At 39.9% G+C, this 67,402-nt stretch overlaps 2 protein-coding genes, 1 long non-coding RNA gene and 3 pseudogenes across 4 annotated transcripts; 1 reads left to right on the forward strand and 5 right to left on the reverse strand.

Annotated features, from left to right (window-relative positions):
- Window positions 1-5,337: 5,337 nt before the first annotated feature.
- Window positions 5,338-13,364, reverse strand: LOC146558285 (multifunctional protein CAD-like; annotated as a pseudogene).
- Window positions 13,365-23,763: 10,399 nt separating this feature from the next.
- Window positions 23,764-25,831, reverse strand: LOC146558286 (uncharacterized). Its single transcript, XM_085247680.1, has 2 exons — window positions 25,471-25,831; window positions 23,764-24,581 (listed from the first exon to the last, which is right to left on the reverse strand). The coding sequence occupies exons 1-2, from the start codon at window positions 25,728-25,730 to the stop codon at window positions 24,311-24,313; spliced, it is 531 nt and encodes a 176-aa protein (XP_085103806.1). The 5' UTR covers window positions 25,731-25,831; the 3' UTR covers window positions 23,764-24,310.
- A 2,376-nt stretch (window positions 25,832-28,207) lies between these two features.
- Window positions 28,208-29,231, reverse strand: LOC146558287 (calcineurin B homologous protein 1 pseudogene; annotated as a pseudogene).
- LOC146558288 (uncharacterized) lies at window positions 28,608-45,621 on the forward strand. The gene is made up of 8 exons (XM_085246549.1): window positions 28,608-28,741; window positions 41,403-41,741; window positions 41,863-42,150; window positions 42,295-42,381; window positions 42,725-42,820; window positions 42,899-42,927; window positions 43,149-43,205; window positions 44,324-45,621. The coding sequence occupies exons 2-8, from the start codon at window positions 41,429-41,431 to the stop codon at window positions 44,444-44,446; spliced, it is 993 nt and encodes a 330-aa protein (XP_085102675.1). The 5' UTR covers window positions 28,608-28,741; window positions 41,403-41,428; the 3' UTR covers window positions 44,447-45,621.
- An 8,304-nt stretch (window positions 45,622-53,925) lies between these two features.
- LOC146558289 (uncharacterized) lies at window positions 53,926-60,567 on the reverse strand (annotated as a pseudogene). Its single transcript, XR_014888515.1, has 9 exons — window positions 60,289-60,567; window positions 58,164-58,376; window positions 57,675-58,021; window positions 57,296-57,565; window positions 57,080-57,148; window positions 56,148-56,234; window positions 56,045-56,073; window positions 54,638-54,700; window positions 53,926-54,461 (listed from the first exon to the last, which is right to left on the reverse strand). The product of XR_014888515.1 is annotated as an uncharacterized LOC146558289 (transcript).
- A 194-nt stretch (window positions 60,568-60,761) lies between these two features.
- On the reverse strand, window positions 60,762-66,087 carry LOC146558290 (uncharacterized). The gene is made up of 3 exons (XR_014888522.1): window positions 65,995-66,087; window positions 65,645-65,803; window positions 60,762-61,107 (listed from the first exon to the last, which is right to left on the reverse strand). It is a non-coding gene; the product is annotated as an uncharacterized LOC146558290 (long non-coding RNA).
- Window positions 66,088-67,402: the final 1,315 nt, after the last annotated feature.

Consider the following 67,402-nt stretch of genomic DNA (forward strand, 5'->3'; position numbering starts at 1 on the left):
CAGAGGACGTAACCTTATTGGGCTACCATCCACGTCCCTGGACAACGTGGGGGGAACATCTCATGTGTGCAGCTATATCTGAAGATGGTGTGGTAGGCTGTAGACCAGTTCTAGGGTCATACAACACTGAACACCTGATTTTTTTTTTTTAAATGAACTGGAGCAGGCCTGTCAGGGAGAAGACATCGTCTATGTTGTTGTGTGGGACAATGTCAGCTTCCACCATGCACAGCTGGTTCAGGAATGGTTTCAAACACACCATATTCCCCTTTCCTCAACCCAATTGAGAAATTCTTCTCTACATGGTGGTGGAAGGTGTATGATCGCCATCCCCATGAGCATTTCTCCCTTCTTCAAGCCATGTGTGGAGCTTGTGGTGATATAACTGCTGAGCAATGTCAAGCCTGGATTCGTCTTGCCAGGAGATTTTTCCCACGGTGCCTGAACAACGAAGACATCCACTGGGATGTTGATGAAAACTTATGGCCCAATGTTAATGACCGGCTTGATTAATTGTATAAAAGTGATAAAAAATAAAATAAAAAATATATTGTGCTTATGTAAATGACTTGTTGTTTTTTCTCCCTTTTTCGTGTGTGTGTGTGTATATGTGTATATATATATATATGAATATATTTTTTATTTTTTTTATTTTTTATTTTTTTGTTATGCCTGAACATAAGTGTAATACTTGCTGTGTAAAGTTTTACAGTTCAGTTACACTCATTCATCACCAAGGACAATTTGAAACGCTTACCTTGTATTATTTGCTCCTGAATGAAATGATTGGTAAAAGTACTACGTTGAAAAAAGATCTTACTGTTTTGTTTGGGTGAGTAAAGCAAATGTTCTCAGTATATATCACAATGATCATATGTTCTGCAACAATGATTAAGTGGAATGAAAATATGTGCAAATACAATGAACTCATGACATCAGATTTGAAAGAATGACTAGTGGTGTTACAAATGTGATCAAATGTGAGTTTTGTACTGAGAGATTTGAAAATGCACACTTTAGTTGTGAAAATAGTACCAAACCAATTAAAAAAAACTGTAAAGTTCAGGTAAGGTTTTGTCTTTGTGTATTATTTATTTATTTACTATATTTATATTTATGTATTTATTTACTCAGTAACATCAGTAACGAGAGCTCACAGAGAGCACAACCCTCTCTGAAGGTCAAGGGCTATACATCAGCTATTACACCATGCAGAGTTTTTATGGATTGTTTATGCTGATGTGAGCATAGTTAACTGAGTCCTCCTGCAGCAATCATGTGAGTAACTACAAAACATTTGATGGGCGACTTGTTAACTGCAAAACAGAACTTCATAGAAGTTGGTGGAGAGGCTGAGCATGGGCAAACAAAGAATATTTGATCCACAATTTCTTTGAAAGTAAAAATAATGTATTGAACACAGAAGCATGTGATCTCTAAGCGCCCTTCCACTACTTCCATCGAACCGCTTATCCACTTCAGGGTCACAGTGTTATGTCACTTTTCCAGGTTCGTGGTGATGATGAAGGTGATGCAGTGACCTACAGCACTGTGAAGGCTCATTCCTCTTCTGCTGCAGCCACTGCTGATCCCAGCAGCCTCTACTCTACTCTCAGTTTCCCAGTCACATAGTTCAAGTTAACAAAAAGGACTCGCATTTAAGTTAAAGACTAATTTTGTGTTTGCATGCAACAGATTGATAGCGACGTGCTAATTATCATAAACTATTAGATAGATACCATTATTATAACAAACATTTGGTTTCAAATCCAGAAGCACGTCTTTATATCCTCCATTAAAACTATATAAATAAATGTAAATAGAAACTTTATTTTCTTTATGAAATCAGACCAGTGTGTTTCCAGAATGTGATCACTGGAGGGCAACTTACATGTGACAAATAAAGTTCTGATTGATTGATTGAAGTGTGAATATCTAAATGTACCCACATAAGCCTGGTATAGATATTAAAGATATAGTTATACATTTATATTTTACAAAAACATTTCCGCTAACATTTGTACATTATTAACATATTTGCAACTTAACAACAAAAAGTTGTTCCTGGTTAGTTCAGCAGAAGACATGTGGAGGTTAAATGTAATTTAAACCCTGCTTACACTTGCTGTTCACTTTAATTTAGCTTCAGTTTTTTATTTCCTGTTTTACTTTGAAGTTTACTTTTCTTTCATGTCTCACATTAGTCCTACTTTTTATTCTGTTATTTCTCAATCTGCCCATATTGTCTTCATCTGTGTTTATCCTAAACCTCAACTAGTCCTCGATGTATATAAAGTCCTGTCCTCCTTTATCTTTCCCTGATCATTTGTTGGATCTTGTGATTCGGGTTTCTTCTTTAAGTTTTGTTTAGTTCCTTCCACATTCAGTTCTCAATTTTGTTTTCGTTACATTTTAATATGAGCAATTTTTAAGTCTGCTGTTTTCCATTTTATTTCTGCACATAAATAAACATTCATATTTGTAAACCATTTCTTTATTAATATTATTTTTTATTACAAAGTTATACTACTAATCTCTTCTCACTATTACAACTAGCATGAAAACCACCTGACGTTCTGTAAGTCTCTGTTATCCCAATAGAAAAGCTCTGATACGTATAAGAATTTTCTCAAAGAACTTCTAAATACCCTCTTGGTTTTACAGCTTGACTTGATGAGCAATAACACTGTGATGGAAAATGTCTTTATTCTATGTATTCATAACATATTTTAACAATAGAAGAATATAAGGGGCACCTTTGGGGGTGGGAGGTATGCCCCCCACACCTCCACCAGTGACGGCCAGAAAGGGCACCTTTTGCACGTACGAGGACGCACACATGCACACTGATGCACGCGCGTTCGCTCATCTGAAAAAGTGGCACTTCCGGGCCACGCGGTCCCCACTGCGCACGCTCTATGGCCTCCATATTAATGATCAATGATAACTGAAGAGGAAGCTTGAACCCTGGCTCTGGACATTTTCATGACAGTGGCAGTGCAGACATCTGCATGTTTTTTTCCATCATAAAGACTGTGATATGAAGCATCATCAAAGTGTCACTTCAGTAATGCTGCTGAGAGAAAGAAGTGTTCACTCGTGTTTTTTAATAGGTGACTTAAAACACCAAACTCTAATTTCAGGGGTTTATTTTAAGTTTAAAGAATATAACAGCTGGTAAGACAGCTGGTTTAGTCACTGTGAATGTTAAAGGAGATTTGTTAAACCATTGCTTAATGGCCCGTTAAGCAATGGTTTAACAAATTTGCAGTGCAAGTCACTCTTTACTAACACATTGTAGATCAGTTTATCTACAATGACACATGATTTTTGAAGTTTTGTGTGTGAGGGTTTAGTCTCTCACACCTTACCCTTTCCTCCCCAGTATCACAACAGTATGACTCCAAAGTACGGTTCAGTAAACAAACAAGGACTCTAATGTCAGAACAGAAAGATGCAGTTGGAAGATAATTGATTGTGTTTTTATGACGTGTAGTAAACTATACCCCTCTTCTTCTTCTATGTTGTTGTTCTTGTGTGTGTGTGTGTGTGTGTATACCTTAGAAGTCAAAGTATACTAATACTTTTGTAAGTATTAGTCATACTTACAAAAACATTAAGCGTCTTCTCCCACCCTCAAAGACAGACAAAAAAAGGTTTTTGCACGTACCACTTTTCCACGACACCACACAGCCAGCCTGAATGCATTTTAGATGCATCCTGAAGCGAAATCAGTTTAGTTGCAAAACTCATTGACAAACCAATGGCCATTTTTTTCAATTTCCATTAGTCTAACTACAATACTGAAGATATAAACCTTTGTGGATCCTTGAGCTGTTAAATGAGCTTTGAAGTATTAAAATAATTTACATAGTGAGAAACTTGTTCTTAATCAAGTGGCCAATTTAGACATGACCTTTGCCAGTACTGAGTCAGGATGAGCTCACAACCAATCATCCGTAACTACAACGACAAGATCCAAACAAGACATTAAATTATGTTACTAAAAATTCTGAAATAATTTGTGGGTATTACAGTTTTTTCTGAATGCTTAAACCCTAACTGTGATTCTTATAGCACAATTTCTAAAACTATTGATACTTATAGCAAAACCACTCACTGAGTTTGCAAAACTAAGAGCACAAACACTGCTTTGCACTCAGTTTGCAATTTTGTAACACACACTTTGCAAACCTGTAGCTACAATTCACTGCACAACACTCAATTACCAAATGATCAATGCACTCCTAGCAAAGTATACACATGTATGGCTATCATTAACACTATTTTGCCAACTGTCTGGCACACTTTCACATGTCAAAACTTTTTTAGATAATTAGTTCACTTTGCAATCAGCCTAAGCACTATAATACAGGTAAGCTGTGTGTGCGGAGTACAATGGAGGGAGCAGAAAGAGTGAGAAGTAGAGGAGGCCGAGGAAGAAGACGTGGAGGTGAAGAAGTAGGATGAAGAGGACGACAAGGACAAGGAGGACCAAGACGAAGACGAGGAGGAGGGAGAGGAGGATGAGGAGGGGGGATAGGAAGGGTAAGAAGAGTAAGAAATAGAATTGCTGATTACATCAGAGCTACAATAGTGGACCATGTAATCAACCGTGGAATGACCCTGAGGGAAGCTGGCCAACGGGTCCAGCCTAACTCGAGCCGCTACACTGTAGCAAGTACCATAAGGACATCTTGAAATGAGAATCGGTTAGTACAGTCACTTCGCACAAAGATTTGTAGCACTGCCATATGCCAATGAGAAACACACCAATACCATTGATGTAAAAATACTGAAATTGTTACTTTAGAGAATTGCTAGATGACCAGATGCTGGGGGCAGAGGAAGCATGTTCACTGCAGACCAAGTAACCCATATAGTCATTATGGTGATTGCAAATAATCCTATACTTGGAAATGAACACTTGTGTTTGTTTTGATGTGTTTGAATAAACACCAGTACTTGAAGTTTGGATCCCTCTATGCTTATGGATCTATGACAGAAGTATGAGCTCAAACTGACATAGCCTACCTTGTGCACAGAGGAAGCAAAAGCCAGATGTGTTTTGTATTCATACCATCAGTGTGCAGTTGGCGCATTGTGTGCTTAGTAGATGATGGCTTGTGTGTACTGTTTGATACGGAAACACCATTTTTACGAAGGTGTGAAGAGTTAATCTGGCTGTGTTTGCTTTTGCAAGAGAACTACAATGTTTTGATTATTAGGTGACAGGTTTTCTTATTTGTGAGTTTTGCAAAGTTAGCCAATAGTTACAATAAATGTGCTTAAGCAATCAGAAAAAACTGTAAATGAAATCAACCACAAAGAGAAACATCCTTTTTCATTATTTATTTCTCCACATGACACAGAAGTCGTTTGACACTTTACAAACATCCGTTTGGATTTTGATTTTAAAAAAAGTTTATGTCAACAGTGTAAGAAATTACTGATAGTTACAGAGATTACCCCAAAACCATCAAAGACTGTGCTCTGAGGATATTTGTGCGTTTCCACTTGCAGTTAATGCAACACATTTGAAGAAAGGGAAACAACCATTTCATACAACCAAGGATGTCACGACTCTGAAACAGACTGAAATCATGTGACAAACATGTGCAGTAAGTCGTATCGTACCATTATACTCATGTAGAGCTGGAATGATGAAGGTTTTCCGGTAACCTAGAAATATATTAGAGACACTTAGTTTTGCTTTTGCTCATTTTAAAACAAAATATCAATCGGATTGTTTGGTGTAGTAAAAATATTTTTTTCTCTGTATTTTGTTAGAAATTTTCTTTTGAAAAACCTCGAGGCGTAAACCACCATTGCTGGTTTTCAGAGGACTGTGCCAACCCAAACAAACATCTGATGAAGCTGGTCCAGTAAATTGGTCTAAACGTAAAAATGCATTCAGGATTTATCTTCTTTGACATCCTCATTGGTCCCTTTAAACATCATTAATCAGATGCAGCAGCTGCAAATTATATATATATGTAAAAGAGACATCGATAGCAGCACCCACTTCCTATTTCTTCCCTTTGCTCCTCGATTTGGCTCATCGATGCACAAACACTGATCATCTCTTAACCATTTCAAACAAGACAGATTCTGGTTCTATATGTTAATTATGTTAATGGTTTTAAGACATGTAAAAATAAAGGAATCTTGAAATACAGCAGGAAAGAAAACAAGTAAACATTTGTGTGACTGGAGAAAAAAAAAGTTCTGTGTTACAGCAGCATGTTATAAACTTTAACTCAGTATTAAATCTAGTATTTAAACCTACTTGCACCCCTCGGGGGCAGGAAATGAGAAATGTATAGATTTCAGAAAAGATACATTTTTGTTTCTCTGACAGTTTGTAGGACAAAGAAGCAGCACACTGTCACAATCAGCAGGGCTGATTGTGTGTAGAGTGAAGGGTGGACCCAAATGCAGACGGAAACAAAAGGCAAAATGCAAGGCTAACAATAAACTAAACTGGGTGAGCTAAATTAACTTAAAAACCTACAACAGGAACATGGACTTGACGCGAGGAGACTTGACGCAACTTCTTGGCTTGCAAACAAAGCAGACGATCTGACAATGACACACTGAAAACACAGGACTTAAATACACAGGAGGTGATTAGGGGAAGTGGGAACACATGGAGGAACAGCTGACTGACATGAACCTAATGACAGGACGGGGGAAGTGAAACTAAATACAATGAACAAAGAACACACGACTCCTTCAAAATAAAACAGGAAACACTGAAACTAGACATGACAACACAAGCTTAACAGACCTAACACGTGATGAACGATACAAGAACTCAAACATAGAAACCAAGGAAACAATAATTAATAACTGCCTTTCCTTAACTAAAGCTAAATAGGAATGACACAAACTAATCACATATCTAAAATGAGACAAATACAAAATGAACTCAGAGCGCTGGGTCAGAGACCCAGCCTGTGACACACACTGAGTTATCGGCCCAGTACGGTGGCCAGCAGGGCCATTCGGATGTACATGCCATTCTCCGCCTGACGGAAATATGCCGCCCTCGGGTCTGTGTCCACCTCCACACTGAGAGAGAAATAACAAAGAGAAACAGATCATTAGTCCACTTAATCAACACAATAGCAAATAATGTAAGGTGGGTTAAAATAAAATTCAGTTCAAATTTAAGTTAGTTAAAAGAAATCGTACTGAAATTAGACATTGTACACAAAATGTTACATTTTTGCAGCCCATTTAAGGGCTCAAGCAACATTTAAACAACACAGCTGGAACTGATATTGTTGTCAGACATTTGACTGAGCGCGTCTCACCTGATTTCATTGACTCTGGGCAGCGGGTGCATCACCACCATCTTCTGTTTGGCTCCAGTCATGATGTGAGGAGTGAGGACAAACTGACCAAAACACTGAGAGAAACAACAGAGTCACAGTTAAAGATCAAAAATACTCCGGGATCATCCAGTCACATGAGACCTGAGCTGATTGGTTCTGTCTGCACCTATGAATGCTTAGCTAAAGGGTTCCACTTCCATATTTCCCCACACGCTTACATCTGTAGAGGGGTGAGGGAACGCCTTCTTTCTCGCATATCTTCTTGTTTTCTTAAGACAATTCTATTTAATAGTTTTGCCTCTAGAAATATTTCATTTGGAAAGAACTTTGTGACGAATAACTGAACAAATCAGCTGCTTTCCACTAAAGATGAACTCCAAATGCAGACAAACCCCAGCTTCACCAGATGGAGTCAGTGGAGTTTGCAGTGCAGAATAGTGGATTAGGGAAAATGTCACCATGAGACCAACTGAACGATATCAAAAACGATTACCGGGCCAGCATGAGGCAGGAAGCACCAGGCCTAACTACAGATGCGCTGTGAGTATATGCAAGTATCTGTGTCACAAAATAAAACCAGTCGGTGAAATGAAACTTACGGCTTTGTACTCCTCCTCAGATGCAAACCTCTCCTTCTGGATCCTCGTCATGTAGAGGACGTCGGTGTCAGGCAGAGCCTCCTCGATGCTGTCAAACTCCTCCTGCAAACAAACATGTTTTTTTAAATTAGCAGTTTTTAGTACATATTTGTGAAAACTCCTCTTTGCTGTGTAACCATGTTTAGTCCTCACCTGTTTGATGCCCTTTGAGGCCACGTAGCTGACGATCTCTGCTGGCATGTGGAGGTTTTTGGGAGCCACGTAACGCAGAGTGATGCGGTACTGGGTCAGCAGTTTGGCGAGGGAATGAACCGTTCGGCCATGTTTCAGATGTCCAACCATCGTTATCTGACAGACGCCACAGTTTTAACATGTTTTCATGTAAAGTTTTATTCTGGCTGAAGATTAAATTAAAAAGGAATCATGTCGCTCACCGTCATGCCGTTGACCGTTCCCAGCTCCTCTCTGATGGTGAAGACGTCCAACAGGGCCTGAGTGGGATGCTCCCCGACACCGTCGCCAGCATTGATCAGCGGCTTACGGCACTGACGGGACGCGCTCTGAGAATTGATTTGATTTTGATTTTATTGATTAGCATTCAAATTCAAATCTCAGTGAAAACAGTGAAAAAAAAACAAAAACAAAAAAACAGTGAAAACAGAACAAAAATCTACCATAAAGAAAGAAAGCATGAGACAAGGCTAATCAAAAGGTATTGGCTGAAGCATTTGCTTATTACGCCAACCCTTTTCACAAAATATCTTTTTGTATGCAGCTCCTGTACACAGGGCTTGAAGAAAATAATAAAACAAAGCAAAAACCAAACAAACAAAAAAAAAAAACCAAAGAAAAAAAAACTTTCCACCTTAGATAAGTAACTACATCAAAGCAAAAGAATCAAGAGGTTGTTTTTTTTTCTCCTTTTTGCTCTTTTCATTCTTGATTTATATATTTTTCTATTACTCTATTTTTAAACATGTTTTTAAACAAGGAAAATGAACTACACCTTTTTAAATCACTGTCATAACTATTCCACAGGTTAACTCCTCTAACAGAAACACATCTCTGCTTTATATTTGTCCTTATCTTGTTTTTTTTAAAGAAATCTGTTCCCCTTAAGTCATATTGACTCTCTCTGACTTTGAACAGCTTCTGAGTACTGGGGCAAAGCAAGTTATTTTGTGCTTTATACATTATCTGTGCCATTTTATATTCAACTAAATCATAAAATTTCAGGGTATTCAGATTAATAAACAAAATGTTAGTTGGTTCTATATAGTTTGATTGGTTTATAATTCTTATAGCTTTTTTTTGTAACTTGAAAATATGAAGAGTGTTCGTTTTATATGCATTACCCCATATCTCCAGACAGTAAGTCATATATGGAAGCAACAGAGTACAATAAAGTGTGTATAATGATTTTTTGTTCAGGACATGCTTTGTTTTATAGAGAATAGCAATGGTTTTTGACATTTTTGTTTTCACGTGGTTTATATGAGACTTCCAACTCAGCTTATCATCAATTATCACTCCAAGAAATTTATTTTCGTACACTCTTTCAATTTCAATTCCATTAACCCTTATTTTAGATACATTTTTCATTTGTCTAGTGCCAAAAATAATCAATTTTGTTTTCTTTATATTTAATGATAACTTATTTACATCAAACCAGTTTTTTAATATATTTAACTCCTTTTCCGCTGTAGTCAGAAGCTGTTCTAAGTTTTTAGCTGAGCAGTACAGAGTGGTATCATCAGCAAACAATACGAAGGAGGAGTCACGTGCGTAAGATATTAAAAACTCATCTTCAAACTAAACAAGCATCAAAAAACACACAACAGGGTGCTGCTGCAGTTACTTTTATGACCAATTAGTGTTTATTTTCTTTTACGTAAAGAAAACTTTTAATAAAAAAAAGTATCCATCTAAAATCCACCTCTACAGCTCCAGGTGTTGGGTGACGCAGCACGAGGACGTCAGCGTAGCCACTCATGATCTGGACAGAGTCCGCCAGCGATTCTCCCTTCAGCGAGGAGGAAGTGGCCTCGCTGGAATGGACGACGGAGCCGCCCAAACGCTGCATGGCCGCTGCGAAGGAACTGCTGGTGCGAGTGCTGACCTCATAGAATATGGAGGCCATTACTTTACCCTGAACAGGAAGGCATGAGGAATGAGGGATTACTTTAAGGTACCTCATCATTCTATAACTTTGGTCATGTTTGATACGAACATCCACCATTGTAACAGCACATAACTGAAATTAGTGAATAGTGCAGTAACATGAGGCACGTTTAGGAGATACCTTGAGTATTTCCAGGCTTCGTTCCTTCTGAACCATCAAACGTAAAGTGTGAGCAACATTGGGAGAAACCCTCGAGGTAAAACAAAAAACTGCTGTTCCAAAGCATTCTGGGAGCTGTAATACCAGGTGGCAGGCCGGGATCAGAGGCACGGTGGATGCGGGACGGCAGCAGGTAGTGGCTTTCTCCACCAATGCGTCGTGGGCTCGCAGCTCGAGTCCGCACTCCATCCCGGGGTGGAGTTGGACGCTGACGCTCAGGAGTCTGATGGAGCAGAATTAATGTAAACAAAACACATGAAGTAATCCCCACATAGAGGAGTTCAAGAAACACTCAAAACAGTTCTAAGTACAGGCTTTAAATGTTTTTGTTTGTAATTAAACTCTGTTAGCTGTACGTTCAAATTCTGTGAACTTTTTAGATGTCATCTACGCTCATAAGAAAGAAGACCGGGGATATAAGCACCGGAAAAGAGCTTCCTCCAAACGGTGGTGTCTAAGACCTCTTTCTTAGAAATAAAGTGAGGAGCTGCTATTCCTCCACATTTCAAAAGGAACAAGTTGATACCTGCTGTTTGCCTCCTACCAGACATTTCAGGCATGGAAGAAACACCAACTTTAATCACTGATCTGAACCTCTCGATTTTGCTTGCTGTGTCTTTTACAGCATTTTAAACTAATTACATCTAAGAAGTTCTTTTATTCAATTTGTTGAATGAAATTCTAGTGTTTTCTTTCAGTTACGTTTACTTAGCATCAACTAGCCGATATCTGCTGCTGTGTGCACGTTCTTCATGGCTATGGCTGCTAAAGAAGTGTGTTAGTGTTGGCAGATAACTTCACTCTCTTCTTAAATCTGGTCAATTTTGGCTCCAAAAATAATCATGGTGGTGGCCAAAACACCAATGTGATGTAATATTATTGTAGAGTCTTTATCTTACAACAGAAAGCATGGAAGGCAGCTGCATTATTACCGCATTCACTTTTATTACCATTGGAGTTTCTTTGACAGGTTCTGGAGGATGGGTGGAAGAAGTGGGCCAAGTCTTCACATCCTCACCGTAACCTGGAGGCACGAGCACCTGAAGGAGACAGGACACGTACTTTATTAGATCAACTACATTTATTCTCTTTGTTTTCTTGTTCAAAAGCAAAATGCACGAATGCTGACCTGGCCGTCGATGTAGGCCACCTCTCCTCGCAGGACCACGCGGCGGACTTTACCTTTCACCTTCATACCTTCGAAAGGAGTCCACTTAGACTTAGTGAACTGCATGGCCTGAGGAATAACCCACTCCTGCTCGAGGTCCACCTGAAAGACACGTAATTGATAAATAATTAGGAACATATTTCATCAGAGTACAGATAGGCTGCTAATTACTGCATCAAAATAATGTCTCCTTAAAATGAATTCCCTTTAATTGTGTTTGTCTGTTTACCTCCACGTAGGTGTTTTCCTGAACGGGCAGGTTGAAGATCCTGCGTGGATTGTCATAAAGACGTCTGGTAATATCATCCAGAGTCAGACGTCCATCACTGACGGCGGTGAGCAGCAGAGGCAGCATTGTTTCCAGACCGGGGTAACCAGGAGGAGGACGCTCACTGTTCTTCTCGTCTACAGAGTGAGGAGCTAGCAAAACAAAACAAAAACCGTACAGTTCAGGAAGGTCGAAGACAAGTCTGTCTGCATGATCGTGACAGAAAATGAATGCTCTCTGACCGTGGTCTGTAGCAAAGCAGTCGATAATGTCCAGATTTTCCCAGAGTGTCTCCATGTCCTCGCGTGTTCCCAGCATGGGTCGAACCTGCGCTCGACCGTCGCCGATCTGCGCCACATTGTCCTCACATAGGAAGAGGTGGTGAGGGGCGACCTCGCATGTGACCTGGATGCCCTTCTGCTTTGCAGCTCGGATTATCAGGATCTGAAAACCATTAAGAAGTATTAAAACTGTAGGAAAGAATCCAAAAAATTAAGATAAGATGCACTTTAACAGCCGAAGCACCAAACACCAAATAGCACCGAGGCTCCAACTGCTCAACCAGGTTCAAAGGTTCAGCAGCAACCAAGATGGCGGCGCGCAGACGCAGCGGCCCGGAGCTCCTACACTTTTGCACTTTTGGTGGTACTGTGTATTATTTCACACAGTCTGGGGTTACTTCAATACAACAGAGATGATCTACTACAACTAAGCCGTGGAGATCTTCAACTAACATCCGAGTATCTCATCCCCCCGGAGATCGTTAAGCAACCCCCGGGGCTACCCGCAACAGCAAGCCGCAGGAGGAGACGTTGCGAGCGGAGGCAGAAGAGAGGCAAGCGGGGAGGCCTGTGGGCACGGCTAAAGACTAGTCCGTTTAAACCACCACTCCCGATCATATTCCTCTCCAACGCCCGTTCAATCCGTTACAAACTGGATGAAATACGACTGCAGATCGCCACTCGACGGACTTTTAATAACTGTTCGTGCATGATTTTCACTGAAACCTGGCTGGACAGCGCCATTCCCGATGCGGCTATCAATCTAGCAGGCCGCACCGCCTATCGAGCCGACAGGTCTGCGGACTCGGGTAAGAAGACTGGCGGGGGGCTGTGCATCTATATTAACAACCTTTGGTGCACGAACGTCACGGTAACGGAAAAACTGTGCAGTACGGAGGTAGAACTGTTGGTGTTAAAGTGCCGTCCATTCTATCTCCCTCGGGAATTTTCTGCCGTTTACATCTGCGCTGTTTACATTCCACCAGATGCTAATGCTAAGCTAGCGTTAGCACAATTGAGCAGCAGCATCAATAACAGCCTGGTAGCACACCCGGACAGTGTCTTTATTGCGGCTGGGGATTTTAACCACGCGGACCTGAAATCTGTACTTCACAATTTCCACCGTAATGTGAAGTGTGCTACCAGAGGAGATAGAACGTTGGACCAGGTGTACACCAACATGGCGAATGCGTACAGAGCCCAGGCTTATCCCCACCTGGGTCAGACCATCTCTCCCTTCTGCTACACCCAATATACACACAAAAGATCAAGAGCACTGGGATTACAACCAAAACCGTGAGAACATGGCCGCAGGATGCTATTCCGATGCTTCAGGACTGTTTCCACTGCACAGACTGGGATGTATTCAAGGTGCAGGACACTGACAATCGTGTCGCATTGGACAGTTACACCTCCACTGTCTTGGACTACATCTGTTTCTGTGTGGACAATGTAACAACTTGGAAACGATTCCGTGTGTTCCCTAATAATCCACCCTGGATGACACACGGAGTTCAACAACTTATTCGAACAAGGAACAACGCTTTCAAATCCGGGGACCAGGAGGCATACAGTGCTGCCAGGGCCAACCTGAGAAGAGGCATCAAGACTGCCAAGCAGCAGCACAGGAGGCGTATCGAGGCCAGGTTTGAGAACAACACAAACCCAAGGCAGGTCTGGGAGGGCATCAGGGCTATCACGGACTACAAAAGAAGAACACCATCACCCTCAGCCGACAGTTCTACTCTGGCTGAGGATCTAAATCTCTTTTATGCCCGTTTTGACAGGGAGAACACCGACCCTGTCCTGTCCCCTCTCCCCTCAACCGACCCTGCTCCGGTCCTGAGCACTCATGAGCTGAGGCGTGTGTTCCGGAGCATTAACACCAGGAAGGCGGCCGGGCCGGATGGAGTGCTGGGCCGGGTGCTAAAAGACCTGGCGGACGTCTTCACCTCTATATATAACACCTCGTTGTCCTGTTCACTGGTACCATCCTGTTTCAAAGCAGCAACCATCGTTCCCATCCCAAAACAGTCAAATGTCACATGTCTGAACGATTTCAGACCTGTGGCACTCACCCCCATTCCCGCCAAATGCCTGGAGAGACTGGTCATTAAACACATCAGAGCTGCTTTTCCACCATCCCTGGACTCGCACCAGTTTGCATACAGGGAGAACCGGTCAACCGAGGATGCGATCGCCACAGTGCTGCACACATTACTGAAGCACTTGGAACACAGGAATACCTATGCACAGCTCCTCTTTGTAGACTACAGCTCGGCTTTTAATACCATCCGGCCATACAAACTACGTCCCAAACTCCACCAACTGGGACTTAACTCCTCTCTGTGCAACTGGATTGTGGACTTCCTCACTAACCGTAGACAGAGTGTCAGAGTGGGTAAGAACACCTCTTCCACCCTTGTGGTCAACACCGGTGCCCCTCAGGGGTGTGTTCTGAGCCCTCTGCTATACACTCTCTTCACCCATGACTGTATTTCCTCCTGCGCGTCCAATCTCATTGTTAAGTTTGCAGATGACACTACAGTGCTCGGACTTATATCCAACAATGATGAGACAAACTATAGGACAGAGGTGCAACAACTAGAGTCATGGTGCCACGACAATAACTTGGTCTTAAACACCAAAAAGACCAAGGAGATCATTGTAGATTTCCGGAAGAGGGGTCATAACAACCATCTGCCTCTCTTCATTGGCAGTGAGGCGGTGGAGAGGGTGAGCAGTTTTAAATTCTTGGGGGTAACTGTGACCGAGGACCTGTCCTGGGGCAACCATATCACCTCAGTTGTACGGAAGGCCCAACAGCGCCTCTACTACCTGAGGAGACTGCGGAGCGCACACGTTCCCAGATCTCTGATGTTGAACTTCTACAACTGTGCCATCAGCAGCGTTCTGACGTATGGATTTCTAGTGTGGTTCCCCAGCTGCACCAAGACCGATCAGCAAGCACTCCAGCGGGTGGTGAAGGAAGCTGGCAGAATTATTGGAACAAGTCTGCCAGAGATCAGTAATATCTTCCCCACTCGCTGTCTGAGGAGGGTGCACAGTATCCTGCGGGACCAACATCACCCTGCGCGCCACCTTTTCCATCTGCTGCCCTCAGGGAGAAGGTACAGGTCTATACAGGCCAGAACATCCAGACTGGCCAACAGCCTGTATCCACAGGCTGTGAGGCTCCTGAACTCTCTGCCCCCCTCTCACGGACAATAACCATATCCAACTTCTTAATAGCAATGAACTGGTCTGCATTGGTGCATCATATCTTTATTCTCTTCCCCCTCCTGCCCCCCCCTCTTTCTTAAATAGATAACTATCATATCTGATATCATATCTCACAGTACAATAATATTGAATGGGTTGCATTGTTGTATTTTGTCATGTTTCTCAGGTCTTTGTCTGAATTTCTATGAACATTATTGCTAAGGATTGTCTTATTGCATTGGAGTCACACTGGGTTAAATATGTACACTTGGGTTTTAAGGGGTATTTATTATTTTCTTCTTTTTTTTGGGTTGTATGGAAGCCCCAAACGCAATTTCATTGTTCTTGACAATGACAATAAATAAATAAATACTAAATACTCAACCAGACCACCGACAGGTCTCGCACGCCACAGCCGCTCTATCACATGACGCATGCTGCTCCGACGTGCTAAGGTTATGAGCTGAGTTACGCCATGTCGCAAGTTTTGTTAAATGATTTTGTGATATTTAATGGATCTGATTACATTTTTTATTTCTCTTCGATATCCGATCCAGTAATTTAGGTCAGTGTCGGACCGATGCGTAATATCGGATCGGTCCATCTCTAATTCGTGGTAATCAGTGAAATTCGTATTGCAGACAACTTGGTGTGGTCCACCAAACTCCAGTAACTGGAGCAATCTGCTAGCAACCAAAGCGAGCACAAGAAGGTTTTCGGTGCAGTGCTATGTTTGTGACCAGTTTCACCTAGCAACATCCAAGTGGTTAAGGAACCCACATTTGTCACTAACAACTGGAGGTTGCCAGGGGATCACCAACCGGTCTCTAGTGTGATTGCGGTGTCAGTGATTAAACATCGGCAACAAAAAGTGAAATAACATCCCACAGACAGCCTGTCAAGTGCTGACTTCCCTGTGCCAAATATTTTGTTGTTTTAATTTATTTATCACAATTATTATTTATTTGTTAGTGATATTAAAGTGATTTATGTCTATATACTCCCGAAGGAAAAACAAATCACTATAAAGATATAAATGTAAAAAACAATATACATGTATATTTGTATATGTATATACCAAGATACCAAGTTATATACCAAACATTTTTGCTACTCCAAACAAAGTACATTTGACCAAAAAGTCCTAATTAAATAGAAGTAATTAGAAACCTGAGATAAAGTTTAAAGTATAGATTTGACTTTAGGTCAGTATAAGTTTAAGTGGGGCGTGTAGGAGTGAAAGTTCTCCATGTACTGTATGTGTAAATCTATAAGGCCGATAGGTGATGTAACAGCCCAGCTAGCATTTCTCCAGCAGCTACACTCATCCACTTACCCGCTCATTTCACACAGCAGCGTCCTCCCCCTCCTCACCCTTCCCTCGGTCACCACGCCTGTGTTTTCTGGCTGGCCAATGCACTGACCTACTTTTGCTGTTGTCGTTTCACATACGCACGGTCACATATACGCTCTTCTTGCTGCCACATACCTTGCTGTTTCTCGTCCGTTAGAAATGAAATCACTGGAACTCAAGAATAAATTTAAACACCAGGCTGCGCAAAAGGTTAAAAGAGAAGAATCTTAATTTATTTATTTTCTTTTGATTTTTGTCCAATTTCAATATTATAGAAAAATGCCACAGGTGGATAAAAAGCCAATGCAGGAAAAAAGAGGATCATGAATTTACTTTCACAGTTTAATCTATAACCATTTACTTAAATTTAACTGGCTGTTGTTTTGTTTTTTTTGTTTTGTTTTTAAAAAAAAACAATCTTTTTTTTTTATAAATAAGCAGTGTTAAAAAGTATAAATAAATCAATTTGATTGCAAAAAAGCAACACCATGGTAAAATGCATTACAAATATATTAACACTGAAACCAAAGGTCAGAGCTGAAAGCATGATTCAGATTCGATTTAAGCTAATTTTATTTTAATCTGCATTAATTGAAAATTACAAAAATGTCAAATGTCGTATTTACTTTTTTTTTTTTTATATTCTTTATTTCTACAATATTACCTCACAAAGATGATTACAGGCATTAATTAACACAGTTTACAAGAGAAAAACGAAACAAAACGAGAAGGAAGAAAGACAGTGAGAAAGAAAGAGAAAAAAAAAAGGAAAAAAATTATATATACGGTATATAAAATAAAAGGAGAAAGCTCTGTCGGGAGTAAGCAAATTAACTAAATTGGTGGTTTCAAGCTTTAAAGAGAAAATTCGGTTTATAGGTATTAACGTATTGGACCCACTTATCCCAACACAGATGGAACCAGGCCATCCTGTCATTAACATGAGCTGTTACTTCCTCCATCCTATATATCTCTAACGTAATTTCCCACCATAATGACAAAGTCGGTATGTCTTGCGAGGACCATTTCTTTGTTATACATTTCTTACTTGCAACCAATAAAGCTCTTAACAGACATATGTCATTTTTGGACCAGTTCTGCGGTATACAGCCAAAAAAAATTGTCTTCATATCCTGAGGGAATGTACAGTTAAAAATGCCTTGTAATATACCATGAATGTCTTTCCAGTAAGTCCGTAGCACAGGACAGTCCCACATAATATGGGTGTGATGGGCTCCTTGGTATCCACAGTTTCTCCAGCACACGGGAGGATTCCCATCATAGTGAGCCTTTTGACATGGAGTGATAAAGAACCTTATCAGAGTTTTCCATCCGAACTCCCTCCAGCTTTTGGAGGAAGTACTCCTCCATTGCCATTCCCACATCTGAGTCCATTCTTCCCTAGAAATACACATCCCTCCCTCCTTTTCCCATAACATCTTCACATAACTGTCATCGAAGACCCCTCCACAAATGTCGTATTTACAAGGGCTTAAATAGCAACAGCATTTTTTTTAACTGAGGGAGGAAAAACATTAAAAATATAATAATCACAAGGTCTAAAATCACCTTAAAAGTTGTAAATGCCAGCATTGAATGTAGATGTATGTATTGATGTATGTTTCTTTGGCATCAACAGCAATAAAGCAGAGGTACGAGATGCTTTACAAAACGTACAAAATAGTTTAAATAGCAACATTCAAATAACTTGTTTAACACTTTCTATCCTAACTCTTTCATACAACTTTATCACAAATAAAAAATAAACAAAACTTAGTCTACTTTATTTATTCAATAATGCTGCTATCAATAAAATGTGATTTGTGCTTTAAATATATCACCAGCCTTCCAACAGTCTAATTTGTGCTCCGTTAAAGATCATGTGTTTCTCCTTCATTGCAATCTACGTTACTCTGCTGGATCTCCTGTGTAATGTGTCTGAGCACATTGTGTTGGGTCCAACCAGCTTTCTGTTTGTTTCTTTGTCTCTATTGCTGTCAGTCACAACCAACGGTTCGAGTCACTCATTATTGTGTAATAACTGCATATTTAGCCTACAGGGACAATTATAGTTTTCTCTTCTGCTTCTGGAGGGGTGCTGATAATTGCTTGTACATCATGGGTGATTTTGTTTAAAGAATGTCTGTGTTCTAGGTGTGAGAGATACACATATTGACGGGGCCGGGTTATGTTAAAAAGTATAAATTGTTATACTTTGTTCATTGGTTCAAAGGTACCCCACACTTCTTTTTTGTTTGCTTGTTTGTTCTGGTGTATTTTTCATTTGAACTGTTATTCTGCCAGAGTACTCATATTTACAAGATGGCATTGAACGCCCCATTGGTGTGTCAGGAAAACTCTTTTGTACGTATGTTCCCTGAAGGGGATTGGAGTCGTTCTTTTTCCACCGCAGCAAAGGGCTAGGAGTTGGAGAGGAGCTGCTGTATGTTTTTGTTATGATCTGATTGTGAAATAAAGCATATGCAGTGAGAAAGCAACTCCAGGAGTCATCCCTGCCTTAAAGCTGCAACATAGGGCTGCCACAAACGATTATTTTGATAGTCGACTAGTCACCGATTATTTTTGCGATTAGTCGACTAATCAAATCCATTGGACATAAAAGTACAGCTTATTGCACCAGCAGCATCTGCTCTTATATAACTATCATTAGCTTACAGCTTTAAGTGTTTAAGGTGCTAACTAAAAAGACAAGATGACAGTTTATTAAATTTTAATGAAATCTGCAGATTGTTTCGGTGAAGTTTAATAAACTCCTTGCCATCTAAAATATAACAGGACACCGGAGTAAATTCTCGAGCATCTCACACTTCTGATAATCAGCTGTCTGCTTGACGTTTATTCAGCTGTGTAAAAACTATAACTTTAATCTCAGCCAAACCGATTTACTCAGGAACAAATAAAATACTAAAAAAAAAGCCAAACAATAACATTTTTCAGTTATCTAAGTGACTCATATATCATGTTTAACCTGAGTAGCGAAAGACGGCAGTGGGTTTGTAAACGATTTGCCGGGAGTCCGCTGTTCTCACGGCTCTAGTGACCTTGCCCCCGGCTAGCTATCGAGCTAGTGGGTAACAGATGTCTCCGAAAACGTTGGCGCGCTTTTGAAAATATGTGGTGTCTTGATAAACTGAGCACATATTTGAGGCTTACACAGCTACATTCTCGCCTGAAAATATGTTAAACATTTATTTTGTGACCCAGAAAGAATAATAAGAGTAATATTAAAACTAACTAGCTGCCGCCATTGTTGGAAACTGAGCAGGGCTGCGCTATGAATTCTGGGACACAGCTTCTTCTTCTTCGGGGTTTAAGGGCAGCTGGCATCCTTGTACATGCAGTGCTGCCATCTTCTGTTTCAGTCCGTTATTACACTCTTAAATCCTACTACTCATTCCTGCGTCTTTTGGGATCTTACAAAGCTTCAAACGACGGGTCGACTATTAAATTAGTCGTCGACGATTTTAATAGTCGACGTAATCGTGACTAGTCGACTAATCGTGGCAGCCCTAGTGTGTTCTCATATGTATCTGTCCGTGGTTAACTTTATTTATTAACAAGACATTATTCAGGTGAAATAATGACACTCAGACAAGTTCTGTTAAAATAGCAACGTGCACGGGTGAGCGGCTCTCAGGAGACACTCACACCGAGTGCAGGCGATAGCTCTTTATTTATAAGACACATCGCGTATGCAAATACCTTCATATTCCTTTAATACATGTTCTTGCGAATAACTTCCTGTGACTGAGTGTGTGCACGTGTGTGTGTGGGGTCATATGAGTGTAGTCTAATTTCGGGAACTGCTGTTAGAGATTTAATCTCTTGTGGTTAGGTCGCTGTCTCTGGCCTTCATCAACATACAGAGTTAAAATGTCAGTGTGCACAAAAGTGAAAAAGCACAGCATATTTGTGAAATATATGAACACATCAATATGAGCTTATAGTAAACAGTAGTAAATAAACTTATATATGTTAAAAATCTCATGACAGTATCCATTAATCCATCAGTAATTGATTTTTTTTCTTCTCTTGTCATAATCTTTAAAAAAAAAATGCCAATACTTTTTGCTGCCATGTACACATTTAAAAAAAGTCTGCATTTTAAAAAGAGATGATAATGATAATAATAATAATAATAATAATAATAATAATAACAACAACAATAATAATCACATCTTCTTAAAGTTTTTTAAAGCTCTTCATGACATCTTTAAACTTTTATATTCACAACGAGGTAAATGTTGACCACTGACATCAACAGAAAGTTAGGCTAGTAATACTATGGCTGACACAAAGTTCATCCTTATTGATTACATTACTAAACATGGTGATATAGTAATGCCTTATTACTAAAGTGTTCTAAAGTTTTCCTTATATACTTGGCCATATTGATTAGTTTAGGACAATGTACTTCAAGTACAGTGTAATTTAAATGTAACTTTTGCCAAGCAGAAACAGTGAATTGATTAATTTTTAACATGTCAGGTTGTCAATGGAAAATTGTATTTAGTAGTCAGTATAATCTTTTAGTGATATAAGTTTGCATATGGTAGAATACTGCATGTAGTTATTTGTATTAGGAAATATTCAACCATGTATACTTAGAGGCATATAATCAATTGTGTGTGATCTCTAGCAGGCTGCAGGCTTGGCGTGCACCCCAGGAATGCACCCCCACATCCTGGGAGCATGGGAGAGGTCGTACCTTGTTTTATTGTTTTATGGCAGGATTAACGTAGCTATGTCTGTTTTAGTTTAAGTGCTTCTTTACATATAGATGAACTGCTGGACTTCCTCACCATGTTATTTAGGGTGAGGGGGAGACTACCCTTTCCTGACCAAGGATGTACCTTTTGTGCTTTTATGACCCTTTGATCAGCAGGACACACGCACGCACGCACGCACACACACACACACACACACACACTGAAGTATAAATAAAGACCGGGGCAGTTTCTTAGTGCGAGTCTCTCAGTAGGGAGCTGCCCTTGCTAGCAAGAACTCTGTGTGTTTCTCTTCTCTGAGTCTTTACTGAAGAAGTGTTTTAGAACATTTTCCCTAACACAGGTTTTGCTGCTTTTCTTTCTCACTTTAAAGTAAATGTCACGGCTTTCATGGTTAAAAATGTCAAAATCAAAACAAATATAGTTTCATTAGTGCTAGAGAATCAGTTTTCTGATGTTTTTAAAATCAGATAAGTACTGAAAAATCACCCAGAAAAGTAGTACTGATTTAAAAACAGCTGTTTTAATGTGAACTTCGCTTTGAGTCTTTGTCGGGTCTGTTTCTGCAGTGCGGAGAAGCGGAGACGGGAGCTGGAGTGCTGCTACATCGAGGAGCTGGCGGAGCTGTTGTCATCCAACATGGGCGACATTGCCAGTCTCAGCGTTAAGCCCGAAAAGTGCCACATCCTCAAGAGCACTGTGGACCAAATCCAGCAGATCAAACGGCGTGAGCAGGGTGAGGAAACACGTTTTCTGTACGGTGTCTCCACAATTTCTGTCAAATATTATGCTCTTTAATTTTCTTTATAATTTTCTGCGTAACTATAATGTAAACCAAAAAAATCATAAAACATTTTATGTAAATGTTTAAACAAGGTTTGCAGGAGTAAACCAGGGTATGCAAAAAATAAACCTCCACATCTGTAAGATTTGTCACCTCAAGTTTTCAGTTAAAGCATACATTCTTATCCTATCTCGACAGATGTGGGGAGGAAAGCCTTGGCTGTCTTTGTGAGGCCACTCATTGACATCGGTGCATTCCTAACGGTGTGTTCACACCGAACGCGATGGACGCGAATAGAGCGTCAGGTTTACATGTAAAGTCAATGGAAAGGCGCGATGACGCGCGATTGCGGGTCCCGCGAAAATTCGGAAGCAGATTTGCGTCGCGAAAACGCGAAAACGCGTGAAACGCGCGTCAGTGTAGCGCGTCTGGCACGTTTGACTCGCGAATAAAACCACGCGCGTGAGTTTTTGTGTTGCATTTTGTGCATACGCGCGTTTCGCGTCTACCGCTCGAGTTGGAAAAATCTGAACTCCAGCGTCAAATCGCGCCGCGACAACCAATCAGGAGCCTGGTGACGTGGCTGTTACCTAGGTCAAAGGGGCAGATCCAGCCAAAGCCTTTCATACTTCAATGGAGGGGAAGGCTAATCAATGCGGTAGCAAACAACTCGGAGCTGTACAACACCAGCTGCTTTCAGTACCGAGACAGGAATAAAAAGGACCGAGCTTGGAGGAAGATATGTGAAGAGATCGGGCAACCTGGTAAGTTCATTCATTTCTCTTTTGAAAGTTTTCACTGACCCGGGGAAGCCGCACAAAAGCTAGCAAGCCACCGCTATTTTCCCACTGACGTACAAATACCGTTCTGCTTTTATGCATGTTGTCATTTAGGAATATATTTTATTGTTTATTAATAAACAGCACACAGTGGTCCCGCTGTTCATCCATCACTGCTTTGCTTTTTCACTGATTTTTTATTGCAGAGTACAGCATTGCATTCTGCAGCCTGATTGACAAATCTCCTGCGCTTGCCAAATTTATCACGTTTGGTTTTGATAACCATCGCGTCCAATAGAAAAAACAGCACAAAAACACCCATAACTATGAGCCTCATTCGGAAATAGACACCTGCACCGTGAGGGAAAAAGGCGCACGAAAGTGGCGGGCAGATGAAGACAAACCGCGGCATAATAATACTTTTACGTTTTGCAATCTACAAAGGTTTGCACTTTGAGAATCAATTGTGAGAACTGTGACCAGGGGCTAGTTATTCTGAGAACCCCTGCAATAAATGAGGGACCACTGTCTACTCTACGATTATTATATCCAACCTGTTAACATTTAATACTGTATTGATAGAACCAACTGATTCTGCAGCAGAGCATCCCCAGTCCCTGAGCTCCTGCTGCTGCACCCACAGATATGTACAGCAAGCACTGATACCTTTTTAGTTGGTGGGATTCCCTTTTACTAAATATCTACAACCAATCTGATTATATCCTGTTATTGTTTTTTTTTTTTTTCAATGTTGAAATTAAAATCTAGTAGCAGCCTTCTCATTTCTTTGTGTTTTGTGCTGTTTTACAGGCCCACAGAGGAGGACGGCTCCGAGGCAGATGAGGGACGGGTCCCAGGACGGGTCCCAGGACGGTCCATCGGCGGTGGAGCTGGCCATCCTGGAGTCCCTGAAGAGGCCACACCAGTCTCCAATGGAGTATTTCCTCCTCAGCCTTGTTCCTGCTCTGGAGAGCAGCTGGTCCTTTTTATTCCTGTCTCTCTGTAAATTCTTATATTTTATATATTTATGTTTAATGTTTTTCTGTTTGAGACTTTTAATATTATTTCAAATAAATGTTTATAATGACTAATGTCTCAGTTCTACTACACAGCAAATGTTGGCACACAACTTGACACATGTAGAATTTATTTCATATTATACTAATGACAAAATATACTGATACAGTGGGATGCAGAAGTTTGGGCAACCTTGTTAATAGACATTATTTTCCTGTATAAATCGTTGGTTGTTACAATAAAAAATGTCAGTTAAATATCATACAGGAGACACACACAGTGATATTTGAGAAGTGAAAAGAAGTTTACTGGATTTACAGAAAGTGTGCAATAATTGTTTAAACAAAATCAAGCAGGTGCATCAATTTGGGCACCACAAAAAAGAAATGAAATGAATATTTAGTGTATATCAATGTGTGTGTCTCCTATATGATATATGGGGCGCCTTTGTCTGGATGTGCTTCCCATCCAGAGCTGCACAGCACAGAGGAAAGTTCCAGCGCTCCTGGAATCCCTCTGTGATGGACCGCCAGTCTCCAGGTGAAGGCACAGCCATGAAGTCGTCCACTAGACAGTCCCAGATGGACGTCGCTGCCTGGGGGGTGATCTGGCTCACCGTGGACACACCGACTCTGAAACTGAACGCGATGGTCCTGAAGGAGTCCCCGGTGACAAGGAACCTGGACAAAATTGTTCAAAATCAGTATTATGTGTACTGCAGTTACAAAATACATTATTCAAATTCCAAAATACTTTTGTGATGTCAGATATAAATCACAAAACTTAAATCTTACATAAAACATTTTGTAATTATAAGGATAATTACAAAATGTATATTAGATAATATCTAAAACAGTTGTGTTTTGTTTTAACTTTAACATATCATAATTTGATTGGTAGCAACTTTCACAACTACAGTGAGCCAATCACTCACAATTCCTAAACATGTCAATCAGGTAGGAATGAAGTAAGACATTAATAGAAATAAAGAGTTGTGTGTTGACATGTAGCCCTTTCCTTGCTTAAATCATTAATATTTTTGAAAAATTAATCTGTGATAAGACAGCTTATCAAGATAGAACCATGTAACTAGAGATGAACCAAACTGTTCACAGTTTTATCTAACTCTGTTTTAATAAAGGCTGGTGACCCCTGCTATAGAGTCTGACAGCTGCAGGGATTATATACAAACATTCAACTATCCCAGAATTAAACCAGGTCTAAATAAAAAGGAGTGAGTATCACTACAAAGGTTAACTCAGTGGTCCTAATGCTACAGTTTGATATCAGCAAACACCAAGCGCATACATTGATGTGACACCACAGCCATGCTATCATTCAAACACTGATAACAGCATAAATCGAATTAAATCGGGACTTGATGAGACCTTCTGAGTATCACTAGAAATATTATAAAGAGTCGTCTCTGTACCACAGTTTGCTTTCAGTAAACACCGACAGCATTCACTGTTAGCATAGCACATCCATGTTAGCAGTGTATAACTGGATGGATTAGCATATTAGCACAGATATCAATAAAGGACTACCGTATTAAATAGTTTTACTAACCTCAGGCAGACGGACAGGCGCTCTGCAGGTGGGATTGAGCGTCTGTAGTTGGTGTCTAGGCGGGCGATGCTGGGACCGACGAGGGAAAGCAGGTCCTCAAACTGGCCGACGGTGATAGCGCTGGAATCGGCCGTCATCCAGGCGCAGCTCCTGGAGCAAGTGGTGAAACTCACCAAACTGCTCATGCCTCTGGAGGACCTGATGGACCCAGGTACGGCGAGGACGTCTTTTACGCTGCTGCTCTGCTCTCCACAGTACATAGAGAAGGGAGACTCTCTCTTCAAGCGCTAGCTCGATAGCTGCCATCTTGCAAAGATACCGGTCTGGCACAACTCCCTCCCACATTCCTCCCACATTTCCGGTTCACTGGATTTTTCTTGGACACGCGTTGAGACGCGAATGTACACGCGTCAAATTAGGGGCGTTTGGGGCGTTTTATTCGCGTCCATCGCGTTCGGTGTGAACACACCGTAAGACTTAAGTTTAACCATCACAAAATATCTGATAAACTTTCACCTTCTCCCTGACCTGAACCGGTTTTGTAACCTTAACTGTAAAACCAAGCTTTTACCCTCAAACAGGGATTTGAAAGCTTGTCAAAGGAGTTTAGAAAATGTAACCACTCTGGTGGTCTAAAGCTGAACTTTTTTTTTTTTTTTAACGTTTCCCTTTGTTTACAGAGCAGTGCAAAGGCCGAAACTCAAGATTTAGTATGGTATCCACTAGGGGTGGGGGAAAAAATCGATACTGTGTAGTATCGTGATATTTTGTTTGCTAATAATGTATCGATACAGGGACAGCAGAAATCGATATTTTGTTACAAAAAAAGTTTTGTGGACTGGAACTCTGACTTCAGAGCATGTTGATCCTTTTTCTGAGCAAGAATCCTGACACTGTCCAAATGTGTTTAACTTGTTTTTTGGCAGCAATAAACATGACAGTTTACTTATTTTAATTTAAGACATGTTTTATTTTAATTAAGTTTAAAACTTTTTTATTTAATGTAAAATTATATTTTGTTTTAATTTACTTTCAAATTCTTCAGTTGCTGAAGGGGCTGCATAGTTTTCATATTGCATAGTTCAGAATAGCTATAATTGTACCAGATGGTTGCATTCAGTTAAGTTGGACTAGACTGTAATACAAACCGTTCAGTATGTCAACAATAAAACTGAAATGAGAGAAAGACTGAGTGTGAGACTTTGATATTAGATAAAATGAATATTGATAACGTTTACCTTCATGTACAGAATCTGAATATCGCAAAATATTTTTAAATTTTGCAATAATATCGTATCGTGCGTTAAGTATCGTGATAATATCGTATCGTGGGATATATGGTGATTCCCACCTCTAGTATCCACCCAATGCTTGGCCTGAAGGACTGAACCCATAGTGTGGGCCACAGCAGCTCGTTGAGCAGCCGGATGAGATTGTGTCTTGAAATCAACTGACATGTTCAAGCGCTACTCTAAATAGAATTACAAAAAAAAAAAATGATAACAATAATGAAACTTTAGTGCAGGAACCAGATGCTCATCATCTGTTCCACATCCACCTTTTCCTTTTTTTTTCTGCCTGTCCCATTTGGTTCTTTAGCCATCAGAATTGTTGTCTGAAGACCAACAAGGATACCCAATGGATTTACTTTGCCAAATGGATCATCGTGGCATTGCCGTATTGGTCCATTTGGTCGATCTTTGTTTTTATTATTTATTATATTTTATTTTCAGATGTTACAGACGGGACAGACATGAGTGAGGGATAGGAAAGGGAGAAAGAAAGAGGAAGGAAAGGAAAAACAGAAGGGGAGAGGGACAGTGAGAAAGGGGGGGAGAAAAAAAATAAAAATCTCCTGGATCACCTGTTGAGAGAAGAACACGAGGTTGTTTTTGTCTTTATCAAGATTCCCGCTTTTTCCATGTCTGCTATTACTGGACGGATTCCAGCTTTTGCTTCAGCAGACAGTGGGTATTGAGGTTTCATTGGCCTGTGGTTTGAGATGGTTTTAACTTTAATTGCATCAGCATTTTTTATTAGGCCCACGTCGGTCGGGCCTGTTGACCACAAAGTTTTTGGTAGGCTGGATATGTCTGGTCAGGACGTATTTACCATATTTTGTCAGTAACTATCTTCTGTGAGACAGTAGTGTGCTGTAGGCATGTCTAAATGTGTGCTTGGGGTCGTGATGAGGGTCCACCCGAGTGTGTACCTCATACACCCTGTTCTACAGCTTTGGAGCCAACCTTCATGGGTATCTTCAGTTTTCTCTTAATGGTCATTTTGTACCCTGCTGAGAATCGTGCCTAAATCCTTCCACTCGGCGGAAAGGTTTTTTTCTATGAGGGGGAACAGGCCATAAGGGCCAGGTGGGTCTGGAACTCCTCCCATGTCCCTGTTGTAAGGATCTGTCCCTATTTCTTCTTGCTCTTTGTGTGTGGGGACGTCGCGAGACATTTAATTCAATTGGTGTCTGGCTGAGGCGTATGGGCCTTGTGGTGGTAGGAACGGATTCGTTGGGGGTTTTTTTGTGGTTGTGGGTGCCTCTGAGGCTGAGGGTTCTGGCTGATATGGTGGTGGTTGTGAACAGGCCACCTGTGGAACTGGTGGTTTATTACTGGCCTGAGATGTGAGTTGCTGTCTAGACTGTTTCTGCTTTCTATTTTCAGCACGCCTTTGTTCTTCCTGTTTCCATGGCTGAAAAAAGTTCATGTACTCAGTCATGAGTTTTGTTTTTGTCTTGCCTGGCTTATGTTTATCGACCTCTTCCTTTAAACATTTTTCTAAATGTTTTATTGGTTCTGAACTACATTTCCCTTTTCCAAGACCATGATAAACTCATTGAAGGAAATGTAGCCATCTCCGTTTGTGTCAGCCTCCTGGATGGTCCTATCAGCAATGCTGCCGAGTTCTTCATCTGAAACGTTGACTCCAACAATCATCCGCAAGACCTGCAGGAGCTCATCTCGGGAGATCTTGCCATCTCTGTCCAGGTCATATAGACGGAAAGCAAAAAGCAGCTTGTTTGTTCTGCTGTTCAGGGGCTCTGTAGCTGAGGGGTTCTTGTTCTTCTCGTTGTCTTCGATTGGTCTGAAGTGAGCCAGGGTCCGCATGAAGCCCCGGAAATTTACCTGGTCCTCTCAAAGGGAAAGAATGCGTTGATGATTATATCTCCCAGAGGGTTGATGGCCAACTCGGGGATTCTCTGGAAATCTTCTCGACTGAGGGTGCCGTTTTCCCCTTTATCCAGGCTGGTGAAACGTCTGTACAGGTGAGTGATCTTCCTGTGGGAAAAGCCAGTTTCCTTCTTAATTTCTTCAATTTCCTCTTCTCTGAGTAATCTGGACGCTCTGGATCCCATGGTGAGATGTTAACGGAGGTTTAAAATCGAGATGATTCGCTAAGGCGTCTTGCGCAAGCTCTCCAAGAGTCTCTATTAAAACACCTTAACCACACAGTTAGGTTTCAGCCCTCGCTGACTCAGAACAAAGTAAGACAATCAGAGCTCGATTGGTTTTTACTTGTGCAGGGGAAGCCTGGTCGGATTCTCAGAGTTGCAAGCTCTACACCCAAACTCAGACAACTCCAACTCCAGCCTTTTATTGAATGAAAACAGTTACACAACCGCCCATTGTAAACCCCATATGTTGTGTGGTAAAAGCTAAGGCACTGTGTGTGTGTGTGTGTGTGTGTGTGTGAGTGAGAGAGAGTGTATGTGTGTCTGTATACGTGACTTCCTGCTTACAAACGTTTTAACCGCATCTCTAGTCATAAAAGGGTCATCTCCCCTCAACCTCGTATATGGCTTAACCTCTTTAACAGTCCACCATTTACATGGTGAGCCCATAAAGGGCAGGAAGTGAACACTCCTTACCAAATAAGGAAACCAGAATCTTACATAGATTGTGCCTGCAGTTGAAAACTATAGCTAGTAACATCCCCAACATCCTACATGTGGGGGAGGAACAGAAAATATCTGAACATACAGTTCAAGACAAGGTCCAAGCACAATAATGACAACTTTTAACAAAATCACTCCAACACACACTCCCCTAGCCTGGCACATTGGTTTTCTCCAGGAGCTCATAAGCAGGTGATTGAGCTGCTTTTACTCTTTACAAAGTGAGTACTGTTAACACTTCTCTTTTTACATATACAACTAATTTAGGTTACAGACAAATGATTAAATGTGAACAGCTCTAACACAGGTTCTTTTCCTGACACAGGTAGGATGGCCAGTCCCCCTGTCTCTTCACCTTTAACGAGTCACTTAATTAACAACCCAAAAAGCCTAATAAAGAATCACAATCAACCAGTGTGTGTTTTTCTTCATTACGGTTTTTAAATACAAATCAGTCAGTCAATTAATAAAAATACAAGTAAGGGTAATGGAACCCCTGGTCTCCATTACACACATAAATACCATAAAGACACTAAGTCGTAGAGCTCTGAACTTCTTGCTTCTATGATATTTACACTTCTTCTTGGCCTTCTCCTTCACTCTGAGTCACTCCAGGATAAACGCATCAGCTCAGACATACAATAATTAAAATATGTGTAGGTGACCGTTTGGCAGAAGACGATGTCGAGGCGGTACTGCAGTGACACGTCCGTGGCTATCGTCGGGGCGGTGTCCTGCATCAGAAGGAAGTCAATAGACTTCTTGGCTTTGTTGCTCATCATGGCGCTGTAGTCCGTGGGCGTGGCCTGCAAAAAGTGTAAATAAACCATCAGAGACCAAACACAAATATGCCTTCCAACCACTAGTTTAGACAACATCTTGCAAAGAGTGTGTATTTCAGAGTGCAGTTGTTTTTAAATTTGACAGAAACAGAAATAAAGACGGAAGAGAAGGACAACAGGGAAAGCAGAAGCACCGACACACTGAAATCTTTTAGGGTCAAGCTCCAGAACTAGCCACAAATCCTGCTGGAAAGAACCTAAAAATACTTAAAAATACTTGCAGAGATCGAATGGAGCCGTTAACTCAAAAGCCTGGTGTCAGGCATGTTCTTTAATAAATAAGAAACGAGCTGATATGTTACAGACCCCAGTCTTTACGTAAAGAAAAAGCTGACATTTAGAGCGGTCTCGCAGCAGATTTTAAAACAGTGACACTGATTTGTGGGGTTTTTGGGCACAAATTTGAACCTTTTTGTTTTATCCATGTCCTTGAACTCAGCTCGTGACTTGGGCGCTTTCATATGTACCGATTCATTTAGGTTTGTGCACTGAGGCCAGATTTAGGTATTAAAAACGAGTCAGTTATAACACTTCTTACATTAGTTAAAAAGCTGAGCTTACACTAAACCAACATTTAAGAAGCTCCTCACTACGGCAGCCGTAATGCTCTGACAATCCATCAAGCAGTGCAGCTTACCAAAGTTGTACTAAAACAGTTTTTAACAGATTTCTGCACGCCAAAATCGGTTTGAGGTCAGTAAGCACAACCAGAATTCATACATAGGCACACTTTCGATTTTTGAGAAAATTTATTAAGTGTGTCATATAGTGTGGAAAATATGTTATACAGAAGAAAAGAATATTTCGCGATATATATCGTTACCGCACGTGCTTCAAATTATACCGCGATATGGATTTTAGGCCATATCGCCCAGCCCTAATGTGACGCCCGACTTTACTCTCAACTTACTGTTTCTTTGCTTCCTCAAACTTCTGGATGAGCTTCCTCAGAACGCCATTTTTAGAAACAGTGAGAGGCCGGTGCTCCGACAGTTACGACATCATATGTCTTTTCTGGAAAGACAAACAAGGATGTTTTAGAGGCACAAAAAGAAGTATGTGCGATCCCAAGAAGATTTTTTTTTTTTTTAAATCAAATTATTTATTATTTATATAAATGATATTTGTAAGGCATCTGATATATTAAAATTAGTATTATTTGCAGATGACACAAATATTTTTTGTTCTGGGGGGAATCTAAAGGAGCTGCTGGATACAATTACTTCAGAAATGTGCAAAATTAAAAAATGGTTTAACAGGAACAAACTATCGCTAAATCTAAGTAAAACTAAAATTATCTTATTTGGGAATTCCCTTAGAAATGCACAAGTGCAGATTCATGTAGATGGTGTGGAAATTGAAAGAGTACTTGAACATAAGTTTCTTGGTGTGATTATAGATGATAAATTAAACTGGAAGTCTCATATAAATCATATACATAACAAAATTTCAAGAAGTGTCTCAATCTTGAGTAAAGTAAAACACATTCTGGACCACAAATCACTCCACATTCTCTATTGTTCCCTGATTGCACCGTATTTGAATTACTGTGCAGAGGTTTGGGGCAATACTTACAAATGTTCGCTATCATCAATCTTTATATTACAAAAAAGGGCCATAAGGATAATCCATAAAACTGGTTACAGAGATCATACAAATCCACTATTCTTAAAATCAAAAATTCTAAAATTCACAGATCTGGTTCATTTTTTCACAGCACAAATTATATATAAAGCAATAAATAACCTGCTTCCTGACAATATTCTAAAAATGTTTTCTAAAAGGGAACGGGGATACAATTTGAGGGGGGAATTAAATTTAAAACATCCTCGTATCCGTACAACATTAAAAAGTTTTTGCATCTCTGTGTGTGGAGTGAAGCTGTGGAACAGACTAAGTAAAGATATGAAGCAATGTCCAAGCATGGCGCAGTTTAAAAAGCGGTTTAAGGATATGGTTTTTACAGGGTACAGGGAAAAGGTAGAGATTTGATAGGGTGTTCTTGTCTAATATTTTCATGTGTGTGCGCATGCACGGGTTTGTTGGTATGGGTATATATGTATGTGTATATGTATGTATATGTATGTATGTATATATATATATATGTGTATATATATATATATATATATATATATGTATGTATATATATATATGTGTATGTGTGTGTATGTATGTGTGTGTATATATATATATATATATATATATATATATTAAATATATATAAAATTGTAGGTTGTGTATCCTTCAGGTGTTAATGGGGTTATTGAAAATGTGTATATGTGCGTATGTGTGTATATACGTAGGTATGGATAGATAGAAACATATATGTGTATATATTAAAAAAAAAAAAAAAAAATTACACATAACATATAATGTAATTACAAGGAGGTATTTCTGTAGTCTATTGATACTAGATAGTGGAAAAGGGGTGGGATTAAATAAGCTTATGCTTCTTCCTGCTCCTTTTTGAACATGGACGTTATTTGGAGTTGTGGTTGCTCGTTTTCCTTTTGTTTGCTTTGTTCATTTGTCTCTTTTAATTCTATTTTTTTTTTTATACTTTTTCAACATGTTCAAAATAAAGATTCAATCAATCAATCAATCAATATGTATTTGTGTCTAAACCAAAACCCATTTCCCCTGTCCAAATCACGTTTTATGTTTTTAAACCCACTTTGCACAGAGGCATGTTTTGAAAAATTATTCTTACAAAGGGGGAAAGAAACAACTACGCTTAAAATAAAGATGGTATTAGTTTATTTTGTTCCAACCTGTAATTTATTGTAGTTTTATTTGTTTGCTTTTGGTTTTCTAAAGGTTTGAGGTGTAAAAGAAACTGCAGTGGAGTTTGAAAACAATAAATGGTTGTGTGTGGTTTGAGGATGTGTTTGTGCCGGGGGGCTGCGAAGATTTTCTTGTAAAACAAACAGGGGCCTAGCAAAAAAAAAAAAAAAAGGTTTGGGAACCACTGGTTTAATGTAACATCCTTTTATTTATCCTCCCTGTCCTATATATCCAGGTTCAAGGTCATGGGTTTGGTCAATCTAAGGAGAGAAACTTAGACCTCCCTTTTCCCAGCCACCTCTTCCAGCTCATCTGGGGGAAAACTGGATTATTTCCAAGCCAACTGTGAAATGTAATCTCTCCACCGAGCCCTCAGTTTGCCCTGTGGCCTCCTACCTCCAGGACATGCCTAAAACACCTCATGCAGGTGGTGTCCAGTAGTGATAGGATTTCCGGCTCTTTTTAGAGAACCGGCTCTTTCGGTTCAGCTCACTAAAGAGCCGGCTCTTTCGGCTCCGAACCGGCTCTTCAGGTTGTTTTGTTGCTTTAATTAATTTGTTATTAACAATAATATAAAATTATGCACAAAAGGAATTACTAATGTAAAAAAAATGGTTTTATTTATAAATATTTATATATAAATATATGCGGTGGCCCCTAGAGACAAAACACGTACAAACTCTTACAAAACAGAGCTACCTAGATCACTTAAATTACACAATTGAAAGCATATGTGTATTGTTTGTGTATGTATACACAAGAATTCATATATAGTGAAATAAAAAAAAAAGATTAAAAAAAATGTTCATTTACCTGTTATTACCACACACAAAATACGGTCGTTGGTACTTGCGGACTTGTGTAGCCGCTAGGTAACAAAAGTTCAACACTGCCCCTAGCATCCTGAAGCACTTCTGTTGTTTTTTGTACGTGTTTTGAGTTTTTATGTGCTTCTGAGTTTTTACGTGTTTTGGAGTTTGTACGTGCTTCGGGGTTTGTACGTGTTTTTACGTGTTTTGGAGTTTTTGCGTGTTTTGGAGTTTGTACGTGCTTCAGGGTTTGTACGTGATTTGAAGTTTGTATGTGCTTTGTCTGTAGTGGCCACCGTAAATATACTTTTATTTATTCACTCCACATAAAATGTAATAAATAAATCATATAATACAAAAATCAACTATTCACATTTCAACTTTTAACTATTTCAAATCAAATTCAAATTTTATTTGTCACGTACACAGTCATACACAGTACGATATGTAGTGAAATGCTTGGACAACTGCTCGTGACCTAAAGAAAACAAAAAAGGAAAAGGCTATGAATAAGATAGGAAATAAATATGAAAAATTAAAAAGGGTAAAAGGGGATGCGCTTTGTAAATAAAACTGAATTGAGTGGTAGATACAAAGCCCTATACTGTCCTATATCGTACCATAATTGTTTTAAAAATAATTGCGTGGAATGAGTCTAGAGTTGAATGTTTTTAACAGGCAAAAAAATACTTAAATAACTAAATAAGTAAATGTTCAATTTTTGTCTTTTTTCTTTTTTTGCTGATCCGAAAATTGATCCGATCCGTGACTTAAAACAGTGATCCGATCCGAGAGATTTTCGATCGGTTGCACCACTAGTCGACGCGTCATTTAGAGCTTTGTAAGATCCCGAAAGACGCAGGAATAAACAGTAGGTAAACAGCAGTGTAATAACAGACTGAAACAGAAGATTGCAACACTGCATGTACAAGGATGCCAGCTGCAGTTAAACCCTGAAGAAGAAGAAGAAGAAGCAGCAGTCTCCGGTATCGTAGCTGTGTACGAGGCCGATTACGTTACAGCGACGGGAGGAAGGCTGTCCAAATTCGAAGACGCCTCCAAATGCGGTCGACAATGCGTTCTTCATTTCCCCAGATTTGAAGGATGGGTCGGGTGTATCCTTTGTGGCCAAACCCGATTCATAGCGCGGCCCAGCCAATTCCAGTTTCCAACAATGGCGGCAGCTACTTAGTTTTAATATTACTCTTATTACTGTTTCTGGGTCACAAAATAAACGTTTAACATATTTTCAGAGAGAATGTAGCTGTTAAACCTCAAACATCTGCTCAGTTTATCAAGACACCACATATTTGCAAAAGTGCACCGACGTTTTCGGCGACGTCTGTTACCCACCAGCTTGATAGCTAGCCGGGGTAAGGCTCACTAGATCCGTGGAGAACAGCGAACACCCGGCACATCGTTTTCAAACCCCCGCGGTCTTTTGCTACTCAGGTTAAACATGATATATAAGTCACTTAGATAACCTAAAAATTTTATTGTTTGGCTTTTTTCAGTGTTTTATTTGTTCCGGAGTAATTCGGTTTGGCTGAGATTAAAGTTATAGATTTTACACATCTGAATAAACGTCAAACAGAAAACTGATTAAACAGAAGTTTGAGATGGTCGAGAATTTACTCCAATGTCCTGTTAAATTTTAGGGAGCAAAGAGCAGACAACTTAATTTATTAAACCACTGAGACAATTTTCAAATTTCATTAAAAGTCTAATCTATCATCTTGTCTTTATTTTTAGTTAGCACATACTTTAAACACTTCAAGCAGTAAGCTAATTATAGTTATATAGGAGCAGATGAATGCTGGTGCAATAAGCCGTATGTTTTACGTCCAATGGATACATGATCTGATTAGTCGACTAATCGCAAAAATAATTGATGACTAGTCGACTATGAAAATAATCGTTTGTGGCAGCCCTACTACAGACAATAATCAAGTTTATATGAAAAACTATATTTTTCTATCTCCAAAAGTTGATTCTGTTCATCTGAACGTAGCGTTTTGTGGGAGAAACGTTTCGTCACTCATCCAAGTGACTTCTTCAGTCTCAGCTGACTGCAGGGTTCTCCAAATCTTATAAACAGTACATTTGCATAATGACTGAAACCAGCCCACTGAAGGAACAATGGGCTGGGAGGTCAGTTCCTTAATCATAATTATGCAAATTCTCATGACCGTTGATCAACAACCACTGACCAAAACCCACTGATCAATGGCCATGACTACCATTCACGGAGAGTTGGGGAATGGCTGCTATCACAACATTGTAAGATGGCGAAAGATGTACCCTTAGGCCCCCTCCTCGATTCAGAGATGGTCTTTCCCTTTTCACGTAAATGGCCTCCTTGACTCCGCGCTCAAACCAGCGTTCCTCTCTGTCCAGAATGTGCACATCCTCATCCTTCAAAGAGTGTCCACTGGCTTGTAGGTGTAAATAGACCGCAGAGTCCTGGCGAGACGAGGTAGCTCTTCTGTGTTGTGCCGTCCGCTTCGCCAGAGGTTGTTTGGTTTCCCCGATGTATAAATCCTGGCAATCCTCCTGGCACTTAACAGCGTACACTATGTTACTCTGTTTGTGTCGGGGGACCCGATCCTTGGGGTGGACCAATTTTTGGCGCAGTGTGTTTTGGGCTTTAAAAGCCACAGAGACCTGGTGTTTAGAAAAAATGCGTCTCAACTGCTCTGATACTCTTGACACATATGGGATCACTGCAGGTTTTTGCTTGGGCAGTGGTTGTCCTTCTCTCCTGGATTAGCTGGAGCTTTCTTTAGGTGCCTTTCCCGCTTTGACAGAAGTCCAGCTGGGATAACCACATTTACTCAGGGCTTTCTTGATGTGCCGTTCTTCTGCCTCCCTGGCCGCTGTGTCTGTGGGGATGGTGTTTGCTCTGTGTTGTAGCGTCCTAATGACACCCAGTTTGTACTCCAGTGGATTATGAGAGTCAAACCTTAAATACTGATCCGTATGTGTAGGTTTACGGTACACGTCAGCTTTTAGATGTCCCCCATTACTAATGGAAATCTCACAGTCTAAGAAGGCTAACCTGCCCCTTTTCATATCCTCCCTGGTGAATTTGATGTGTCGGTCCACCGAGTTAATGTGATCCATGAAATGTAGTACGTCCTGAGATTTGATTTTCACCCAGGTGTCATCCACATATCTGAACCAATGGCTTGGTGGTGTTCCAGGGTAGGATAGCAAAGCCCTCTTTTCCACTTCTTCCATGTACAAATTAGCAATGATGGGTGAAACTGGGGAGCCCATGGCACACCTGTGTTTCTGCCTGTAGAACTGACCCTTGTATGTGAAGTAGTACCTCCAATGCTTCCGTGACCGGGATGTAAGTGAAGAGAGATGTAACGTCGTACGAGACCATGGTTTCATCTGCCTCCATAATGACATCTCTCACCTTCTCAACAAAATCCAGGGTGTTCTGGATGTGGTGTTCAGAGCTGCCTACCAACGGGTGGTTCCTCCCAGCGCATTGTTCCCTCGGTGGGCTGGTTTCAGTCATTATGCAAATTTACTGTTTATAAAGTTGGGGAAACCTGCAGTCAGCTGAGACTGAAGAAGTTACTTTGTTGGGTTACTTTAAGTTGGATGAGTGACGAAACGTTTCTCCCACAAAACGCTACGTTCAGATGAACAGAATCAGCTTTTGGAGATTTACTTTCCTGGATAATTGAGAATGCATCAAGATATATTTTTCTATATATTTCATGTTTTGTCAACAACAGGAACGAGGTTTGTTCAATATTTGTTGTGTCTACAAGGCTCAGGTGCCCTCATAAAGTGTCTTATTTGTATTTAGGAAAGCATTATAAAGAAACGCAAAACTAAATCAGATATAATTACCTTGTACAACTCTTGTGTGTGTGAGTTAGTGTGTCTCTTTTATGATTTGTGGGTCCAGCTCCCAGTTTAAATTCAGGAGACAGAAAATATCTCTACGTTTAAGATTAAGTTTCAAAGTTTCTTTTTTGCTAATGCATATAGCTAGGACTGAATTGGGTGACCATGAATCCTCCCTCAGTTACCCTGGGACTACAATACGTTCTCTGTTGCTATGGGGCAACACTCGTAGGCTTCTGCCCCTATTTATTGTGGTGTGCCTCAAGGGTCCGTGCTCAGTCCTGCTCTTTTCTCTTTGTACATGTTGCTGTTGGGATTCATTTTTTAAAAATAAAACATCTCCTTTCACTGTTATGCTGATGATATCCAGATCTATTCACCTTTGACATCCGATGTGTCTGCTTCTTTGCAACCTCTGTTCAACTGTTTGCATGAAGTTAAAATTTGGTTATCACATAATTTTCTTACACTGAACGAGAATAAGACTGAAATCGTAGTCTTTGGTAGTCACACTCAGACCAGTTAGCTGATGCCCTTGGCCCTCTCGCTAGCCATCTCTCGCTCACTGTAAAAAACCTCGGAGTGTTCCTGGATGGCTCTTTTAAACTTGAGAAACAGGTCTCCACTGTGGTAAAAAACAGCTTTTGCCAGTTGCGTCAGATATCTAAAGCAAAGCCGTTCCTTCCTTTAACCTCCTAAGACCCGAACATATGAGAATATTCGTTTCAAATTTTGATAGAACAGTAGCAGTAATGTCCTCGTAAGTGGATATCAGGCCCATGTAGAGCAAAATTGAGTATTTTAGTCTAAATAACCCAAAATGTGATGTCCACATATGTGGACGCCAGGTCCTAGGAGGTTAAAGGACCTTGAAAATCTTATCCACGCATTTATCACATCCAGATTGGACTACTATAACTCCCTCTACTCGGGCCTCCAACACTCTTCTCTTTACCGGCTTCAGTTAATTCAAAATGCAGCTGTGCATCTTTTAACAGGTACGAGAATCTATGAACACATAACTCCAATTTTAGCCAAATTACATTGGTTCCCTGTTAAATATCGTATAGATTTTAAGATTCTTTTGTTCACTTTTAAAATTCTGAATAATTTAGCGCCCAGTTATCTTTCTGAACTACTCCACTTATACAATCCCAACAGAGCACTTAGATCGTCCAATCACAGGCTCCTAGCACAACCTAGGTCTCGACTGAAGTTGAGAGGTGACCGGGCCTTTGCAACCGTGGCACCTAGACTCTGGAATAACCTCCCTGTTCATATTCGTACAGCCGAGTCTCTCCAGTCTTTTAAATCATGTCTTAAAACTTAGTTTTAAGTTGGCTGTTCTAGCTTGTTGTGTTGTTACCTATTGTTTGTTGTCCTGTTTTATTGTTTTGTCTTTTACTGACTGTGAAGCACTATGGTCAACATTGTTGTTTTATATGTGCTATATAAATAAATTTTGATTTAGATTTTTGATATTCTTAATTCAGATGTATCTCAGGCAGCATTTTTAAAAAGACGATCGTTGCAGCCAAACTCTCGCAGTCAGTTCTTCTTTGCTAAAGAATAAAATATAAATAGAAGCTGCAATAATGGAAACATTTATCTCAGCTATCTTCACACATTCTGCTTCTTTTAAATGACGTTAATACACAATACACACATATAGAGTGGGAGAGACGGAGAGAGGTGGTGGTGGTGTTGGGGGTGTCAATGACATCTTTGTGTAGCACAAAATACCTCTAAACATATATTATTATGAAGAAAAAAGACACAATAATGTGCTGAATGAGAGCTGGATTCAGAAATGAGTACCTACAGATATATACATATGTAACAGTTATACCAGAATAAACCTCTCAAACACAGAAGCAATGACCCATTGATTAGTGCAGTAAATACTTCCAGTTTTATCATTCAAATTTACATTCTTGTGAAAAACTGCTCCTGAAAGACATCTGAAAAGAATCAAAAATGCAGTGAGTTATTAGTGATACTTACAGATCACAGACTTAGAGACCACTTCAGACCACTAAAATATCTTATCTGGCATATTTCCTATAGCTGCAGCTGTATAGCATCTTGTCAAACTGTGGTGAGTGACAATACTATTAAAGGAAAGAGGAACAGAATCGATGTTGTCATTTATCATAAATTACAACCTTCACACCTCGAACACCCCTTTCTTTTTTTTGTTTTTATAAATGCACCGTGGAAGCGGACACAGTGTAAACTTTCTCTTTATCATAATTTAACTTTACGAAAAATGCATTCAAGAATTTCAAAGATGTGAAAAGCTCATACAGTCCACTTATGGAACATTAAGAAATCACGAAAATAAGAGAGAACTTAAAATTACTATATAATTGTGGTAAGGAAATGACATCTCACTGATGGCAGGAAGTGCAAACAGTCTTTAAGTGTCATCAGCTCAGAGACTGTGACAGTTGAGATTGAGAACAAGAAATAAGTGCGACAGAGAAGCACGATGGATGAATTCAGATGGATTCAAATGTTTTTATGTCTGATGCTGATGATTCAGATTCCAGGTAAGGATACAGGAAACATTTCTAAATATTATTAAAGTCAATAACAGTAAATTACACAGCTGAGCATGCACTGTGATGTTAGGGGAGCGTGGGACATGTTTATAAACTTGTGTCTACCGTAATTGTCGGGCTATAAGCCGCTACTTTTTCCACAAGCTTTGAACCCTGCGGCTTTTAGTCAGGTGCGGCTTTTCTATGGATTATCCATGATTTTTGTCATATCGTAAGGCGATTTGTTTTGTTTGTTCCGCTGTTGTACGGTACTACGTTGCCTGGCGGAAGGGCATGTGATCAGACACACAGTATCGGGGTTCAAGAGTGGTGTGTTGGTCACGTGTCCATCCGCCAGACAACATAGTGCCGTACAAGTAGCGCGAAAAACAATGCGAAAAGCAAGTTATGCTCAACTCCACCGGTGGCATCTGACAGCGTGGAAAAGTGTGAAAACATCCACGATCACCAACGGATTTCGAAGGGCTGGACTGCTGCATGATGGAGAGGAGGACACCGCCACGGCCCTTCTGAGGGTGTTCGACTCTGACACTGACAACGAGGATTTCTTTGGTTTTGAAAGTGACAACGAAGGAAAGAAGCTGAGAGTGGATGACGAAGCCATCCTGAGCCTGTTCGTTTCCGACACTGGAGAAGAGGACTTTGGTGGTTTTAGTGGGCAGGAAGATGGTGGTGAATGACTGACTTTTCTTCTTGTTAAAGCCGTGTCGCTGCACCTGAGCCTAAAAGGTCGGCCGAATCTATTTTTCTGGTGTGCTGTAGGTTATTGTTATGTACTACATTTGTTACTCATTTATGAAGCACAGTACATGTTTCCTACTTGTAATTACCGCTACTTGTACATATACCTAAAAGGTTATGCAAATATGTACCCATAACTTGTTTTTCAAAATATTAATAAAAGGGGTGTGTCTCCAAACAGCCATCTCTTTCCTGACAATTCCCTTTGTGCATATTCTCTTACATATGATAAGTCAACATTGAAACACCTGCGGCTTTTAGTCAGGTGCGGCTAATGTATGTACAAAACAGGATTTTCCCCTGATTTTAGCTTGTGCGGCTAATATTCGGGTGCGCTTTGTAGTCCGGGAAATACGGTAAATCTTCACTGATTGCAAAAAAGTACTGTTTTCTAATTCATTTTTCTCTTCAATTTTCTCAACAGTATCTGTAACTATTACCTCCATTTTTATGAAAGCTGGAGATGACGTCACTCTGCCTTGTCTAAATGGGGTAAATAAAAAGAATAACTGTGATGGTACTACGTGGACCTTTACTTCAAGAAACACACAAACAGCAGAGCTGATCACACTTGGACAGATTGGTGAAAATCCCAAAACTAAATCAGACAGACTGAGTGTTGCAGAAACCTGTTCTCTGGTTATAAAGAATCTCACAGTTGAGGAAGTTGGTCAATATTCCTGTGATCATCACAAATTACGAGAAATACAAACTCAACACACTCTGTTTCATCAGGCAAAGGTTGATCTATCTGCTATTACCTGTAAGTATTTACACCAAATATTTTCACCTTGATCTATTTTAAAAAAATAAAAATACATGAATAATATTTAAAGTGATTAAGATAACCTTTGTGCTTCATATTGTTACATTATGTTCACCAGTGACTGAACATAAGGACACTGATAAGGTGACGTTAAGCTGCTCTGTGGTGACGTATGGAGAGTGTCATCACACAGTAAAGTGGCTGCTTAAAGGTCGAGAGGTGGATAGCAAGGATAGCAAACAAATACTGACTTCACAGACTGACTGCTCCGCCACTCTGTCTTTTCTGATTTATCACCATATTCACAACTCAAGATATAACACTGTGAAGTGTGAAGTAACTGACACCAAAACAGGGAAAGTGCAACTGTTTACCTTTAGCCATCAGCCCTCAGGCGAGGAAACAGGTGAGATCAACTGTTGTAGGTGATTAAAACACCTAAAACATTTGTTTGGCTCATTTCAAGTTTTTACACAAAATATTTTTGCATACTTACAACAAATGAAAAATAAGAGAAACTTTTTGATTGTGTCATTTCATTTTGATTCAGGTCACAAAAAAACTACACAGAGACCAACAAGAACAACTGAAAGCAGCACAACAACACAAACAACAATAATGAAAGATGCTTCACAAGGTGGTCACTCAAAATTGTACCCTTTGAAGATCAATACTACTGCATTTTACACAGCATTTTTAGTGGCACCTTAAATGGGGAAAAAGTGGAAAATGTCATAAAAGTTTTGGTTGACATAAAATATTAAACATGGCCCCAAGCTTCAGGTAAAGTGTTTTTCATTGCAAGCTTTACATTGAAAGACAGTATTATATACCAGACATGTAAAAAGTAAAGCTGTAAACAACAGATTCCAAATATTTTAACACATTTTAAAAGGTAAAAATTCCTTTTCTTTACAGTAATGGAATTTAAAAGTGTTACTAAAGATTTTAATAATTTGAAGTTTTTATTCTTTTGACAGATTTTTCTGCATCCTTGAGATTCATTATTGTTTCTGTGGGTTTAGCAGCACTTTTAATAACTACTGTGACAGTCATCATATGGACAAGAACTACTGGTAAACTTAATCATGAGAAGTTTGAATGACTTTGAATTGTCAATTAAACTGAAATGGACTTTTTTCCTCTTATTTTAGGGAACAAAACACAGACGATTAAAACCACAGTAAGTACCAAATCAGTAATCAAAAATAAAAACTCAAAAATCAAAATGCTGTTTTTTCTGGTATGCTATTTACTAATATATGACAACGATGTACAATTGATGATAAATATTGGCATTAAATAAACAAATCAGCTCATCTCTCAGGGGTTTTAACAAAATTTAAACTGCCTTCACAGCTACAGTTTTTCTCCTGATGTAACTGGACTATGTCTGTTTTTTAGGGACTGAGTTTAAACCCTGCAGAGACTCAGTCTGCTCCTCATACCGTTCCAGATTTGGTGAGTTCACACACTACTTCATAATTTCACCGTGAGAAAGTTAAAATCAAGAACATACACTGAACAATAGTGAAACAGACCAGGAGTTGCAAAATGTGAGCTGAGATGTCGAAACAGAAAAACAACATTTAGAGACATCATTTATGATGTCATGATACTGATACTACTGAAAGAAATGCTGAATGACTGAATGAGATGTCTTAGGGGGTTACAGTTAAAGTGGAACTGACTATCATTGGCCATAACAAGCCTGGAACAAATAGTTTGTTTGCATTTGTAATTTTTTAACTATACTGTAATAATTGAATTAATTTGATAATTTTATTGAGTAACTTTGATTCCAAAAATTAATGGAGGTGCTTAGATGTTGCTTAACCTTCATAAACATTAGGCATTTAGTGCTATTTAGATGGCTGCTTAAGCCCATCATGAGTCCTTTTTTTCCCCAAGGCAGAACATTTGGGGTTTCAAAAAGAAATTAGAGAGAGGACAAAATTAACTGAGTATAGTCAGCTGTTAACAAATGTATGAAAAGAAAGGCGAGCAACACACAGCCAATGTGTAATTTATGGTACTGTGATTGTGTGTATTTACTGAGGTATTTGTCTACAAAGAGCTGAATAAGAGCTGTTTTCAACCAACACAAATATGCTGCAGTTCTCCTAAATCCCATGACGTGGATGAAATTGTGCGTCTGTGAATATGGAATTTTTGATAAATGGACCAGAACAGCGAAGGTAGAGAAGTTAGAAAAGTTATCCATTTCTGATTATTATCAAAGATCAATAAGTACAGTTTATAAAGTAAAAGCAGAAACCGCAATGGATGCTTCAATTATTTTTAACATTCAGTTCCACCTCAGCTCTTAGTATGTTACAGTTTTAAGTTATGCTTGATGGTCTTATTGATTTGTTTGTCAGCAAGGTTATTTAAAAATAAAAAATAAATCATCAACCTTGGTGAACAGATTGATCATGGGCAAAGTTGATTCAGATCACTTCATTCAAAATGCAAAATAAGGCACTGGGATATGCTCTTCAAGTACCCTTTTGTATGATGCTGCATTTATTTTTTATGTTCACATTCATTTTATGTTCATGCTATATTTTGTTGCCCAGGTCCAGAGTCATGACGAAGTTGATGTAGTGACGTGCAGCACTGTGAAGGCTCCTTCCTCTTCTGGTACAGCTGATCCCAGCAGCCTGCTCTACTGTACATTTTCCAGTCACTTAGCTCACTGAAAAGTGGGGATTTAAAAAAAAATAAATGTCTTTGTTGTAAATGAGACATTGAGTCTCAATGTGACCACTAGTATAAATAAAGGTTAAGTTTAAAAAAAAATGTATATATCATTAACTAGTCTGTGTATATGTACCTCTTCCCCAGTGTTGAAAATTTTAAACTCACAACCTGTTTGCACATTTCCTGGTTGCTTGATCAAAATTTCTGTTATAATCATCAATAAATACACCAAAAAATAGTTGAAATATATCTTTTACACTGGTTTTATGCTGCCATATTCTCAAAGTAGTTTATTGTTTAATGTCCTGTCTAAATAACTTCAATAACCATTTGTATTCATTAATGAATAACTGTCCGATATTAAAAGCAATAGAAACTGTTGCGCTGTTGTTGCATTTGTCCCTAACCATCGCAAACCCTCACGTTAACTTTTACAGAGTAGAAAAAAGCTAGCACCCATCCTCCAGCTTCACTGTTTATGTTATGCTAACAGAGCTGTGTCGCTAGCAATCACGTAGCACATCATTATATACCAGCTAGCCAAACTTCAGTAACCCTACAAATGTCACTGCTGTTTCATTTCCTGTTTTCATTTATTTCAGAAGTCATAGCAGCACTGTACGTTTTAATTTGTTTCAGAAATCCCTCAGTCAGAACATTGTATATTATATTTAGATGGAAAGTAGCGACCTAACTCCCTGCTATCTTTTAATTCCGTTATATTTTTAAAATTCTGTAAGTTCTCGTCATCATCGTGCACTTTTCCTGATTCACACAAAATACAGCACCTTCCCACAGGGTCTTGCACGAGTATTAAACATGTTCATTTGTGCTTTGGACTGTCACCAGATTTCTTCTAGAAGTTTCTTGCCAGTCAGCAACTATCTTGGCAACACCACTTGAGTTTGTGTGTTGCATGCTAACATCATTATCATATGTGTAATAATACTAAAGCTTCATCTTATGCACACACAAAAAACAAATATGGCTCCTTGTGCAGGGTTTCGTGGTATGTTTATTTATGCTTCACAATGGAAAAAAAAGCAAATTTCTTGCTTCTCAGCCACTGCGGCCACATCCTCACCGTTTATTTAGACAGTTATATAAACATACTGTGAGCGAGTCATAAGCTTAAATACAATAGTTGAAGGAACAAAGAAATGAATGTTTAAAAATACCAGTCAAATCTGATTAAAGTAAAAATCAAGTATTTATTATTTGTGTATTATTATTTTTGTTAATAAAAAGTATGAGCTGTACAAGGTTGTTTTTTTCCTCTGATACTTCATGCAAACCACATTTCTCCAGGCCTGTCCTAATCAGCTTACTCAGTATCACTAGATCCAATGCTGCTCCTCCAGCAGAGCATACAAAAGTAGGAGAGACCGGAGATGCCATGGCTTAGTTAGGAGACTGTTTGCTTCAAGGCCACTAGGGGGTGCTGCCATGATGACAGTCAATTTCTAAATTCTAAAATTTAATTTATAAACAATGAATCCATCCCATCCATTCGCTTCCGCTTATCCGTTCCAGGGTCGCGGGGGGCGCTGGAGCCTATCCCAGCTGTCATAGGGCGAGAGGCGGGGTACACCCTGGACAGGTCGCCAGTCTGTCGCAGGGCCAACACACAGGGACAGACAACCATTCACACTCACTTTCATTCACACATTCACACCTAGTGGCAATTTGGATTATCCAATTAACCTATCCCCACAAGCTGCATGTCTTTGGACGGTGGGAGGAAGCCGGAGTACCCGGAGAGAACCCACGCAAACACGGGGAGAACATGCAAACTCCACACAGAAAGGCCCCGGCCTGATGTTGGAATTGAACTCAAGACCTTCTTGCTGTGCGGCAACAGTGCTGACCACCGTGCCTATAAACAATGAATAATATTTAAAAAAGTCCAGTGTCCCGTTTAGGTACAAAGTAAAAACACACAGTCCAAGGCCAGAGCCAGCTATGCCACAAAGCCAGTTGCACTCCACACGTTGTTCACTTCAACAGGGGTAGCAATTGTCCTCTGAGACCCACCACCCTGTAAGTAGAAAGCCTGCACAGAGTGACAAAATAAGACAATTCACTATATAATTCACAGCCCATCCATCCCAAACATATCAGGTCACATGATGATCAAAAGTGCTTACAAATATGTGTAAAGTGAAAATGTACAAGCTGAGATAACTGTTTCTGATAAAAATGAAGAGTAGACTGATATATGAAATATTCCTTTATTGGGTGAGAAAATCAGACCATGTCAAAACTGCTTTAAGTCATACAGAATAGATATCAGAGCCTTAAACAGGCTGGCTTCTGCTAAATGGGTCAAACTGGGCAGAAAGTAAACCAACACATAACATCCTTATAGAATATGATGTAACACTATAGATCAACTTACCTCAGAATATATAAAGCATACAAACAATTACAGCAATATGATGCAACAAACACAGCAGTGCTACTAATCCAAAATCCTCAAAGCTTCATAGAACTGAAACAAACATTTATTTTTAGTTCCATTCTGCTGCTGATACATACTTCAGGTTTCTGAACATTAAACTTGTTGCTGCCTTTCATAGTGTTTAACTTGAAGGCCCTGAGTACTTTCTCCCACACTGAAAACACTGGAATGATAAAATTATTTGAACATTACCTAATAAGACTGATTCAGGACAGACAATTAGTTATGTTAAACTTTTCTAGCAGTCCTTCACAAACAGGGAACAGTCTGTCTATTCTCTCCATCTGTCAGCTGCTGCTGGCTCTTCCTCCTCCTCTTCCTCACACACTGCTGAGTTTGTCCTGGTGGATCATCAGGGGTGCAAAGCCTCACAGATGATGTGCAGCAGTGGGTCCCTCAGTCTGTCCTCACTCTGGACACTTGCAGTTGTCACACATGGAAATCAAATGTGTGATAAGCTGCAGGATTCAAACACAAGTGTAACTTATAAACACATGTTCATACTTTTATTCCACAATCAGAGAGAAAGAAACAGAGAGAGAGTGCAGGACAGACAGACAGGTGAAAGTCTCAGGTGTACACACTGCTACAAAACAGCACAAGAGAAGGAGGATTTAGTGTTTGTGTTATTACGAGTGCTAAACAAGAAGAGTTCCCAGATGGTACAGTGGACACATGTGTGACTCCTGCGATTAAAGCATCTTTCTTTCAGTTTAACGAGTGAACCGTCAGCTCGTTCAAACACACGTTAAAGTGCGTTTGGCTCGACATCACCGAACAGAGGCAGCAATATAACACAGCTAACATTAACAGTGCAGTGAATCCTGCTTGTGCTGTGATATTCAGGACTGCAAACCGAGCAGCATCACTGACTTTCAGCTTGTTGTGTTTGTGGATATATGACTGACTTTAATTATCCACAAAATCATCACATTCTCTGTAAGATTAAGGTCGACTATTGAACGGCGTATATTTTGAAGTAAAGGCTTTAAAACCAAGTTAGTACAAACATTGCTAATGTCACATAACTTTGTTATAAAAACATTTGCACATAAATAAGTGACATAATATTCAGTACTTACTTTTAAGAGTTTACTCTTCGGCCGCCCCTCTTTAGCCGTCTGCCGTTTCTTTCGGCAAAATTATCCACACCCACCGCCGTGCTATGAAGTCTGAGATATGTTGGGCCATGAAGGCTACACAGACCCATGCTTAAAATTCAGGGAAATGAAGGATGCATTTGAGGGCCACATTTCGAGCAGCCTTTGAATTGGGACAGCCTTTGTTGCGTCGCTGTGACGTAATCGGCCTTAGAATGTGGTCTTTAAGGCTGCAGACCCTGAATTGGGATACAGCCAAAGACTCTCTGAAGGCTCCTGTGGCTGCACAGGCAGTCTTACAATTACGAGGTTGGAGAGTTGTTGTTTCAAAATGTTCACACTGATTTCACATGCTCATTAACTCACAACCAGCTGACCATATATATTTCTGCTGCTGAGCTGCTTTTTGATGGAGATTTTCTGAATTTATTTTGCTACCATAAGAGCAGACTCCATGCTGAAAGCATGTGCACTGTCACTTGCAATGAGTGGCACTAATGACACTAAATTTAATTACGGGTCATGGACAGCCTTCATAAATGCTCATATTACTCACCCACACTGAATTCCAGCACAGGTTCATCTGGGTCCTGACTATTTCCTGCAAAGTAACACAAACGTCATCAGAACATTAAGTCAGAGAAACAACATTTGAAGCTTTTGTACATGATAAATTATACTGCAGTAGTAAAACAAAGTCAAGCAGCAGTACATTTATTAAAATCACCTTCAGCTGTAATATTTAAACTGATTTAGTGTCAATTTAGATTATGTTTAGATTAAAATGAAACTAGTACCCTTGTAATGTCTTTTTAAATTAGAGGTAAACAGCTCAGATATTCAAAAGGCTTTTATTTTGAAACAGTATTATATTTATTTTATATGTAAATATTTGTATATTTTTTACATAATATAATTATATTTACTGGATTTTCTCTCTATTGTATGTAGCCTGGCTAAATTAACCAGCCGAGAACACAGATTATCTTTGGGGTTCTTTTAATCTGAACGATAAAGTAAGCGCTCAGAAGAAAATAAAAAAGGTGAAAATAAAGAAATAAAATTGTTACAGACAGTTCTTATCCAGTAACAGCTTTGTGCACTAGTAACCCACTGCTACTGCAGGTTATTTCCCCAACTTTATCAGCATCTGGAACTCAAGGACGTCTAGCCTCATTTTGTGTCTGATATAAACCCATACAGAAATAAAACAAACTTAGCAGTGCAAAAATAACCTTAGTGGCTTCTCCTGCTAAGATTAAACAGTTAACAAGGTACATTTTCCAAGTGTGAACAAGTGTGAACTCAAATACATACAGTGCATTAATCCAGCAGAAAACGGAATATAGATCCCTCTGAGATGAACGGCGAAGTTGGTTGCAGCAACTCCTGGTGCCTAAACTGTTGCACACTTTGCATTTAAAACAGATCATGCAGCAAAAAAAGGCATTGCACACCCACATAAAACCAATGCAAGCTAGCATCCCCATGATCCCCTGCGCTCTCAGAGGTACCCCAAAAGAAACAGCGCCGTCCAGTGGCAAGTCCCATAATATCGACCTTCCACCTGGCTAGATGTAGTTTAGTATTATATTTATTGGTTATTTTTTATTGACTTGTCTTGTTTTTACAATGATTTGCTTTGACTTCAGCCTTTAAAGAAAAGACTGTATCTCAAAGAGTTGGCAGTTCGTCTTGTAACCGGAAGGTTGCCAGTTCGAGCCCCGGCTGGCCGATGGCGCGATATGGCAGCCTCGCTTCTGTCAGTCTGCCCCAGGGCAGCTGTGGCTACAACTGTAGCTGCCTCCACCAGTGTGTGAATGTGAGAGTGAATGAATAGTGGCATTGTAAAGTGCTTTGAGGGCCCCAATAAATGCAATCCATTATTATTATTATTATTATTATTATTATTATTATTATTATTATTATTATTATTATTATATAGCTTACATACAGTCAATGGCTGAGACTCCAGCAGTAATATTCAGTAACTATTCATCAGACTGGGTCCATGTTACCAGCCAAATGGGTAATAAATAAAGTAAGTTTTGAATTACGTATATTTGGGTGTTAAGGTGATGTTTTTGAATTTTTTTTTAATATAATTAGGTTTAGAAAACTGAATACGTATGTATTTAAAAAACAATAAGTGTGTTAGAGTTATTAAAGCAACAGGTTGTAGCTCACTGTACTGTTTTTGAGCACAACTTTGGTGCTTTTGCCTCATTTTTAAATCAGTGATCCCAGTAGCACAGTCTAAGCAGAGACCTCAGTGCTTGGCAAACAATCAATAGAATCAATATAATTATTAAAAAGAAACAAAATAAATGCCAACCTTAAAAAAAATGTAAACTCCAGGTAAAAAAACTTAACTTGATTTTGTGTCTTTAGGCTTTTGTTAACCGCAAGCATGAGGTTAGTGCATATGTATTATTATTGGAAAGATTACTGCAAAGAAAAAAAAACAACTTCCCTTCATCTAAGCAATGTATTACTTTTCCCTGGAACACTCTCTCACGGTCGTTCTCTAAAACCTAAAAGAGGAATTACGGATTTGATCAACTTGTCCCTGAATGCAATTGACACCCTTTTCTCAACGAGAAGTATGGGCTCGGGTGAGCCTGAGTGTCCTGGAGGTACTTTCCCTGCCGGATATGGACGGGTGGCAGAATTGGAGGGTCTTGTGCCTGGCGGGGCTGTCGATCGAAGATGCTGAAGATTAGGGATGGGTATCGTTTAGGTTTTACTACCAAACTGGTACTTTTGAAACAGTGCCGGTGCTTAAACGGTGCTTGAACCGGTGCTTAAAGAATGGAGAACAGACACTTTGTCCAAAAACCTCTCATGTTTAGCTGTTTTTTTGCAAAAAGATAACAATGTTAGCCTTTTCTGCAGCTATAGGGGATATATGGTATCACTCTTGGCTGGAAGCAGTGCTTAATCAATGGAAAAAACACAAACTTTGTCCAAAAACATCTCATGTTTAGCTGTTTCCCACTTTTTCTTTGGTCATTTTAGCCTTTTTGGTCAGGGTGAAGGGAGTATCTGCCATCAAACAAGAAGACAGCCGCATGTAACTACGACGGTGTTTGCTAGTTCACCTAATCTGCATTAATGTAATAACGTGGTTAGCCTACTCAACGTAAATTACACACGAACAACATTAAGCGACTCACCCAGAGAAGAACAGCTGCTGCTGCTGCCATCATCATCCATCATCATTTCTGCTACACTGGCATAGGGGCCAGAACTCAAGCTCTTCGGGTTCTTGGGGGATGTTGCTAACTCCGGGTCGATAACAGGCACCACACCCGCAGTAGATGTGCTCGGTGTGGGCTCTTGCAGCAAGCTATCAAATACGGTGCATTTCTTGGCTTTAAAAAAAACCCCGCTATGCGTGGCCAGGTGTTTCATCAGATTCGAGGTGTTAACTCTTTTGCACAGTATCACCTTAAAGCACTTGTTGCAGGCTGCTGAGTTTGCATCTTTTGCTGTGAAGTACAGACAGACTTTTGACCGCTTCGCCTTGGGCCTTTTTAATCTGTAGCTCTGCTCTAAAAGAACGTACGTACCTGGGCCCGCCTACTATCCTTGGAAAGGTAAAATGATTGGCTAGAATTCAAAGTGCGTGCCATAATGGAGTCGGATAGCAGTACCCATCCCTACTGAAGATATCTATCTATTCGGAACCATGATAACAGGGTTCTGGCTGATTGGAGCTGGCTTGGCCCTGGCTTATCGAAGAATTAAGAAAGCGGAACCGGCTATTCAAACCCCCACAAGGCTGCCCGCTGGAATTGAAACGATGGGACGAGGCATGAGTTCTTAAAATGGGCTCATTAAGTGCAGCACGGATAAGATCTTGGAGAAACTTGCGGCTGCCGTGAACACTCAGAATAACACCTCTGAGCGCAAATTGGATTACATCTTGGAGAAGCTCACTGGGGTCGTGAGTTCTCAGAATCGGCTCTTTGAGCACAAGAATGACAACATCACGGAGTGTAAGTTTGATAACATCATGGAGAAGCTCGCGGCTCTCCAACGGAAGATTGAGAGACCAGTGTCGCACTGTTAGAACAGCTTTGAAATTCACATGAGTTGTTCGCACTAAAGTAAAAAACCATCATCACTTCATGCAGCTACCACTTCAGTGCCAGCTGTGGTATCAAGGCTGGAGCTGAACAAAAACACCCTGATAACAGACTGTGCTTTGACTGTTCTTCCTATCCTACGCAAGGCCGGGTTGGCTGGAAGACTGTTTACTTCGCCTGGCAGGGTGAAGGACACTGTCTCAGCTGAACTCTGGACACATACACACAGACAGACGCTTCGACGCTTATTCCCTTCCGATGCAGATGGTGGATCAAGGACACCAGTGCACAGGCTGCAGGCCCGGATGCACTGCCTACACTGGCTGTCTCTCACCCTTTACCCATCCCTGTGTTTCTTTGGTGTATTAAGAGTTTTTTCATTTGCTATGTGCAGAGTAGGGTTTTTTTTCTGTTCTCAAACTGATCTTCCTGTTGGATCTTAGTCTGGGGGAGTTATTTTTTTCTCCTTATCTTTCCTCGTGTTGTGCATTTTCCATTGTTATACCTCTCTGACCTGTCTTCCCCATGTGATGTTTTCGTGCAATGTATGTATGGTCGGAGGGTATGATGGCGCCGCCATTGCGTGCAATTGGTCGGCAGCCTTAACATGAAATCTCCCACTCATGGGACTAATAAAGGTATCTTATCTTATCTTATCTTAAAGTGATGACATATGGGGAAATCTGTGCAAACAACTTGGTGAAAAGATGACACAGCAGCAGTGCCAATGTCAGTGCTTTTGAACCAAGTAGTTCTCCTTTTCAAAACAAAGACTGCAACACTTTCAATGTTGAGCTCCCATTTGAACAGTGGATACATATGGTTCCAGATCAAGTCACATACAAAAAGATTTTTTTCACAAAAAAGGGACTACACCATTTTGAAGCCAGGTAGATGGACTCATGTAGTAAACCAGGGAATCTGGAAACAGGTTAAAAGTACATGCACATTTCTAAACGAGCCAACGTAAATCCCACAACATTATCTTGTTTCATAAAAATCAGAGGCTTTTGTAAAACGTGTTGTGGCCTGAACCAGAACCTGAAATTCACTGCCAATGGTGCTGAAGTGTGTGATGGCAAATATGGATGAATCCATGCACACTGGTTTTCCTAAGATAGCCATGTTCGGAAATCTGTGGGCACACATAACAAAAGAACTTTGTGAAGGCAGACTGCAGCCCATGTGTGGAGAGAATCAGAGGCAGCAAAACTGTTGGACTTTGGTGATCCAGAGTGACCTCTGATGGCCTCTAGAAGCATATTTTTATTATTACCTTTAAAATGACAGCGGCACAAACTAACATTTTTGCAGCACAAATGTTTCATATCATTTTTTTTTTTTTTTGCTCTCTTTAATCTCATCTCTATGTCGTCTGCGTAAAAAATGCACCAACAACAAATCGTACTGTCTTTTGTGCATTATGATTATCTCTGTATACGTTCAAATTGTGGTTTGGAGATGGACAGTGAAGAAATAATTTCTCCTCAAATGTCTTATACCAAAAATAACGAGCCTTTCTTGAAAATTTACGGGTACAAGCTTTCATGGGTGTGAAGTCACCCTGTGATGTCTACCTGTTACCTGTGTTTGTTTTTTCAAAATTAAGTAATTAAAAAAACGTAAGATAAACATCTGTGTGGTTATTGAAGGTAATAAATTTGACAAATGGAATAATTGCAAAATTGGACAAGTTTTCATTAAAATTCATTTTTAATCTAATCTAATCTAATTAAGTGAAATTACACCATGCTTCAAAATAATTGTGCCTTTTCTTGATAATACTTTTTTATTAGCACTCCCCTGAAATACATTTGCAGAGTAAACACAGGGACATTTTAGCTCTTAGGAAATGTAAATAGAAAAGTGACTGTACATTAATAACGCAGTAACAGAGATAAGATTGTACCGTAACAGGTGGGATGTTTGGCCTGCACCACATGTGGAAAACCTGGAAAAATGTATTAATATTCTGAGCTTGACTGGTATATTTCTCTAAAAGTTTAACAAGCATTCTTTCAGATCACATTATAACATTATGGATAATTAGAAATGTACTTTTTGCAATGTTACTATCTTGAAATGACACTGAATAGTGGGAATGACCCAAGGATGGCCTTGATTCTCGATTGACTCCCAGCATTTGCTATAATAGTTTTATGCTTGCCATTCAACAGCATGAAGTCTCTAATCACACATCCATTTACATTTTTATTTTTCTTAAAAAAAGATCAAATCCTTTTGCCATTTTCTCTATTTTCTTTTTTTATTGTGGGTTACTGGGGTTGACAGTGGCTGCAGGAGATGAAGAAACCATCAAAACACTGTAGATCACTGCATCACCTTCATCATCACCCTGAACCTGAAAACAAAGAGAATTGTCGGATACATAAATAAACATAAATTAACACTCTGTTAAAATAAGAGAGATAGAGCTCAACAAATTTTAAAGGTAAGTATGAATTATAATCTCAGCTTGCACACATTACCTATTAATATATCAGTATACAACATAAGCATCTATGAAAGACACGTTACCTGGGCTTTATTCTTGGCTTTCTTTCTGTAGCTGACGGTGGCATAGGAAACTTCATGATCTACCTACACAGCGAAGAGCAAAATATCTCAAAAAGTTTACATGTTTTGACCTCTAACCTCAGGTTTTACAACTCATGGTCTGTCCCACTGTTATTCAGTCTAACTTCCTTATCTTTTATAAGATCTCATTGAGTCGCATGCACTTAACAAGCACATAGAAGAAGAAGTGGTTTTAACTGTGCTCTGACTGTACTGTGGGTGTGGTGTGGGATTTCCCATGCTGGGACTTTTTTAAGTAGCAGTCTGAGTCTCTGTAGAGTTCAAACTCAGTCCCTGGAAAATAGACAGTTACATCTGTTGGAAAACTGTCCTTTATAAAGACAGTTTAGTTCTTGTTAACACTCCTCAGAGATGAGCTGATTTGGTGTTTATTTGTCATTCTTATTTCCTACAACCATTTAAAAAAAATAATAATAATTATATATATATATATATATATATATATATATATATATATATATATATATATATAACATCATGGAAGGACAGGCCCCTGCACGGTATGTACCACCGGCAGATAGAGGAGGTGGCTGATATCCAGAAATCCTACCAGTGGCTGGACAAAGCTGGACTGAAAGACAGCACAGAGGCACTAATCATGGCAGCACAAGAACAAGCTCTGAGCACAAGATCCATAGAGGCTGGGGTCTATCACACCAGGCAAGACCCCAGGTGCAGGCTGTGTAAAGATGCCCCAGAGACAATCCAGCACATAACAGCAGGGTGCAAGATGCTAGCAGGCAAGGCATACATGGAACGCCATAACCAAGTGGCCGGCATAGTGTACAGGAACATCTGTGCGGAGTATAACCTGGAAGTCCCGAGGTCAAAATGGGAGATGCCCCCAAGGGTGGTGGAGAATGACCGAGCTAAGATCCTGTGGGACTTCCAGATACAGACGGACAAAATGGTGGTGGCTAACCAACCGGACATAGTGGTGGTAGACAAACAGAAGAAGACGGCCGTAGTGATCGATGTAGCGGTTCCGAATGACAGCAATATCAGGAAGAAGGAACACGAGAAGCTGGAGAAATACCAAGGGCTCAGAGAAGAGCTCGAGAGGATGTGGAGGGTGAAGGTAACGGTGGTCCCCGTGGTAATCGGAGCACTAGGTGCGGTGACTCCCAAGCTAGGCGAGTGGCTCCAGCAGATCCCGGGAATAACATCGGAGATCTCTGTCTAGAAGAGCGCAGTCCTGGGAACAGCTAAGATACTGCGCAGGACCCTCAAGCTCCCAGGCCTCTGGTAGAGGACCCGAGCTTGAAGGATAAACCGCCCGCAGGGGCGTGCTGGGTGTTTTTTTATATATATATATATATATTGGGGTTTTTAAAAAAAAAAACTCACAGTATCTTCATCCGTCTGTGTTTTGTTTGCTGGAAAGACAAAAACAATTAACTGTAACATTTACTGTTAAAAGCACATGTGTTTTAACTTTTGATGTTTTTACCTTTTGTTTTTCTCCATCTGATAACAGATGCAGCTGTTATCAAGAGCAAGACAAAACCCACAGCTGCAACGACGTACCAATGGATAGCTGAAACAAACCCAAAAAACAAACTTAAAACCATTTTCAGTGAATATTTTTTCAAACATTTAAAAAACTTTCTATGTATCTTAAACTAAGTCTACATGACACACAAAATATGCCTAACATTGTGTTCTATTTTAAACTGTGACACTGTTACCATAGCAAAAACAGAAACACACAAAAGCACAATGTGAATCATAGTCACTGCGTTTCAGATGTATGGAAGAAAAACAGTAAGGAGATTTTAGTTCAGACGTGTTATTTTACTTACAGACACATGTTGTTTCTGAAGGTATTTGGCTATTTCTTTTATTTAAATCAGTTTGAACACATAACTTAAAACATGTAAAATCAAAAATAAAATAAATACATCATGCATAAAGTCCTAAGCACAAACTAAATACATCCTTAATCGTTCCATAGGAATTAAGAGAGCAACTTGGAGTCAGATGCTACTAATCAAATGGACTTAACTGATCATCAAGAGTGGGCATTTCTATAGAAGAAGAAACTTTGACAGTTTACAGGTCTGAAGCTCTCGGGTAGGTGTTAACATACAGCAACAACCTTACCAGCATTGGTCTAATTCCACCAAAGTCATATCAAAAAGTCAAAAAGACTGAGCAAGAATAGTTTCTTTGGAAGGGCTGCCAGGAGAAATTATGATAGACTGATATAGTCATAAAAGACTATTACTTCAAGTTAGTGCTGCGAAAGTTGACTCTGTAAGATATTGAATCATGGGGTTTATGCAGTTTTCACAGGACTGAATCGAGCTCTGTGAAAACGTTCTTTTTCATGTGACTGTATACCCATGCATGCAAGTAAAAAGTACATTACTGAATAAATACCTTGGGTATTGGACTGACTGTAGCCTGCTGGATTTTTTCTGGTTGGATTATTTGTCCTTTGTCTGTCACCTGAAATAAAATGAAAAAGACACAACCAACATGTTTTCATCTGTTGTTTAAAATTTTTTTTGCATAAATACAAAAGCAAACAAATAAATGTTTTGGGTGGGTTCAATCATCTTAAACAGTTGATTATTTTGTCTCCTGTTTTCTCACCTGATAGCTGAGGGCTGAAGGTAAACAGCTTCCCTTCTGTATGAGCATCATTCACTTCGCAGTCCAAAAGGTAATCTCTTGATGAGTAAACATGGTGAGACTTGAGTAAAGAGACAGTGGTGGAGCAGCCAGTCTGTAAAGTCACTATTTGACTGTTATCTCTGTCCACAGCTCGACCTTTAAACAGGCACCTCACTGTGTGATGACACTTTTCATATGTCACCACAGAGCAATTTATTGTCACCTTATCATTGTCCTCATGTTCAGTCACTGATGGAGATAACATGAAACAAAGACACCACAAATTCGAAAAATTAATTACTGCTGTCATTATTATTCTAAAAATCGTCCGCCTGAAAATATAATGTAAAATACTCACAGGTGAGTACAGAGAGATCAACCAAAGACTCGCTAACCAGACGTTTGTGTCTGTGCTTTTGAAGGTATCTGTATTGTTTACAGTAGTAAAAACCAACATCCTCGACTGTGAGAGTCTTTATAAGCAGAGAACAGTTTGCTGTAACACTCAGTCTGTCTGATGCATTTTTGGCTTTCCAAGCTGTCCAAAGCTGATCACTTCTATTAGTGTTCTGTTTCTTGAAGCAAAGGTCCACGTAGTCCCATCACAGTTATTCTGCTCATCTATCACATTTATACAAGGCAGAGTGACATCATCTCCAACTTTCATAAAAATGGATGTTTCATTTGCAGATACTGTTGAGAATTCTGAAAAGAAATATGAAAACTAGATTAGAATGCAACACTTTTCACAGTCAGAGTGAAGATCATTTTAGACAAAGGTTTATGATAAAGGTTTGGATTGTAATATTTAATTTTACTGCTATTAAAATGTTTCCTGTATTCTTACCTGCAATCTGAATGATTGATATCAGACATAAAAACATTTTACTCCATCTGAGCTCATCCATCGTGCTTCTCTGTCTCACTTCTTTCTTGTTCTCAATCTCGACTGTCACCGTCTCTGAGCTGATGACTCTTCAAGACTGTTTGTATTTCCCGTTATTCATCAGATATCACTTCCTCATCACAACTTTAGCAAATGACCTCAGGAGGTGCATCCCTACAATGCATTGGTGACAGTTATGTGTTTGACATTATATTTAAAAAAATGACTGAGGAAGTTGAATGTGTCAAGAGTTTTAGCTAAGATGTTTGTTAGAAAACAAACATCACATAGGAACAAACAGTTGAAGTGTCAAACTCCTGATTCACCTTTTTACTTTTACTTAGTTAAAGAAGTTGAATCATTATTCATCCGTGTGGAGTTGTTGTTGTTTTTTTACACAAGTATCTGTGCTTCTACTTAAGTGACTAATGTGTGCGAGAGGTAAGCTTTTTACAGAATTTCCAAAGACAACCAACATGAGGGAGAGCGTGCACATGTACAAACACACACACTCAGAGGGACAGAAAAAATAGTTTTGTAGTCTACAGGATGCTCACCTCTGGTTTCCAAGGTCAGCAAAACTCAAGTTGCAAAACATGCCTTCCTCAGTTAGAGGATGAATGATGTAACATTAATGGGTAGGTTGTTCATTTATAATATGTTTTGTGTTGTTACCTTTAAAATGAATTATCACATAGTGATATCATAGTGAGGTCACTTACTGAATGAATTTAGTAAACTTCCCTCTCTTTTCATTTAAATATCAAACAAAGGAAAATGAGGTTAAAGGTGTGAAGGCTATTAGTCTTTGCTTATTCTGAGAAAACAGACCATCTTCGTGATCATGTTTGCCACCAAACTTTCCCACTCAAGTCTTTATGTCCACTATTTTTCACACATTTATGTTGTTGTATTTTTTTTTTATTTTTTGAAACAAGTGGCTTTTTTATAAAAATCTTGTCCACTATCAGCTGAGTGGGCTGTGAGAGTTAAAAATGCCAGCAGAAACAGCCTGCTCCTGGTGTTCCAGATTAACTCGTGAGGGTTAGACAAATGTGCCATGGGTCCAGACATTTCTGAACAGGCATCGGCGCAGTTGCCTTTAATGTCCTTTAGCACTGTTGCAGCAGTTTAATGTGTGGGAATATCACCAATTCAAAATCTCTGATTTTTCACATCTAAATATGCAGCAGTAGACTTAAAGATGAAATATTCACAGCGTTTATTTCCTGGTCTGTTGGCAGCGAGAAGCAACATCTGTATCACCATCAGGAGTTAATCTAACACCAGTGAAGCTAAAACACCAGCGTACTGTTTTACTGTTTTCAGACCCCCACTGACCCTAGTCTCACACAATATACACAAATGTAAAAAAACACAATCGAAAACCTTTTACAAATCAAGTTATATTATCATTAGCCATAACAAAATACATCATTACAAACCGGACAACACAGAGTGATGATTTCGGTTAGCTGTCAGCGATTCAAACTTTGACAGGTAGATGTTACAACACTGAACTATGATTGCTGTTGTGTTATTCCAATCTCAGTCATTGCAGAAAATGGCTTAAAAAATAACATCAACATTTCATTTTTTTAATATTATATATTGAAAATTATTATGGTAAAACAAAGAGGTGGACTCTGAGGCAGGCTTTAGCACTGGAATCAGGGAGTATGTGCAAGCTAGAGGGGATTGGGTCTTGCATCTGGGTTTGGAGAGTGATGGAGAAACAGAGCAGGCAGGGATACCAAGACTAAGTATTTGGTCTGGAGGAGACGGCCCGGGACATTTAAAATTAGTGACTGGAAAAATCAAGTGAAAAACAAAGAACTCAAGTAGCATTTTTTTTTTGATGGAGACTGAGTGATGCTAAAGACAAACCTAACAACAATCTGAAGAGGAGTGAATTTATGATCAAATGTTTAAAGGCTCTGATTAGGGATTTGAGACATATGTGGCAGCCAAATGGAGCAGGGACGCAGAAGATGAATCTCTCATACTGTCCCACACACAAACAGAGGAGCGAGAGAAAGAGGAAAGGCAGAAGGAGAGATGTTGTGAGTCTGTATTCTTCACATACAAAATGCGATGAGATGACCTTCAGCAGCATTGGTAAACCTAAACAAATACACAAATTGGGGGGTGAGCTTGTGCATTTAAGACAAAGCCTGTTACCTTTAGAGCAGTCATAACAAAAAACATGTGAGATGTGTTATTTTGTGTTATTAAGATTAATATTCTCACCTGGCAATTGGGGGCTGAAAGGAAACGGCTGCACTTTGTTACTGTTCTGATTCATTACATTTAAAAAAAATCATACAACTTTAACTTCGATCGTGGTAATGGCCTGTATTCGTATAGCGCTTTTCTAGTCCCTAAGGACCCCAAAGCACTTTACACAAGCGGTCATCCACCCATTCACACACTGGTGATGGCAAGCTACATTATAGCCACAGCCACCCTGGGGCGCACTGACAGAGGCGAGGCTGCCGGACACTGGCGCCACCGGGCCCTCTGACCACCACCAGTAGGCAACGGGTGAAGTGTCTTGCCCAAGGACACAACAACCGAGACTGCCCAAGCCGGGGTTTGAACCGGCAACCTTCCAATTACAAGGCAAACTCCCAACTCTTGAGCCAGATGGCTGCAACCAGTTGGGGATGAGTGGATGGAGACCACTTTTCTCTTTATGTAGTTCTTAGGTTTGTCATTTATCAAATCTGACATGTCTAAATTAAGTGTACAAAAACATTATTAATAAAAAAAAATCGATAATTCATGACAAAAGGATGAATGTTTGAGTGACTACCTTTTGAAATATCCTTCACGGCTGTGGTTGTTACTGATGTTGTGCTGCTTACAGTTTTTCTGGCTGGATTCTTTGTTTTGTTTGTCCCAACTAAATAAATGAAAAATCATAATCAAAACATTTTTCAGTTTTTTCATTTGTTGTGAAAAAAAAGAAAAAGAAATCTGCATCCAAACTTTGTATCCCGCCATTCATGTTCAACAACTGATTGTAATCTCACCAGCTTCCTCACCAGAGGCCTGATGGATAATAGTAAAGAGTACTTTGCTTGTGTTAGTATGAGTTCCTTGACACTTCACTATATTATCCCTTGAGACGTTTGAATTGTGAGAATTTCACACAGTGGTGAAGCAGTCAGTCTGTGATCTTTCTGTTAGGTTGTTAGTTCTGTCTACATTGTAACCATTTAACAGCCATTTCACTGTGTGGCGACAGTCCTCATATGTCAGCAGAGAGCAGTTTACAGTTTTTCTCAAATGTTAAAACACAAAAGCCAATCCTGTAACCCAAATGACCAGTAGTCTAAACACATTTACTAAATGTAGCCACCATATTCCAGTACCATAAACACATGTCACATGAAGACACAATTCACAAAACACAACCCTCTGTACTCATAAATCTAAACACATTTTTCCTTGCTAAAACACATGTTGCAAAACAACTCTGCTCATATTCTCAAATGAAAGCCCATGTGATGCAAAATGCTTGCCACAGTCACCAATCTTTGAACACAGGGAACACACCTGGCGTCATTCACTACACACAATGACTCAAAATTGAAGACACTTGTTGCTAATGCTGTACCCACATGTAAAAGCAAGTTCAGAGTGCACAGTATGCTGAAGGTTCCAAACAAACACAATGGATGAAGGCAGAGTCAGGGGAAGAGGAATTTGATGCAGAGGAGGGAGAAGAGCTGGCCCTGGAAGAAGAGGAGCAGGCCAATGAGGAAGAGGAGAAGGCCAACATGGGAGAGGAGAAGGTCCAGGAGGGAGAGCAAGACAACCTCGCACCATCATTACGGACGAGATGCGAGCAACAGCTCAGCGACATGATGCCGCACAGTGATTGTGGTGTGTGTGTGGTGTGAATAACGTAAATAAAAAAACTTCACACCCTGTTCATGTTTTCAAGATTACTGTTGTGTGCAATAGATTCTGTTTTTGCATTGAGTTGTGTTACAGTAGTGTACGTACATGCAGGATTTTCTATAGATTTATACTACTCATATGAAACTCACAAATCTAAATGCCTAATCCTCTGCAGAGATCTACGACGATCCGTTACTGTATAGCTTCTAAAATATGCATTGGCAGTTATGAAACAAAGAACCTTCTCACAAATTGAGCATTGTGTTTTCAATTGTTTTGCTGTAGTGTGTAATGCTGTGTATAGTGTTTACAGTTTTGACAGCTTCGAGCTGCTCTCTTGGTGTGGGAGTTTGAGTTTTGCAGTGGGAAGGTGTGGTTGTGTTTATGTAGCTTTAGAGAAGGGTGTTGTGTTTGGACATTGGGGGACCTGGTGGTAACGTTTGTGAAATGTGTTTTAGCATTTGAGAAAAACTGTAACGTCACTTCATCAGTGTCCTTATCTTCAGTTACTGTGACTCCAATACATATACATGTGAGACAAAGATAGCACAGATTAGACAAATTAATCACTATTATGATAATTACTGTTATACTGCAAGGTTATTCTAAAAATGCAGTTTCAGCTCCAAATACAGTGGTATGCAAAAGGTTGGGCACCCCTGATAATTTTAATGATTTTTCTTTATAAATCATTGGTCACACCTCCTCTATTCACCCTGCTCACTCCTCCCCATCCCCAACAATAGCATCCAATACACATTCAACACAAGGCTCCAGTCTGTCTCTCTCAACCACCCAGGTTAGGAGGGAACTGAGGAGGATTAAAGCCAAGAAGGCAGTGGGTCCAGATGGAATCAGCTCAAGGGTGGTCAGGCCCTGCACAGATCAACTGCATGGCGTGATGGAGCACATCTTCAACCTGAGCCTGAGGCTGGGGAGAGTCCCACAGCTCTGGAAAACCTCCTGTGTTGTACCAGTGCCAAAGACTTCACGTCCCAAGTACCTCAACAGCTACAGGCCGGTGGTTCTGACATCCCACCTGTTTAAGACCCTGACTCAGGTTCGGCCTCTGGTGAGCTCATCACTGGATCCACTTCCGTTTGCCTAACAGCCAGGCATTGGAGTGGATGATGCCGTCATTCACCTCCTACATTGTTCCCTCTCTCACCCGGAGACTGCTGGGAGCACTGTGAGAATCATTTTCTTTGATTTCTCCAGTGCCTTCAACACCATTCTTCTCACAGTCCTGAAGGACAAGCTGGACAACACAGGAGTGGACCATCACCTCACTACATGGATTCTGGACTACCTCACTGACCGACCTCAGTATGTAAGAACTCAGGGCTGTTTGTCGGACAGGCTCGTCTGCAGTACGGGGGCCCCACAGGGAACAGTTCTGGCTCCGTTCCTCTTCACCATCTACACGGCAGACTTCTCCCACAACTCCACCCAGTGCTTCTTTCAGTTCTCTGATGACTCTGCTATATCAGCCTCATCACTGATGGGGATGACAAGGAATACAGAGAACTGACCCATGACTTTGTGGACTGGTGCCAGCAGAACTACCTCCAGATAAACACTAGTGAAACCAAGGAGCTGGTGGTAGACTTCCACAGGCACAAACATCCTCACCTGCAACCACTAAGCATTCAAGGTATGGACATTGAGGCTGTGGACAGCTACCTTGGTGTTTATCTGAACAATAAACTGGACTGGACTCATAATTCAGACGCCCTTTACAGAAAAGGGCAGAGCAGGCTGTACCTACTGCGGAGACTCAGGTCGTTTGGAGTGAAGGGCCCACTCCTGAAGACCTTCTATGACTCTGTGGTGGCCTCAGCCATCTTTTACAGTGTGGTCTGCTGGGGTGGCAGCATCTCTGGTAGGGACAGGAAGAGACTGAACAGGCTGATCAGAAGGGCCAGCTCTGTTCTAGGATGCCCTCTGGACCCAGTGGAGGTGGTGAGTGACAGGAGAATGGTGGCTAAGCTGTCATCCCTGCTGGACAACATCTCCCACCCCATGCAGGAGACTCTGACAGCACTGAGCAGCTCCTTCAGTGGCAGGCTGCGGCACCCAGGGTGTGGGACGGAGAGATTTCGTAGGTGTTTCCTCCCCACTGCTGTCAGACAACAAAGACTTTGCACCTGACCAAACACACACATCCACACATGTGCAATAGCATTAACACTAAGTGCAATACTCTTTTTCTGACAACGTTGTCATACTCAGTATAGTATTTGTATTCTATTTTATTGTATTGTATACAGTATTATATTTTATTCTATTCTATTGTGTACAGTTGTGTATGTTGGGTCTAAACTCAGACCCCGCTGATCTAGGGACTTATTCCCATGAAGGAAAAACACAAGGCAACAGCGGTTGATCGATTTACTTGCGCAAGGGAGGCCTCATCGGTATCTCAGGAACGCACTTCGAATCCTACCACAAAATGACCCCGACTCCAGCCTCCGCTCGCTGCCTTTTATTGGAAAAATAGTTACAATACACAATAGTGTACACAAGCACCTCCCCTCGTACAACCCCCCTTGGTTACAAAGACAATGCACTGTGTGTGTGTGTGTGTGTGTGTGTTTGTGTAAGCATGTGTGTGATAATGTGTGTGTGTGCGTCATGGGGGTGCGTTTGTGTGACCTCCTGATCACAACTGTTTCTAACAACATCCTTGGTCATAAAAAGGTAACCCCCCCCCCCCCCCCCCCCCCCACACACACACACACACACACCCACACCCAACACATGGCTCAATTCCTGTATTGGTTCACCATACACAACACAGTGAAGCCATAAAAAGGGCAGAAAGCTTACCAAACATCAAACAAACCTTTACATTGGGATGTGCTTGTGATAAAACACTACAACCTCACCCCAGAACCTCGAGAGGCTTGGGAGGGGGACAAAGGAATGTCTTGATCCTATAGTTTGAACTAAGACTTTACAAATTTAAGAAACACAATGACACATTCAACAATTTGACTTAACAGTGTACAGTATCTTATTCTTACTCTTATGCTATTCCAGTGTTTTTCTAATTTTTACTATGTAACTTTGCACTGTCCACTTTCTGCTGTAACAAAACAAATTTCCCACGAGTGGGACTAATAAAGGTGATCTTATCTTATCTTATATGCACCTGCCTAATTTTGTTTAAATAACTATTGCACACCTTCTTTAAATCCTATAATCATCATGTCACTTCTCAAATATCATTGTGTTCATCTGCTATATAATATATTTAAATTAAATTGCTCATCCAAACAACCAATGATTTAAAAAGACAAATCATTAAAATGATCAGGGGTGCCCAAACCTTTGCGTACCACTGTTTGGTAAATACTCACATGTGATGACAGCCAGATCAACCAAAAACTCAGAAACTAGATGTTTACGTTCTCCCAGTTTGTACTGCTGACAGTAATAAAAACCAACATCCTCAGCTGTGAGCTTCTTTATAAGCAGAGAACAGTTTGCTGTAACACTCAGTCTGTCTGATTTCATTTGGGCTTTTTTACCAATCTCTCCAAAGGTGATCACTTCTGTTGCTGTTGTGTTTTTTGAAGCAAAGGTCCACGTAGTACCATCACAGTTATTCTGGTCCTCTATCACATTTAGACAAGGTAGAGTGACGTCATCTCCAACTTTAATAAAAATCGAGGTTTCAGTTGCAGATACTGTTGAAATGATGGAGGAGAAACATAAAAATAAATAAAAATAGAATACAGCATTTTTTAGAATCGGATTGAAGACCAATTTAGACACAAGTTAACGAACATGTCCTGAGCTCCCCTCAAACAACAGAGCATGCTCAGCAGTTTACTGTAAAGGTGTTTTCCTGCTATTAAAATGTTTCCCGAATTCTTACCTGCAATCTGAATCACCAGCATCAGACATAAAAACATTTTAATCCATATGAATTCATCCATCGTGCTTCTCTGTCTCATTTCTTTTCTTGACTGTCAACGTTTCTGAACTGATGACTATTTAAGACTGTTTGTACTTCCTGTCACTACTGAGGTGTCACATCCTCTTCACAACTTTAGCAGTTTTCTTTTCATGTTTACATTCCATAGGTGCAGTCTTTCTCATTTTCTCAGAAACGCATGAAGTAATTTGTTTTTATGAAGGGATATTATTGCACAAAGCAATTATAAGACTTACCAAGTGCACGTTGTGTCTGTTTTCACAGTGCATTTGTGACAGTGATGTGTTTAATAACCTGAAAAGACGTTGACCGAGGAAGCTGAATCTGTGAAGATTGTTAGTCAAGATAAATGTTTCCATTAATACAGCCCCTCTTTCCTCTAATGTTAGAAAACAGGCAGAACAGACAGTTGTAGTCCCAAAAATACAGTTCAGGTTGTTTACAAGTTAGTTCATTAATAATTAATAAAACAAGAAATAAAAGCTGTTCATAAATCCATACATGATTTTAAACACCTGCTCAGACCTGTAGTTTACAAGTGAGTGGGCCGAGTGGATGGCCTACTGAAAGACTGAGGACCTCTGGTGGATAGAATGGGTAATACATGAATAGAAGTGCTCAGAGCTAAACTGTGATACTTAGAAACTGTGTTCTGCACAAGCAGGGTGCGATTTTTAAAAAATTAAAAGGTAATGTTTTTTTCTTTTGTGACAACACAAAATGTCATCAATTAAAAAGAATATCAGTCAGATATTTCACTACAATAGATTCCTAAAAACAGTCTGCTTTGATGTCTCTGAAGGTTCTCAGTCATCCAGGTCATTGTAGTCTAAGGAGCTTGGAAAGTAAAGCATCTGGACTTCTTTAAGTTGTTTGAAGACGTTTCACCTCTCATCCGAAAAGCTTCTTCAGTTCTAGGGTCAAATGGTGGAGCTTCACCCCTGATCAGATTTGCACACTGTTAGACCTCTGCCTTACCACCACATATTTCAAATACAACGAGGGTTTTTAGAGACAATAACATAGATGTGCCATGGGCTCCCTGGTGTCACCTATTGTAGCCAACCTTTACACTGAGGAAGTGGAAAGAAAGGCTCTTGGCTCTTTTAAAGTGAGAGTACCCAGCCACTGGTACAGATTCGTGGACGACACCTGGTTCAAAATCAAAACCCAAGAAGTGGAATCCTTCACTGCTCACATTAACGCTGTGGATAAAAACATAAAGTTGACCAGGGAAGACACAAAGGATAACAGTAACGTGGCACACAGCGTGGAAAAAGGCACATACCTTTGACGTTGCGTGATGAACTCCGTATTCCTCGTCCACACATTAACACAAAAACTGAGA

This window comes from Mchenga conophoros, linkage group LG15 (assembly GCF_057382185.1).
Source record: "Mchenga conophoros isolate Kocher_MC1m ecotype Shallow Benthic linkage group LG15, M_conophoros_male_GT1.1, whole genome shotgun sequence".
Classification (NCBI taxonomy): Eukaryota; Metazoa; Chordata; class Actinopteri; order Cichliformes; family Cichlidae; genus Mchenga; species Mchenga conophoros.

Coding starts and splice junctions, on each gene's coding strand:
- LOC146558288 (XM_085246549.1), top strand. CDS start 41,429: ATGAAAGCTGGAGATGACGTCACTCTGCCTTGTCTAAATGGGGTAAAT. Junction 42,151..42,294: donor GCCCTCAGGCGAGGAAACAG/GTGAGATCAACT, acceptor ATTTTGATTCAG/GTCACAAAAAAACTACACAG. Junction 43,206..44,323: donor CTCATACCGTTCCAGATTTG/GTGAGTTCACAC, acceptor TTTGTTGCCCAG/GTCCAGAGTCATGACGAAGT.
- LOC146558286 (XM_085247680.1), bottom strand. CDS start 25,730: ATGTACTGTGGAGAGCAGAGCAGCAGCGTAAAAGACGTCCTCGCCGTA. Junction 24,582..25,470: donor CGCCTGTCCGTCTGCCTGAG/GTTAGTAAAACT, acceptor AATTTTGTCCAG/GTTCCTTGTCACCGGGGACT.